General features: G+C 42.2%; 2 protein-coding genes across 2 annotated transcripts in view; both read right to left on the bottom strand.

Moving 5' to 3' along the window:
• Positions 1-6,612: 6,612 nt before the first annotated feature.
• LOC148533753 (cytochrome P450 2K1-like) lies at positions 6,613-43,880 on the bottom strand. The gene is made up of 6 exons (XM_088467240.1): positions 43,797-43,880; positions 37,886-38,027; positions 32,210-32,272; positions 31,536-31,657; positions 30,396-30,537; positions 6,613-6,791 (listed from the first exon to the last, which is right to left on the bottom strand). Exons 1-6 carry the CDS (start codon positions 43,800-43,802, stop codon positions 6,613-6,615), a joined length of 654 nt encoding a protein of 217 aa, XP_088323366.1. The 5' UTR covers positions 43,803-43,880.
• A 14,157-nt stretch (positions 43,881-58,037) lies between these two features.
• Positions 58,038-58,120, bottom strand: part of LOC148533752 (cytochrome P450 2M1-like) — a 15,601-nt gene continuing 15,518 nt past the window's right edge. The window contains exon 4 of the mRNA XM_088467241.1: positions 58,038-58,120. This exon is cut by the window's right edge and continues 1,421 nt beyond it. The gene's annotated coding sequence lies outside the window, so the exon portion shown is untranslated.

Raw genomic sequence — 58,120 nt, 5'->3', positions numbered from 1 at the left:
CTCAGCTACCAACGTCTACCCACGGCTATCCAGCCGCTCCACATAGCCACTCAGCTACCAACGTCTACCCACGGCTATCCAGCCGCTCCACGTAGCTTCCTAGCTACCACGTTACTGCCGCATTCCTCAAACTCCTGTCAGTTCGCTGCACCCTCTCATGCGGAGAAACTTCATTAAGCCAAGTCTCCTCCAGTGAGCGTCTGCGCCAAGTAATACAGATCCAAGGCCCAGTCCGGGAACACAGCTCCTAAATTCCACGCTTGTGACACAGCCACAGTCGTGTGGCAGACCCTGGCGCTGAAATGATTGGTTTGTTAAAGTGTGCATGTCCTGTTTATACAACATAAGGGTGGGTGGGAGGACAATTCCATCTTGCACTTCTTTTATTTCTTTGCATTATGTACTGTTTGGGGCCTAGTTTTTCAAACTGCCATCCTGTCTGCCACTGCAGTGTCACTCCTAGATGGACCACGTGTTTGTGCCGCCCACTCTTGTTGCTTAGCATAGTCATCCAGCTACCTCGGTGCAACCTTTTGGCCATAAAAACACTATTGTGAGGTGTGAGGTTGTTCAGAATAGACTGGGAATGAGTGGAAATTAAGGTTATTGAGGTTAATAATAGCATAGGAGCAGAAAAACCCACAAATTCTGTGATTTTAGCTGTTTTTATGCTTTTTAAAAAAAAAAATACAGATCCAAAACCCAGAACCCAAAACACGGAAGGGTGGTTTTGGCAAAACCAATCCAGATCCAAAACACGAAGAAAGATCCAGATCCAAAACCAAAACACAAAACACGAAAAGTGGCCGGTGCACACCCCTAATATATATATATATATATATATATATATATATATATTAGGGATGTGCAGGCTCGGATAGGTTCGAGTTTGCACGTTGAGTTCGGATTTTTCCCTCCAAAAAAACGGAACTCAGCCTCTTTCTGAGTTCCGTTTTTTTGGAGGGAAAAATCCGATGTGCGCATGCGCGAGACCCAGCTAGCGACGAGCGCTCCGTCCCTCCGGGTCTTGCACCAAAAGGGGGCGTCTGTCAATTTTGTTCGACAGCTCGCACCGTTTTGGAGGCGTGGCGGGGTGGCTTCACAAACAGAGGCGTTCCCAAGCGAACGCCTGCCGTTTATGGGCGGCCCCACTGACATCACCAGTGATGTCAGTAGGAGAGCTTCCGGCTCTATTAGAGCCAGAAGCTCTTTTGGGCTTGCAGCCATGAGACCCTACCACAAGGGTCTCGTCGCAAGCCCCGATGGTCGTGATGGTTTTGGCCATTGCAACCATCATCCTGGCCGCTCGCACTAGCTGTGGGTGGTCACCCACAGCTATATGAGCGGCCAGGAGGCCGCTCTAAAAATCAAGAAGGACGGCCCTGATTCAGAGCGAGCGCTCTGTCAGAGCGTCCGGCTCTGAATCAGGGCCATAAATCCATCAACCATCACTAATACCTATGTGTGACAATGTGAGCAGGGATATTGGACCTGATTCAGACGCACTCGCGAGCACACAGCGCTCGCAAGCGGGTCGATGGTTCCCCACTGCGCATGCGCAAGCCAGAGTCGGCTCCAGCATGCACATGCGCAAGCCCCGGAGCGAGAATTTCTCTCGCTCCGGGACTCACTACAAAAAGGGCAGCTTTTGATGGTTATCGACAGCTCGCCCCATTTTGTAGGCGGAGCGTGGGGGTGGCTACACAAATGGAGGCGTTCCCGAAGGAACGCCTGCCGTTTCTGGGTGGCCCTACTGACATCACTTGTGATGTCAGTAGGTGGACTTCCTGCTCGCATAGCTGTCACCCACAGCTATGCGAGCGGCTAGGAGGCCGTCTTTAAAAAAAAAAAGGGACACCTTGATTCAGAACGAGCGCTCTCAAAGAGCGTCCGGCTCTGAATCAGGCCCATAGATCTAAGCGTGAAACATGCCATCAATGCTAGCCTAAAAATCAAAATACACACACCTAGCACATCAGTGCTATTACCTGATCCAGCAAGCCGACAACAGCCATCATAGCTCCCACGTGGAGCTCTCACCAGGATGTCCTGGACAGGGCGGAAGTATACGTCACTGTCATCGCTCATCCTAAATAGCACAGGCGCCACTCCTTTTAAAGTGACCTCATCAACCCCGCGACACGTCTCACGTAATGGTATCACCCAAAGTGCGACACGCCCGTGATGGTATGCAGTGAACAGGGCGCCCTAGTATTGCCTTTTAAATGACTTCTACTTTAAAACATTGGTTAGTCTCGCACAAACTCGCTGATGCCTGCAATTTGCAGGCTATTACATACTGTAGTTCTAAAAAACGCTGGTCTGTGGTCCAACCACATGTTTCTGCTGTTCCTGGCCAGAACTTGTTTGTGAAGCAGAGACAAGCAGAGAAGCGTGGGAGGATACTGGAGTGGCTTAGGGTGATGTCTTCAGAGGCCAGAACAGAAAAATATATTGCGTGGTCATCCAGTTGGGTGAATGCACTACACGATTTGCTCACAATTGTTACAGGTATCTTCTGACATACAGCACAGCAGATGAGAATATGCAATGAACGACACATGTGAACACGCGATTGTGTGTATACATTAGAAGATGTGGATGATATGTCATTCTAAATTGCTTCAAAATGACAAATCATCCAATATATTGTTTAATGTTTATCAGACCTTCCGTCTAAATGATGTTTCTTAGCAAAAGATAAGTTATGATGAGCAGACTCTCAGGACCTCATTCAGAGTCGGTCGAAGCGGCCGCTCGGTCGTACGGGAAAAGGGGCCGGATATGCAAATGATTCCCTCGCAAGTTGCGTCCCTAAGTTCGGATCGGTAGCTGGCCGACCAAAGGGAGGAAGCGACGGAAGACAAAAAAATACGCCCCCTTCTCGTACACATTACACGTCATCTCCGGGCATATAAGGATTAATCGAGACCATCGGGTACCATCGGAACTGGTCGTAGAGCTTAAGGTTGACCATACTCTCTCTTAAGCTCTACGATCATGTCAGTGTAAAAACCTCCCATGTCACATGTGCCATGACACTACTTTGTTAATTATGCACTCCCATAAACCGTATGCACTCCCATAAAACGCCATTCGCATAATTAGGCACGCCTGCGTTCGGATCTCCACTCCCCCGTTTTCAAGCACCTTCCCCGGTTACCACCCACAAACGCCTCCATCTGTCACTCAAACTACCGACCTGGCTGTGTTCAAGGAGAGAGAAATTTCTATTCGTAGCGGCTAGTTTGCGAACTTTACGCATGCGCAGTATAGCGAACATCAGTGGCGTACGACCGTGCGGCCGCTTCGACCGACTCTGAATGAGGTCCTCCATTTTTAAAATACCTTCTATATGGAGAGAATCTAAGGGCTTGATTCAGCAAGGATCGCTATTGCAAGAGCGTATGCACAAACCTACAATGAAACGCAGAAGTGCGACGGAGTCAGGAAACACCCTCCCATACGCAGTTGCGTATGTATTTGCGATAGCATTAGCTAGTCCATAAGCAATCGCAATAGAAAAATGAAACGCAAGTGCAACCAGGAATGATCGCAACTGATCGCAGTACCTGTATATCTAAGGATCTGAACTAGTCTTCTCACAGCAACCGATGCTCTTGTTGTAATAACTGTTTGTTGTGCACACATAATTAATGCTAATTATCCCTTTGATCTGGCTACTTTACTAATCAAGGCTAATAACCAACATGAAAAGACTTGTTGTTCAAAGGCATTTCTTTTCCCTATCAATCTGTTGTGTGCGAATGAGTACAACATATGTGTCTAAAACAGACAGATTTCTTACATTTACAATTTATAATTTTACAATTAATTAATTTTAAAATTTATTAATTAAAATGTACAAATAAGCACTTTTTATAAAATGTTTGGATTTCCATCTGTGTGCACTATGACTGTGCAGAATGGGTCCTGTGTAAACTCACGCAGCCCCTTCGATGATTCTGCTGCAGTTTCCTGGCCTCGCAAGCCGGCCAGCCTGAGTAAGCTGAGGCTTACTGTACTCAGCTGCCTGGAGGGCCGGCACCATCCACCATTGCGACTGTCGACCATTGGTCACAATGGTGATCCCAGCCTGCGATCTCAGGGCCTGATTCAGACCCGCTCGCGAGCGCTGAGCGCTCGCAAGCGGGTCGATGTTGCCCAAGTGCGCATGCACACGACGGAGGCGGCATTATGGGTCTCGCACCAAAGGGGGCGTGCTGTCGATGGTGATTGACAGCATGCCCCCTTTGGTGGGCGTGCCGGGGGCGTGGCTGCCCAGACGGAGGCGTTCCCATTGGAACGCCTACCGTCTGGGGCCGGCACCACTGACATCACTAGTGATGTCAGTGGGAGTGCTTTCGGCTCTGATAGAGCCAAAAGCACTGCAGGGCTTGCGGCAGTGAGACCCTACCGCAAGGGTCTCGTCGCAAGCCCGATGGTCGTGATGGTCTTGACCATCGCGACCATCATTTTGGCTGCTCGCTATAGTTGTGGGTGGTCACCAACAGCTATGTGAGCGGCCAGGAGGCCGCTCCAAATAGTAGGAGGGATGGCCCTGATTCAGAGCGAATGCTCTGTCAGAGCATCCGGCTCTGAATCAGGGCCTCAGTTGCTTTGGTGGGTTCGCAAATATAGCAGGGGGGTATCATACACCTCCTGCTGCATTTGCATATTGACAAGGGCGAAATTGCAAATCTGCCTGCATGCACACATCATATCTATAGCCTGCATGCAGCTTTGAAATTCCGTCTGATGCTGAATCACCCCCATTATCTACAGTATCAACAATACACACAAGAAAAAAAAATACGTATATATTTGCCTTTTATAAAAAAAATTTACAAAAATAATTTTAATTAAAATAAAGGCACGCAGAAAGTTACACAATTTGCCCTTGCAAAATTGCAAATGCAGCAGGAGGTGTCAGACACCCATTTCAGCATTTGGGAGGCCAGCACTGCAGGAATGGATGTCCGACACCTCCTGCTGGGATCACTTTAGCGATCCAGGGGTCACGATGGTGGAAGGTGTCAGGCCATCAGACTGCTGAGTAAGACTCACCTTACTCAGGCTAGAAAGCTTGCAAGACCAAGAAACAGAAACCACAGGCTTGCCTACTCTCCCGATTTGGTCGCGAGCCTCCCGAATATCGGGTGCCGCTCCCGACCCCCCGTAAAGGCAGGCAAGCCTCCCGGCTGCCGCCTACCCTCCCAGACTACTAGTAAAAAACCCCACAGCGGGGGGTGACCGATGACGCGTTTCGCGCTGAATCGCGTCATTGTGGCTCTGCCCCCTGCATCACAATGCCTTTTTTCGGCATTGTAAAGAGGGGGCGGGGCCACGAAGACACGATCGTGCGGTCACGCCCTGGCCCCGCCCCCAAAATGGCATCATAGCCCGGCCACGCCACCCACAGAATGCAGGCATTCACCTCTCTCCCGGTAGGAGGGAGCTGAATGTCGGCAAGTATGTGCAACCATCGACGCAGTTCCAGCCCTTGCCACTCCTGGAAAATGTTTGCTGGCACACCGCACAGCCCCGTCCCACCTATTAAATGCCTCTGCCTGTCAATCAGTTTAGGCAGGAACCATTCTTCTCACTCGTAGAATGGGTCCTGTGCCTGTACAGACTTCCTTTAATTGGGAATCTTCGTTCAGCATTGCAATGCAAAATCAGCCTCCATTACTTCTAAACTTATACTAAGCTAACTTATAATAAATACACAACACGTGATATATTCAAACATAAAATATTTATTTTAAACAATTTAGGTGTTTTATTATTATTTTTTTTTAATTCACCAAAAAGATGAACAAAAATGAATTAAATATATTGGTGGGCCTGTTTAGGGACTGCAACGTTTGGCATAAGTAGTGCCTCATATGGCCCGACTGCCTGTTTCCACTCAGGCCTCACGTTCTGCATCTGAAAATTAGAGAAAAAAACAGCGTATCTCTGATTCTTTTTGGACAAATGCAAGCAATAACCTTAAATAGAAACTTATGCACAAAATTAACTATAGTAAAGATTATTAAAATATAAAAAAAAAATTTAAAAAATCCCCCTGCACACCTTATGATGTTTTTGTAATCTGGCTGATTGGTGCACATATCATCTGGGACGGGACGCCACAGGTTTAAATACTTCTTGAGAAAAATGAGGCCCTTAAATTTATTATTTACATTATCTATTGACTAAGAGCCAGATTCAGAGATGTCTGCTCATCCAAGCATTCCCTAAAACATAAGGGGCTAAATGTAATAGGGTGAGAGTTTAGAAAATATGAGCGTTAAGCAGTAACCTCTCACATTGGTCGAGTTTTATCTTCAAAATGGTAAAATGGGAAATTCAGAGTCCCTTAGGAAAAATGTATATTTTCATTATTAGGGATTACAGCCAGTAATATTCACCGATTTATTCCTCTACATATTTTTAATATACTGTACACATAATAAAAGTTATACTTTACGTTTACGAACAGTGTCATATGTAAGAGTGCCCCACAAGAGTCCTCTTTTTGTTTTATACATATTTAAAATTAGATGTTACAATTCTAGACAAACAGGACATACAGCATTTGCAAATGAGTTTGTCTGAAAGCACGTTCTATCTGCGAGGTATAGCACAGATCTCATGAGGTTTGGGGGCGTTAGTAGCCCCAAATGCAGGGGTGATGTCCAGCTGCGCTCCGGGAGGAGCCTGGAATGTGAAGTTCTGCAGCAGTGTTGTGAAGAACAGAAAAATCTCCATTTTAGCCATATTTTCCCCAACACAGCTTCTTTTACCTGGGACAGACAACAACAGGAGACATTAATACAATATAACTGCTAGAGGGTCTTCCCCCCATTGCATTTAGGAAGCAGTTTACAGTATTTATTTTCTGCTATTCTGTTTCCAGTCGGACTAAAGCCTTGTATCCGCAATATTAATGGACGACTGAATGATAACAATATCGTTATCGTGCAGCAAAATCTTGTCAACGACCAGCGTTTCGCATTCACGCTGGTCGTTGCCGACATCACTCATCGCCCGAACATGCTGTCAACCTGACGATATCGTCAGGATGGCCATGTTTGGGGATGAGGGTAGGTGCCTGCACTGAACGATATATCATTCAGTGCGGGCACTATGCAGTTAGTACATGTCTAAATGATAACGATATCAGTCTTTACACTGACGCGTAGCGGATATGCGGCATAACAGAACCATATCCAACTATTTCTGATTAAAGTTTACTTATTAAAGAGAAGACACTTTGTATTAAACATGTCATTGGATGAAAACATTGTTGACAATTATCAAAGTTCAAGTCTTCATCACTATACATTTAAGACCATCGCGACCATTGGGGCTTGCGATGAGGCTCTAAGGTTGGTGATCGAGCGGGAAGCTCCCCGCTGACATCAATGCTGATGTCGGTGCGGCCGCCCACAAAACGGCAAGCGCCTCCGTTTGTGAAACCACTCCCCCGCCACACCTACAAAACGGGATAAGCTGTCGATCAACATTGACAGCCGCCCCTTTTGTAGTGAGCTCCGGAGTGAGAGAATTTCTCTCTCACTCCGGGGCTTGCGCACTCACAGTGCGGCCGCTGCGCGTGCGTAGGCCCTAAACATCGACCCGCTTGTGAGCTCTCGGCGCTTGCGAGCGGGTCTGAATGAGGTCCTTGGACCTTTACTTGGCAGTGGCAAATAAATATACTATTACACTCTAATTCTTTAGAAATACAGTATATAAGTGATTTAAAATGCATGCAATTTTAATAGCAATCTACAATGTCACATTAATACAATAAATCATTATAATATGAACTGCTACACTGTATATATCAATACAAATGTAATAAATATATATATATGTATATATATCAAAGTAATCATAGTTCACTGTGCACATCTCATGGAGACGTATTCATTATCCAGCCACAGATTGCGGCAGGAATCGTTATGTAATGCCGACGACTGTTTAGCAGCCGGATCATATGCAAACAACGGCAGCCTGGTGGGTCGAAATCCTGACAGTTGCAGTAAGTACCCTAACCCTCCCCTCTCCCCCCTAACCCTAACCTCCCCCTAGTGCCTAACCCTAACCTCCCCCTAGTGCCTAACCCTAACCTCCCCCTAGTGCCTAAACCTAACCCCCCCCGTCCCCGCAACCTAAACCTAACCCTCCCAGGGGGATGCCTTATCCTCCCCTAGTGGTGCCTAACCCTAACCCCCCTTCCCCTACCCTAACCCTTCCAGGGGTGCCTAACCCTAAGTCCCCCTGGGGGTCCCTAAACCTAACCTTCCCCCCACACGGCTAGACGCTAAGACACCCGGCATACCTTCGTTCTCTAAACCGGGTGTCGGGTTTCCATTGTGGGGCTGATGATAGGCGTCAGGATTTTGACGCCTATCTTTAGTCCCATGTCGGGATGGTAGTGTGGGGATATAGCCCGCCTGCCGGTATGCTGATTGCATCCCATTGCGGCAATGGATACTAAAGTACTGGAGCTATTCAATTTTGCTCTGGTTGTGGGAAAGTTGCTTTAAAAACAACCTCCTGTGAGCCTTATTACTGACACTTTCACAGCTAATTGCTAGGTGTAAAGGCTACTTTGTCAAGATCACCTTTGGACGGGGAGCAAGGCTATAGTGGGACAGAGGGATCTGAATGGTTCCCTTGTTGTAACCCGTACCTCCTTCACATTGTTGTAAGTTCCCACAAACAAACTCCAAAAACTTCCAGTTTCTGGAGTTTGTTGAATATGGGTAAGGGGTGGGAATTAGCGCATCGACGGTGTAAAGTTAGACAATAATAGAATAGATCACCACCGTTAGTTCTAGTGGGTCATTAGATCGTCAATTATAAGATCTGCAGTAACAAGAGATCGACAATGTTGTTATCATCTATGACACTAGATCGATATTTCACACATTTAATACATATGTTAGATATAGTAATTAGATCGGCAATAAATTGTTAAACTCAATAGTGATAAGACATTGATGAGATCGACAATGAATATATCGACACATGCAAGATCGCCAATCAAGAGATCGGCATTTTGCTAATATCCATTTTATAGATCGACAATATTGATATCGACACAGGATAGATCGACATTATGAATTAATCTAGTGATAAGATCGACAATGAAGAGATCGACATAGGACAGATCGATATACAGCTGCCAATCCAGATCTAAATGCAGCTGCAAAAATGAAGTGCCAGCACCTATTCCCTAGTCCTCCACCTCCTCTCCAGACTCCCCAAAATGCCTATCTGTTTAAGCCCACACTCTGCCATCTGATCCTGGCTGTCTAAGCCTAGACACAGCTGCCAATTCCTAGCAGTCTCACCCTGGACGCCCCTCGTCATTGCAAACCCCGGCAATTCATTAAATCCAAAGCTAATTTACCACAAAACAAACTGGAGGAGATATATCAAAAATATCTATTACTAATTCAACAAATCCTTCAGATGTACTTCTGCTACCACTTAGGAGCTAACCCTATAAAACAACTGGGAAAACCTATTCTCATATGGAGCGCTTTCACTTGTAGGGAGGCTGGTTTAAAGATAATCAGTACAGAAATAAATAAAAAACATAAAGAAAGATATATATAGAAATCAAATATTCAATAAATATCTATCACGTAGTACAGGTTGAGTCTCCCATATCCAAAATGCTTGGGACCAGGGGTATTTTGGATATCGGAATACTCTGTATTTTGGAATATTTGCATAAAATAATGAAATATCTTGAGAATGGGACCCCAATATACGCACAGAATACATTTATGTGTTATATACACCTTATACACAGCCTGAAGGTCATTTTAGAATATATTTTTAATAATTTTGTGCATCAAAAAAAGTATGTGTACATACATAAAATTAATTTATTCTTCATATATACCTTATACACACAGCCTGAAGGTTATTTTGTACTATATTTTTAATAATTTGTGCTTTAAACAAAGTTTGTGTACATTTAACCATCAGAAAGCAAAGGTTTTACTTTCTCAGTCATGCAAAAAATATTCCGTATTTCAGAATATTCCGTATTTCGGAATATTTGGATATGGGAGACTCAACCTGTAACAATATGACCAACAAAAAGAATGAAAAGAATAAAAGTTCATTAAATAATTACTTAGTTATGGGGCCCCAAAATCTTAGCAATGACACCTTTAACAATTGTTAATTTGTATCTCAACTCAGGTTGTTAGAATTGCAACATAATGTCCTGTACTCATACTGTATGTTAGGAGTTCACAGTGAACCTGGTATAATGATGCACAAATATATTAGGAGCCTGCTGTATAGTGGTTAATGCAGAAACGTATATTCTCTCTGAAGTTGGCGTGCTATCTTACACAGTTAATGTTATAATTGAAAGTTTAAGGCAGGGCCCTAATTATGCTTGTGGGCCCTGTGCTCCTGCACAGAGGAGACATGCCCTGTGGGCTGAACTAGACACCTTCACCTACGATCACCCCCTTGCCTCTCATCTACGCTGCCAGCTGCAATGTATTCCAGTAACGGTGCACTGGGCTCCTTCTTTGCACTGCTAAAAACACAATCTCAGTGCTGTGAGGCAGTAACGCTAACCATTACACCGTCTGTGCTGCCCACATCTGGGCATAATGCATAATGGGGGAATTTGTGAATTTGTACTGTTTGGCATAATGTGTAAAGGGCACTACTAATATTGTGTAATTTGGATAAAGTTGACTATTATGTAGTGTAATGTGCATAAGGTGCACTACTGTTTGGTGTGATGTAAATTGTTTCTATTCTGTGTGTTTACAGGCTTCCTTAGGAAATCACGCCTCTTTTTTCTGCTGCCTGCAGTGCACACTGTCTATGTTCACGATATGCGTGGGACCAGCGATGCTTTTTCTGGCACAGGGTAACACAATGTCTAGTTACAGTTCTGGTTCAAGGTATGAGCACCCATAGGCAAAAGTAGGTAGCATGTAAATAGTATGCCATCTCTGCTACATTGTATCGGTAAGTGTGCTTAGCTATCATCAGTCTCTCTGTTATTACACTAGGCATGGAGGGGATGGGGGGTGCTGGCATGTGGATTGCTTCCATGCTGATTGCGATGTGAATGGTGTATATAAAATGCAGGTGCGTCACAAGGGGGGTGCGTTTGTGAGGGGTGCCACCAATGTGCCAACTTCTCCTCAGTGACAGGAGCCGTGTCCCACACATTTTCAATACCTGTCATCTCTTTGGTGCTGAATCTTATAATGTCCACCATAAGTTTAAAAAATCAATCTGGGAAGAAATTTCAAAGAGCATTTCTAAAACGGAGGGTATTAAACGTAGTGCAGATAGCCGTAAAAAGAGGCTTAGGGACTGTAAGAGGTGAACAAATGAGAAAATCCAATCCAGTCGCAAACTTCAGAAAGATTGGGAGAAGTTGGAACAACACTTTCAAACGGTACAAGATGACAAAATACCAAGCACCAGCGGATAAGGTATACTTTTGGAATGTATATTTATTTTTTAGAATACTAAGAGGTTTATGTTCTAATCCCTTGAGAGAGATTTCTAGTGGATGTATTTAAATCAACCCCAATTTTTCTTATTTCATTTAAAAAAAAATTTTTTTACGAAAGTGAAAATATTCATTTAATATTTTATATCAGTTAATATGTATATCTTAATCCACATTATGGGCCTGATTCAGAGCCGCTCGTAAGCGGCCGTTTGCTCGCTCTGAGCGATGTTTTCACATCTGCGCATGCGTATGGTTTGTAATACGCATGCGCGAACCAGTCAGTGTGGCCAGAAATCATTTGTTCGCTATATAGCGAGTGCCTGCTATTTTGAGTGACAGGATGAGGCGTATGTGGGTGGTAACAGGGGAAGGTGCTTGAAAACAGGGAGTGGAGATCCGAACGCAGGCGTGCTTAAAGGTCAAAACGGGCGTTTTATGGGTGTGCATAATTTAAAAAGCAGCGTCATCGACCACGTCACTTGGTTATTTTAGAGCCAGAACTGCTCGCAAGATTGTGGTAGGAAAAACCAGCCACAAGAATAGCGAGCAGCTCATACGCTGTTCGATGTACTCGATTAATCTATTAAATAGCGGACATGACATATGATGCGAGCGGCCAGGGGGCGTTCTTTACAAAATAGCGGCCGCAGGTTTTGTTCGCTCGTTCAGACATGGAGGCATCAACAGACCGCAAAGAGCGAACGGTTCATTTGAATAGCCACCCCCTTTTCCTGAACGAACGTCCACAAATTGCGAACGGCTCTGAATCAGGCCCAATCTCTTTCCAAGCCTTAGCAAGCAGAATCAATAGTATGTTATAAATTTGGATAAAAACTTTAATTTACATTTAATTTTTTTTGTTCATAAATTTATATATATATGAAAAGTACACAAGAGCTTTAGATACAAAATTCCTCCAAAGAATTTCATATCAAGGAAAAAAGCAACAATAACAGCTCCACAGACAGGTGAGGAATTGAAGTGCAATAAAAAAGGGTAAGATTTAAAATCTGCAAATGAGAGGCCTATGTATTAATAATGGCGGTACTGAAGCCAATTGTTAAAGGTGTAACTAGGCGATAATATTTTTATATTTAAAAAAAAATACCTGCTATGTAGTACCTGGAACTCGTCAGGACAGCGGATGCGGTAACCGCTGTCCCTACTAATTACGGCCCCGGCATTTCAGAGAAGTCTTTCAATGAAGTGAAAGACTGTCACGGAAGAAGCTGATGCTGCACATGCGCACTGCGTCAGCCTCCGGGACTTACTAGTGGCTACAGGGGGAGAGGTCCAGAGATGGCTCTCCTGTTCCTGGACACCCCATAGACAAAGAGTTGTTTGCAAGATCTACATAGGTTGTAAACTCCATGTGCTAAACTCTGAAATCATTGCATTTTTGAATTTTATTACATAGGGGTCATATCGTAGTCCCCGTGTTGTTAATAATGGGGACTGATATTTAAAGTGCAAATTATCAGTTTCCTGTAATTTTTATGGAAATTTTTATGCAATTTTTCATGGAAAATGTAAAATTGTTAGCTTTAATCAACACAAGTTGTTTAGATGAGGAATTGATAAATAATTATGTCTAAATAATATTTATCCCACCCAAATTTTAACAGAATCATTAGAAAAGAGACGCAGAAGAGTGTGTTTTGGGGAAAAAGAAAAAAATTACCTGTTAAAACAACAATCCACGGTTGGTATAAGAGACAGCACGGAGAGATTACCAGGTGCACATGCGTATATCTATGTCCTATTGCTGCTCATCACCCAGACAGTCTCAGGTGATTATTTCAGATGTTGAGTCCTGTAATTGATATTCCAGGAGTGGCTCCACTGCACTCAAAGACTCTGTGTCAACAGTCAATGTCAACTGGGTCTGTAACATAGTGGGTACATAGTACTGTATATTTTGTATATATTTATGTATGTGGGTATTTGTATAGATGGCTACATGTCCATGCATTTTAATTATCATCAAATATTTGCATTAATTACATGTGGACACAGCTAGTTATATGTTTCTATTTATGTTTTTATTTTTATTTATATTTTTTTATTTATATTTTCAATTTATTTTATTTATTATATATTTTGATTATGGTAAGATTTCATTAAGGATTTCTATTATTGGTTTTTTTTATCTATAATGAACATTATGGAACACCTTCTCATTAAAGAACAATAATTATCTAAAACACTAAACACCTGTCTTTAAGTAAGAGGAGTGAATAAATGGAGACCATTAGCCCTCTATCTGGATGCACCTGCTTCTTGAGAAAGCCGTGGTACATGGAGAACCGCGTTGAAGGTACAGGTGCTATCCCTGCTGCACTGTGCTGCACTTTACTCTGACTTCTCTGACTGTTCTTTGGATTGGACAATACACCTTGGGTCTCTGTCAACATGGAAACCTCTGTCACTGTGGGTTATTTGCCGAGGTTCAGCCCGTGATATCCACCCAGTGACCGCACGCCAGCTGGAGTGCTGTGGTGTGCTGTCTGGCTAGTCACTACACAATTAGCCATCTGTGTGAGATAGATCCTCCATACAGCGTGAGGACTGACTGTTATTCACATCTGCCATCGGCGGGACTATTGAATTTGAGTCTGGTGTCCGCTATCACAGACAACCGTCAGAGGAGCACATTGATCTGTTATTTTACTGGGTGAGTCTGCAGCTCCCCAGTAAAAGACATTCGGCAGCGCGAGTTTTCTGGATTAGCTCATTTAACAGTTAGAGATTCAGTTTGGAGTTTGAAACTCACTTACTCTTCATCTGTGAGTATATACAATATTTACCCAAGCGGATAAAAGTCCAGAGACTCTGAATTATCATCATTACTGTGTCTTTTTACATCTAACAAATATGGAACGATAACCAAAGGCATATTTTAAGTAACATGCTCCCAGATTGACACTAGAGACTTTTGTTACTGTGTTTATTCTGAGTTTCGCTACTTATGATTACAATCAACCTTAACAGTGCAACCTTTGTATTTTTGCAAGAATAGACTGTTTTTATTTAATTTTTATTTTTATTCATGTGTTTATTTTCTACTACTATTCACTTTAATACTCCCGGGAGATATACATTTGTGGATAATATTTTAAATTATATTTAATAAATTGTTAGTATATGGAGTTTGTTTATCTTGTATTTTTGAGCGCCACTAAGCACTGCACATTACTCAAAATTGTGAACCAAATATATAAGGAGGGAACTTTAGCAATCGGTGCTTAATCAAGGATGTAAATTTAAATGGTAGGTAATTCCACGTAGAAATTCCATATTATCCACAATACCCAATTGTGCAACACATGTGCGCATAGCAGTTTCATGTGCTTTGGTGTCACATTTTTCTGGGGTGCGAGGAACATTTGCTGTGATTTTTTCAATATTGCGTATGGTTACATGTTGCTCCATCAAGAAACAATTTAACAATCTGTATACATCCAGTTCTTCTCTCCAAGTATAATGTTCCAACGCCGATGCCAGCCCTCTCATTTATTTTGAGTATATACTCTTTGTTGTCGATGTTTCATTGAACGATTTTGCATGTCAATCTCCTTACTGTCGATCTTTATATGATAGACTTTTGTCGATCTTGTGTATGTCTATCTGTGTTATGTTTAGGTTGTATATGTCGATCACATGTGAGTCGATGCATAGTTATTGATTTGTTGTGAAACAAATGTAATGTTGAGCTTGTGATTTAGTTGATCCTGTTATTGCCTATTAATCATAGGTGCCGATTATTACTTTGTCTGTCAAATGACCATGTCTAACTATTAGTTGTCGATCTTAGTTTGTCGATCGGTACATTGTCGATCAACATACTGTCGATAGACACTCCGGCAACCCCTGCCAGGATGTGTGCAATAAAGGGCAAATACGTTTAATACAAAAATTAGTTGTGTATATTGGTCACATACAAATATATTTACATGGTACATACAGTGCGTAAAGCAGGCTGAGGTAACCTGAAGCATGCCACCTGTTGTTGACAAATAACTTCCAGTAGGCCCAGCAAACATCACAGATGCTGGGAGTTCTAATTCAGCTGGGGAACTACAGGCTGCTTTCTTCTGATGTAAACAACAAGTCTTGGTCCCATTATACCTAACAACCTCCGTGAGTACAAACTAGTAAATGTCTGTTTACAGTATGTTCTAGCAGCACAAAAATAGAAAAACCAGTGCTATAGTGTTATAAATCAATTACAGATGGACGGTTTATGTAAAAAAAACAACCAATTGGTAATTTATTATACTAAAATCGGCACTTCAGTGCATAGAACAAATTTCATATAAACCATAAGAACATGCATATAGCATCTCAATATACATTTTAACAATCAAAAATTAAAAATAATAATAAACTAAATTGTCCTAAAATAAAATAAATAAATTCTAATACATTCACCAAAGGCCATCAATGGATACAAAAGTTGGAATAAGAGCGCTCTCCATATAGTCCCAAAAAGGTTACTAATGGCAACCCAACATTACTAGTTAATGGCTGAAATAACTGTTAGGAAGTCCTCTGGCATCCAGCAATTAGAGAGTGTAGGCTGAAGCACAATAAATTAATAGTAGCATCACAACATTACCAGTTTTTGGCTGAAATAGCTGTTAGGAAGTCCTCTGGCATCCAGCAATTAGAATACAAAGGCTGAAGCACAATCAACAAGGAAGAATCCAAGGCTGCAGGAGTTAATCAAAGGGTTAATCCAGGGACAGAGTATAAATCCAACAAATCCAACAGATCTTTAAAAGTCCAGTTGGGTAGTAGTGATGGGTTTCAATGCGTTTTGCTCAGCAATGACTGCTCAGCTTCATCAGGAGTATGTAGTGTGGGTCAGAGAGCTACCCTTATATACCCAACAGATACTTAGATATTCAAAACACATGTAATTAATAAGAAACATTAAAAAACGTCCATCAAACTCTAAAGAAAAAGTTTAGGAGGCAATCCTACTTAATCTTTGGAATATGGGCAATGTACACAGAATAAAATATACTGTTTAAAAGCAAAACTATCAAAGTTTTACCTTCTCACATCATAAGTATTGATCTGAATCTTTCTATAGTTCTGTACTCCCAATCACGTGATTATCTCAGGTCACGTGGTCCGACATTGTCCAATCAAGATGGAAGTAAGCAAAAACACATCAATAGAACACGTGTTAGGTCCCCTTGGGTTCCGCTCATGTGTTTGGACCTGATCATGTGATAGGGGATTCCAACTACATCAGGGGAAATCGGCTAGGAAACTGATATCAGGAGAGATAAATATTTGAAGCAGCATAGCACTTAGAAAGTTGTAGTACATTCTAAATATTTAGAATTAACATGCAGATCTAAAGAATTGGTTCATGCCACCAGGTGAAATATCACTTCTAGATAGATAAAATGAACAGCGTACTTAATCTTAAAATTTGTCACAATATATAAATTTGTATAAATTACTAGATTATCAATAATTTTAACTGAATAATAAAATGTATCACCAACTAAAATATGAAGTAAATAAAATTAAATAATTATAAATTTAAAGATTATTATAAATATATTATAAATATATAATAATTAAAAATATATAATAATTATTATAAAATATATAATAATTAAAAGATAAAAAATAAAGTAAAAATAAAAGAATGATAATCATATAAAATAACCAGAAAATAACCTAAAGAAGTTAAGAAATGAATATAATTTTAAAGAACTTTAGGTTATGACAGAATTAAGTTCCATTGACTCATTCAAACCTTTGGGGTGCAGAGAGTTAAAATTAAGCATCCAAAAGACCTTTCTACTACATAATTTATTGAATCTATTTCCACCCCTCTAGGTCAGTGCAATTGTAGACCTACCATTTTCTAACAAGAAGGATCACTTTTATTTTTGGTGTTAAATTGTCTGGGGACACTATGTAGTGTACTACGATTTATAATATTGCACCAATGATCCATAAATTGGGTCCTCAAGTATCTAATAGTGTGGCCAACATAAAGTAGGCTGCATTCACAAGACCGTAGATAAATAATGTACTTAGAATCACAGTTCATAAAGGAATTGAATATATAATTCCCCCCTGTGAATGGTAGATTAATTTCTGTGGTTTGCCTGGCCATGTGGGAACACATGGTACACCTTGGTTTGCCACATCTATAAAATCCTAGGGGTCTCTAGAAGTCAACCAGCTTGAACCAATCTGTATTTGATTTACAATCTTGTTCTCCTTTATTTGCTCTATATAGCTAAGTGCCAGTATACAATTAAGTGATCTGGAAGGTGACATGGGGGTAAGATGGTAACAGATCACAAAGAATGTTGTATTGTGTTAGGACCCTGTAGTTTCGGGAGATGAAACCATTGTTGTATTTATTGATGAAGGCAAGATCCCTATCTTGTAAAAAAAAAGGGGGGTTAATCCCCTGTTGTTCCTCAGCACACTAAATTATACTTACAACAATATATGAAGACTATATGGTAATAGAAATTCAGATATATTAGTTGCATGCATTAGCAAATACATAGGCTTCTCTGTCACTAGCACTCCCTAACACTAAGGGGTTCTTTTACTTGGTATGACCCATCCCTTTTCCCTGAAACGTACTGCCAGATTGATTGAGCAGCTGCCATTTTTTGTTTACGATCCCTATCTTGTCCCTTTTCTCTGTCCAAATCTTGGTTTTTATTGATTTTTATTCTTTTTAGACATAAAAGTGTGTCCCTATTCATGTCCAGGAACTCTGTATATGCCTTTTCTAATAATACTTCGCGGTACCCTTGTGACTTAAAGGTATTGATCATATCTCTGGCTTGAAGTGAATATCTATCTACCGTGGAGCAGTTGCGTCAAAGACGAATGAAGTGCCCCTTGGGTATATTATGTTTCCACAGAGCGCAGTGAGCACTATCATTAAGTAAATAGGCATCCGTATTGACGGGTTTTGTATAGTTTGAGGTGATCATTTTTCCATCATGAATCTCGAGAGTCAGGTCCAAAAAATTTACTCGATGACTATCAAAAGTGTGAGTGAAATGAAGGTTATGAGAATTAGTGTTAAGAAAAGTGACAAAGGAAGTTTCAGAAAATAAGTCCCCATCCCAAATGAAAAACAAATCGTCTCTATAATGGCCATAGAAAACCAGGTTCTCCACCCAGCCACTCCCCCACACATGGGTTTCTTCAAAGTCCCCCATGTATAGATTTGCATAGCTGGGTACAAACCTGGTTCCCATGGCCGTTCCCATCACCTGTAAATAATGTGTACCCAAGAATAAGAAATGGTTATGACTAAGAATAAAGGAAACTCTGAATTAAAAGAGAATCTGTGTTCCTCTGTGTTCTAGCAGCACCTCCACAAGCAAGGCCCTCATTTTTTTATAAGATGTATAAAATTAAAAAACCTCTAGATCAAAGATGTCTTTTAGGATCTAAAGAACTTGATCCTAGATTGATCTTCCCTCATATTTTTTTTAAAGAATCAAAACATTAAATTAAATAAATTAAAAACTAAGCAATCCTTCCATCCTTTTCCTGTCTTCAGTCCATAAACATCTTCCAACTCCATTGGGCCTCTGACCTAGTTAAGGAAAACATTCTTGGTTTTTAAAATTTCTAGGGGTCATATAGTTTATCAAACTGCCATCCTGTCTACCACTGCAACGCCACTCTGTGCCATGTTCAAAGCTGAACTGCCATATGTTAGTGATGCCCTCTGCTGTCGCTTAGCTTAATCAGCCAGCTATCTGGATGCAACCTTTTTGCCCTAAGCTAGATGAAAAAATCAATAATGTGAGCTGTGAGGTGGTCAAAATTGACTGAAAATTACTTTAAATAAATGTTATTGAGGTTAATAATACTGTAGGGACAAAAACAGGCCAGAATTATGTGATTTTAGCTTTTTTTATGATTTTTTTTTAAGAAAAAATACAGATCCAAAACCAAAACTAAACACGCAAGGGGTGGTTTTGGCAAAACCAATCCAGATCCATAACACGAGGAGATAAAGATCCAAAATCAAAACAGGTCACACATCTCTAGTAGATGCTAATAGTATATGATCACATATTTGTGGAACACTATTCTTACATTATGCTACTTCCTATCCACACAGAAGCAACACATCCCCAATATTAGGCTATGTATAAGCAATACAGATTGCTGGATATAAAAGGACTAATCAATGGAATATGGACCAACCAAAGATGGTCACCACCACAGGTGAAGCCCGGATTACTAACAATGGCGATACTGGCCATTGGGTGATACAAGAGAACTTATTGAGAATCCACCAAACCGCTGATGAAATGAATGTCTGTGGACAGGACTGGACAGGCGCAGTGACACATAGAGAACAGGTACCCACTGTGCATACGTGAAAGCCAAAACCAGGAAGTGCAATTCGTTACCGCAAACCAGGATTACAAATGAGGACACTGACTATAAAGCACAGTAAGAGGACACCAGCAGCTATTTGCACACCAGCAGCCATTTGCCCATGAATAAGTCCCAAAAGGGATGAAATGTGTTGGGGGAATTCACAAATTTGCTTGTGACTTTATATTTATATTTGTGATTGTATTGCAGTTTCTTTGACCTTTGTTATGCTGACAGTGAATATTATCTAAATTTTCTTATGAAACAGTGCAATATTATCAAAAGTAACACATGATGTTTATTAACACATCACACTGACATAAAATAACATTTAATCAGCATATATCACCATCACAATGGTGTAGTATCCCTGGATCATCAAACCTAAAATGATGCAGCCAACCGCCTTTCAGTGTGGAAATAGTGAAGCACAAAAGACCTTTCAGTCCTGGATACTGCTGGCTTAACTGTTGACCGGTCAGTCCCCACTCAAGAGTGATGTCCAGTGAGAGGATGTCCTTTTGCTTAATGCATTACAGACAGTTGTTCTGACATTTTTTTTTACAGGTGTCTTGGATGCCTCATGGACAAGAGAATGTGAATGGCTACAGGGATCGTAGGCGAGTATGTGTGAGTGCATGTTGGTAGTTGTGGTTCTCCAAGTACCAGCATGCAGGGTAGGCTTGCTGGGACCTATTTTTTTTTATTTTTTACACAATCAACCCAAGACCCACCACCCAGGGGTTCTGGGAATAGCCCAGGGCTATCAGCTTAGGCCTGGGGTGCAATGGAGTGGCAGAACCCCTTTATTGGGGGGTTCCACTTCCCTAGTGATCCTCAGGCTGGGCTGACTAGCAGACAGGTGCTGAATGCTTTGGCTGTGGGATGCAGTGGAAGAGGCCCCGGCTGCGGCATTACACCCCCACTAGAAAGAGTCCGGTGCTGGTTGTGGAAAATACAGGGGACCCCCTACTCATTTTGTCCCTTATATATTGGTCAACCAGGACTGGCTCACTAAGCCTGCTGCTGGTTGATGAAAATACAGGGGAACCCTACTTTTTTTTCTCCCTGTATTTTCACAACCTTGACTGGCTCAGAAAAGCCTTATGCTGGTTGTGCTTTTAGGGAGGAACCCCCATTTTATTGTGATTTTTAACAATTTACTATTTTTTAACACAGAAGAATGCAAGGATCTCAGGGATCTGCATGTTTCTGTGTAACTCGGACTTGCTCTGGCTATACTCGCTAGCCTGTAGCAGGTCTGAGTTTTAGGTCACTATTGTGTACAAGTTAAACACTCACACTCTATTACATTGGCCGAGTTGTATTGATTGGTAAATATTTGGATGCGAGTTTTGACATTGTGGTTGCGTGGGTGTGAGACACATGCGAGTTTGCATGTTCTCGCACCCTATTACATACAGTCAGGTCCATAAATATTGGGACATTGACAGAATTTTCATATTTTGGCCTCTATTCACCACCACAATGGCTTTGAAATGAAACAAACAAGATGTGCTTTAACTGCAGACTTTCAGATTAATTTGAGGGTAATTACATCCAAATCAGGTGAACGGTGTAGGAATTACAATGGTTTCTATATGTGCCTCCCACTTTTTAAGGGGCCAAAAGTAATGGGACTGTCAACTCAAAAGCTATTTCATGGACAGGTGTGGGCTATTCCCTCGTTATTTCATTATCAATTAAGCAGGTGAAAGGTCTGGAGTTGATTCTTGGTGTGACATTTGCATTTGGAATCAGTTGCTGTCGACTCTCATTATGAGATCCAAAGAGCTGTCATTATCAGTGAAGCAAGCCATCATTAGGCTGAAAAATCAAAACAAACCCATCAGAGAGATAGCAAAAACATTAGGTGTGGCCAAATCAACTGTTTGGAACATTCTTAAAAAGAAAGAACGCACCGGAGAGCTCAGCAACACCAAAAGACCTGGAAGACCACTGAAAACAACTGTGGTGGATGACAGAAGAATTATTTCCCTGGTGAAGAAAAACCCCTTCACAACAGTTGGCCAAATCAAGAACACTCTCCAGGAGGTAGGTGTATATGTGTCAAAGTCAACAATCAAGAGAAGACTTCACAAGAGTGAATATAGAGGGTTCACCACAAGATGTAAACCATTGGTGAGCCACAAAAACAGGAAGACCAGATTAGAGTTTGCCAAACAACATCTAAAAAAGCCATTACAGTTCTGGAACAACATCCTATGGACAGATGAGACAAAGATCAACTTGTACCAGAGTGATGGGAAGAGAAGAGTATGGAAAAGGAAAGGAACTGCTCATGATCCAAAACATACCACCTAATCAGTGAAGCATGGTGGTGGAGTGTCATGGCGTGGGCATGTATGGCTGCCAATGGAACTGGTTCCCTTGTATTTATTGATGATGTGACTACTGACAAAAGCAGCAGAATGAATTCTGAGGTGTTTCAGGCAATATTATATGCTCATATTCAGTCAAATGCTTCAGAACTCATTGGACGGCACTTCACAGTGCAGATGGACAATGACCCGAAGCATACTGCAAAAGCAACCAAAGAGTTTTTTAAGGCTAAAAAGTGGAATGTTATGCAATGGCCAAGTCAATCCCCTGACCTGAATCCAATTGAGCATGCATTTCACTTGATGAAGACAAAACTGAAGGGAAAATGCCCCAAGAACAAGCAGAAACTGAAGACATTTGCAGTAGAGGCCTGGCAGAGCATCACCAGGGATGAAACCCAGCGTCTGGTGATGTCTATGCATTCCAGATTTCAGGCTGTAATTGCCTGCAAAGGTTTTGCAACAAAGTATTAAAAAGTGAAAGTTAGATTTAGGATTGTTTAGTTTGTCCCATTACTTTTGGCCCCTTAAAAAGTGGGAGGCACATATAGAAACTGTTGTAATTCCTACACCGTTCACCTGATTTGGATGTAATTACCCTCAAATTAAATCTGAAAGTCTGCAGTTAAAGCACATCTTGTTTGTTTCATTTCAAAGCCATTGTGGTGGTGAATAGAGGCCAAAATATGAAAATTCTGTCAATGTCCCAATATTTATGGACCTGACTGTAGCTCAATACTCGCACATTTTCAAAACTAGGACCCTATTAGAGTTAATAAATGTACCATGGCAGTTTTAGCAGCAGGATATGTGTGTCTCATATAAGCTAAATATTGGGGTTACAAGGTATTGGGACAGAAGTTTCCTGAATTGATCTCTGGTGGATAAAAAAAACATTACCTACTCCATGGCCTGTAAAGATTCAGGTGGAGGCACTGCCAGAAATCAAGGAAGGTAACAGATATACCAGTTACAAATTCACCACTACAACATGGCACTACAGTCCAGACATGTATGAAAGGGGTATTACATTGGAGGCACTGCTGAGATTATCAAAACCACACTCAGTGCTATCCACTAAGCTAGCGCCATGGCAGTGTTGTCACCAGAAGAAATAAGGAGGTGGTGTGAAGAACTAACAAAATGACAGAAAATGGTTTCACCTTACAGGTATATTTCAAAAAGGTCACTGGTGAGGAAATAATTCAGATTCTTATCACTGTGCCTGAGTTACTGAGACCAGGTTACTAGATACCAGCGCTCTTGTGATTGAAGAAAATGTAATCAATTGGAAATGAAGAGGATTCCTGCTCTGATTCGAGGGGCGAAAATAGAGATTGCAAATTGCATTTCCAAAAGCGCAGGAGGTGACCTTCTCCACCGTACAACAGCCTAATGTTGAGGAGGAAGATAATCAGATCCCTAGTAAAGCTGACCCTATTAGAAATTCTAACAAAGCTCTTCTTACCACTTTGGTGAAAATGATGGAACAAGTGTACAAAGCCCAGCATGAAGGGAATAATTGGAGACTGAGTTATTTTACAGGGATTGTGTCTGTACCAGCTAGAGAAGATTCTTATGATTGTATTTCTATATTTAAAAGAATGGGCATGTTCATATCAGACTAAGAGATAAAAGGAGCAAGGATGCAGTGGTTAATTTTTGTATGCCCAGAAAACCGTGTTTAAATGGTCTGACATTCCTGCATTTCTCTAGCCTCTCCCTGTTCCACCAAATGCTGACTACCTGTCACTCATTTTGAGTGAACCCTCTGTGCAAACGTAATTGCAGTTCAATCACTGCACATGTGCAGTGTGGCTTTTGCGCATGTCCAGTGGCTAACAGTCGCTCAATCTGCGTAAACATCGGCATTTACATGCAGATCTGAAAAGAAGTGAAGAAGCACTGGGACATCTAGTTATTTTTACTACACTTGTTTTACAGCACAATCCTATTTTATAACCTGGTCTGGTTTTAGTATAATCAACATCCTGGCTCTATTGTTGTCAGGGTGAACATATTCATAATTTAGAATGCAACTGAAGGCCAGATTCTTATTGGACAGATTTGTGGCAAATATTGTATTTAAACATATGATAACTCTCAGGCCATGGGGCTTTTGCGGGGTTTCATCACATCTCTTGTCTACACATCAATGATGGCCCCATTAGCTTTATCCAAAATAGCCCAGTTTACTGAAGGGGAAGGCGCCAAATGTAATAGGGTGAGAGTTTAGAAATGTGATAGTTTAGCAGTAAACTCTGACACTTTTTAACCTCGCCAAATGTAATAGAGTCCCAGAACATACAAACTTGCATGTTTATAGACTAAAAAAAACTCATGATTTAAACTCTCATCCAGATGTTTTCCCATATTGAAGATAAAACTCGACCAATGGGAGAGATTACTGCTAAACTCTCACATTTTCTAAACTCTCACCCTATTACATTTGGCCCGACATGTTCATGACTTTTGAGTCAGGATTTATCATTAGCTGGGTGATAATTATTTATATATACAAATAACAGAAGATCTGCACTGGGGAATCCAGCACAGCTGAGACTTTATTTTAGCAATTGCAGAGAGTTAGCATACACACAATAATTTCAGGATTACATCATATTATAGTTCAGATTTTTATAAAGTTGTCTTTTGAAAGAACTGCAGAATCACATTTTTTGCAGATGTAAATAAATGACCCTAATGGCCGAGTCACACTGCCCAATAGATACATGTTTTTGTTGCTGGCACTAGATGAAAAATGGCTGCATATTGAGATATTGTTGGAGCTTGAACAGGATAGTGATGGTCAGTCAGGGTGACATGTTCACAGCAGTAAAATTGTTTTACATTGTTTTCATCTATGGTGACAGAAGGACTGACAGAGGCATGTGAGGGCTGTGTATCACTCAGACTGTGGACTGTTTTCTTAGATTGGATAACCAATGGGGAGAAGGGATGCGGAGGGATTTGAGTTAGGGATTCTTTATTATTGTCTGTGCCCCTGACTGAGGGCCTGATTCACACTTGTAAGCTAATACCACTGCTGTTGTGAATTTGTACACAGCGGCTGTGTGAAAATATGCAAATGTTGCAGCCGCTGGGACTTGTATAGAGACAACCACTGGCGGCTTTACAAATCCAAGATACTGCATAAAAAGATGGAGCATCAGATGCAGCCTATATGCACCTCCCTCCACCATGTAATCAGTCATATCCATGTGCTAAGAGAAAGGGTGAAAGAATAAATTCTCTGGAATCACATGTGAATAATAAAAAACAATGTAATAATAATCAAATATAATTATTTATTAAGTATGTAATAAAATTAAACATGAAAACAAAATTACACAAGTACATGAAAATGATAATACAAGTGCTGAGGAATCTCCTATAGTTACCCGTATAATGTTCTTTACCTCATTACAACAACATAAGCAGTGTTACCAGCATTATGGAAGTATCTTAGATACACTTATTTATTGAGATATCCACATTCCATTGAATTCGGGAGTTTCTCAGATTACACAAAGTAGAAGTAAAGGGGTCCATGATGCATTAATATTTTGTTCTTTTGTTCCCTCAAGTGTCATCTCCTTACCATTGTATTTGCCAACATACATAGCTAAACTTTTTCTGCATATCATGAATGAAGGCGAGTACAATGCTCCACAGTATTATTATGCATAGCAATTATCATTCATCCATAATAAGCGAAGCACTAATTCCAAATTCGACACCAGTAGCTTCAACATTAGTGCTAATAAAGGAAATATTTATTAACATTAAAAAAACCTTCTAAAATATCTATATCTGATACAGTACTGTTGTTTCCTTATGATGCTATAAGTCTAAACAATGTGAGATATTTTTCAGATTAGCTTGTGTGAATAGACGTTCTAGCTGCGAGGTATAGCACAGGTATCATAAGGCTGTGGGGCAACATTAGAACCCACTACAGGTGTAAGGTCCAGTTTAGCTCCTGGAGGACCCTGGAATGTGAAGTTCTGCAGCAGCGTTGTGAAGAACAGAAACAGCTCCATTTTAGCCAGATTTTTGCCAACACAGCTCCTTTTACCTGGGACAAACAAAAACAGGAAATATTAATTTTACGTACAGTAAATGCTACATTATCTATCACATTTTAGTCACTTTACCCTGGAGTGTAAGTGGTTATTGTGACGATTTTTAGGACTGAAACTTAAAGTGAAAGCAAGTTTGAAGTAGTCATGCAACAAATATCTGAAACATGCCTGTTGTAACTGTTACACAGGCAACATTTAATTTTAATTGTTGCAAGAAAGAGGTTGTATTTTTAGAAATCCATGAAAGACACATTAACCATATCGTAATGTGGTTGAGATATATTGATGATATTCTCATTATTTTGGAAGGGACAGAAACTCATGTTATTGAATTTGTTAAAATACTCAATAAGAACTCTTTCAATCTGAAACTGACTTTGGAAGCATATCCATCTCAAACAATTATCCATTTAGATCTTTCTTTATTGTCAGGTCCAAGAAATTTAAAAACTGATGTTTGTAGAAAACACACAGATACTAATAGCATTCTCCATTTGACTATGCACATTTACCAGCCACAGAACTTGGAGTACCTAAAGGAGTAAGCTTAAGGATGAAGAGAAATTGCTCAGAACCTCACACATTTGATATGAGAACATGTGAACTGAAAAATCAATTACAGCAATCAAGGTATCAACAAAGCCTATCAATCCACCAAAAGTAGTAGAGAAGTACTCAACTACCCTAAACCTCGGGGGAAAAAACTGGTAATGATAATACAGTAAGGTTCAATAAAACCCACTGTAATCAATGGAATGATATCCAAAAAGCCATAGAAAAACATTGGCATATTCTACAGACCGATATTATATTATCCAATACTTTAGAAACTAGAGTTTATTACAGTTGGAGGAGGGCTAAAAACCTTAAAGACAAGTTGGTAAACAACATTTCTCTTGTCATAAAGAAATACAACAGGAAGTGAGGATTCCATCAATGTGGCAGATGATAAGGATGCCAATATATTATTCAAACCCCCCAAAAAATCAGGATAGATATGGCAACATTTTTAAAATTGAAGATTTCCTTAATTCTTCCACCCAGGTGTAATTTACTGTTTTTTCTGCGCTTGTGGAAAAAGTACATAGGAATGAGGCCATTTAAAAATACCTTAACTCTTCCCTATAAAAACTCACTTACCTAAAAAACCAGCTGGGTGACTTGGTTGAGGATGATCATTAAAATAATGAAAAGAATCATAATTTTTGTCAAGAATTTAAGTAGGATAAGTATATTAATTAAAACCCAATCAGAATATTTGGTTTAGTGTAAGTGGTTGAAATAATCCATTGATTGTCCTCCAGTAGTAATGAAGAAATGACTAGACCCTTTCTAATTGACTTTTCATAAAAAGTAATAATTACAATATGACAAACTTACTTTAACAGAGCAGCCGGTTTCCTTCCACACTCACAGGTAGAAAATGCAAACGCCACACAGTTAGGGTCGTAGTGGGAATCGAACCCATAACCCCAGTATTGCTAACCATTACACCATTTGTGCTGTCTACTATTTAGATATTTTGTATGGATTTGTATATATTATAGATTTATAGTCAGATTATGGCATACTAGAATAATTACCCCAATTTTGATAGGAAGTAATCAACAGAAAGGGGCATAACCTAACAATTTAACACAAAAGCAACTTATCATACGAACATTTTTGCATGGAAGATTATTGGCTCATCCTAACTATCCTTAATGTACCATTTTAATAGTTTGGCTGCTATTTTAATGTTATTGAATAAAGATATGTTTTAGAGATACAGTGTGCACCATTATATCTACTTTTCTTCATTTTGTTTGTATTATGACTATTTAAACTAGGTGTAGCACCACCAGTTTATTATTTAACAATTTGTTTTCTACCCCTTTAGGAAAAATCTCTGACTGAAGTTGGGTGCTTGGAGCACTAGAATTTGATGTGGTTTAGGAAAGTTGAAATTAGCTTTCCTAAACATCCCACTTCTAACACCACTTATGACAAGGACACCTTACTGATGTCTCTCACATGTGGGTAATTGCTAAACACTTTTCTTTTATTATCAGGATGGCAGAAATAAAGAAAGCATTCCAAACAAAAGAACCCACTTTCATGTGACACTAATGATGACTACACATAGTTCACCTCCCTAGTTACCGGCCAACCAGTAATTGCAAGCTTATATAGCCATGAGCTCCACCCTATCTTTGTATGGAATCAAACCCATGTTTTCCTAACAGCTTTCTTGATCCCTATGTAAGGCTGATAAGACCAGGTGCTCTGACTGTTTATCTGCTAGAGATACCATGGGGCCTGCTATTTATATGTGTATGTATATACATCCAAGCTGTACTCTATATTAAGAATACTGTAAAAAAGATTAGTTCCACATATTGCAATATATTTTGTGCTGACCAACTCATGCCAAAGTCTTCTCATCTAGTCAGCCCTATGAAATCAGACATTTAAACAGGACAATTGCTATACTCTATTCTATACCAGATATCACTCAGATGTTGAATTTGGTAAGTACTAGGCTCTTGTTTGAGGCCAACCTGCACACAGGCTTAAAAGTAATACTTCACCAAAACCATTAACTGTTGGGCATCCACTCAGAAATGGTGACATTGGGCCTCAATTAGAGCTGGACACAAAGACGATTACAGACGCAGATCAAGTGACTGTGATTGCGTATAAGCAGCTCTGTGGATGTGCAGCGATCGTACTGCGACTACAGACACAGAGGAATCCATCGCGAAGTGATTGACAGGCTGTCAGCACTTTGGGGTTGTGATGGGGGGTGGTCTGAAAAATGCAGGCATGTCTGTCCATTTGAACGTAGTTACATGGGCATGCAAAAATTAGCCCGTGCAATCTCCGAAGCAGCTCTACATGCCAGGAGTGGCAAGGCTGCTTCAGGTCAGACCTGCTGCAAGGGCAAGATGGCTGTTTAATGTGCATCGATCTTACTGATATTTACGCACAAAAGCGACAACGTACGCATGAGAAGGCAGCAGTGGGTGTCATTATACTCGGGTAAGTTTTGCAACCATTAGCATATTTTCGAAGATGCAATCGCATTAGGGTCAGTCTCTGAATCAGGCCTTATATTCTTGTATCTTACCGTGCACTAAAACAAACTTTTTGTAATCACTACAAAAAACTTTCTATAGGCAGAATAAATGCAAATCGCTATGGATTTTTTGTGTCAAGTGCCTAGCATCTGTCTTTAGACCTGATTACCATTCTTTGAACCAAGTACTAATAAAAACCAGCAAGGTTATAGATCCAAGGTCTCCTATTTGGAAACATGTGGAATTTACTGTCTGTAAATCTTCCTGCTTAAAGTTTTTTGTCTCATACTGTACATTACTTCAGACCAAGGGCCAGTCCGGTAATGTTTACACAGTGGACCTGATTCAGACCTGCTCGCTAAGGCGTGATTGCACGCTCTGAGCAATTTTCGGCCATCTGCGTATGCATATAATTTGCAGTGCGCAAGCCATTCGCTGCGATCTGATTTTGGTTGCACGTAAGCCACTATCAGGCCGCTGCTTTGAGTGACAGATAGTGCCATTTGTGGGTGGTAACAGGGGAAGGTGCTTGTGAACAGGGGAGTGGATGTGCGAATGCAGGCTTGTCAGGCCCCCAAAACGCCATTTAAAGGGCGTGCATAATTAGCAAAGTAGCGTCATTGTACACGTCACCTGCATGTATGTCAGCCAGCACTGATCGCTGTGCTTGTGGCAGGTTAAGGCAACCTCAAGGGCTGTGAGCAGCTCCGATGGATCATGATGGTCCCGATTAATCCTTCATTTCCCAGAGATGACGTGTGTTGCGAGTGGCAAGGGGGCATCTTTAGACACTTGCGAGTGCACTTTGCCGTAGCTCACTAAAACATAGTGGGCGTCTATACGCGATGGAGTGTGAGCACTTAATTTATATCCAGCCCCTTTTTGCCAGCGAGCGTTCGCATCTTGCGAGCGGGTCTGAATGACCTCCATAATCTGGTCCCCCTAGCTCTGCCCAATATTGAGGTTTTTTTTAGCAACAATATATGTGCAGAATTAGTATTACCCAATGAGAATGGTATAAATGCTTCAACTGTCTTGAAATGTCCCTCTGGGGTGAGAAAATGTTCTGGGTAAAATTCATCTGGTTTTTCAAAGTAGGCTTCATCTTTCAGTGCCGAGGTCAGAAACGGGATAACATACATCCCCTGGGGAGAAATAGCCAGTTACAATTGTATATTGTGTAACAGAAATACAGAGAATATTTTCACCATAAATGGTCAGAACCAGTTGATCAACTTAAGGATTTAAAGAGAAGGTCTGTAACCAGTATGACAATAAATGTGGCTAATTTAACTAGTCACATTATTTCTACATGGTGTTCTACTGTCCACCACCCGTCTCTTTGATTTGCTCCCTCTCTGCAGGTGGCTGCCTCGGGATGCTCAATATCTCCTCTACCCCGGAGTCAGCCTCTCTGCCCCTGTTGTGGTTAGGTGCGGCTGGCCGGCTCTCTTCAAAGTTTATAGTTGCAGTCATGTGACTGCTAAAGTCATGCTGATGCCAAATTCGAATGACCCATCCTATTTAAACTGCTCTGGCAGTGTGTACCACTGCCAGAGTATAAGGCTTACACCTTTTATTCCAGCATCCATCTGCCTGGACCCTAGTTTATTTGCCTACATCCTGATCTGGTCCATTTGATTATTCCTCCTGCCTGCTCCCTTGGTACTGCTTCTCATTACTTCCTCTTTCTGACTTTGACGTCCTCCTGACTTGATTCTGCCCATCTGGTCTGGACCAGTTTTTGATTATCACTCCTCAGTATGCCTCAAGGTGCCCAGATTACTTCCTGCCTTCAGATCCTCCAGAGTCCACCAGCCCTGTACATTAGGGACCCGGTCAGAGGGGCACAGTCTGTGTATCATGTGCAATGAAACCCAAAATCTCTTGTGGGGGTCCCTTATGAAGACCACCGATACATTAGACTCCGCCCATGTGCTCCGGGTCTACGCAATTCCTATAAGTATGGTCAGCATCCATATTATCCAAGTGAGAATTGTGACATACAGTACAATTATGGAATGTTAATTCAATTGATAATAGATGCAGTGTGTGATTACTTTTAATAGCATCGTTCTAGCAAGCATTCCTGACTCAACCCAACTATGTCTCTATGATGTGCTCTTGTAAATACGAAACTCACCTTTGGAATAAAGTAGCCTCTGAATGTGACATCTTGGGAAGTTGCATGTGGGGCACTACCCGGTACAATGTCACCAAACCGCTGAATTTCATGAATGACGGCGTCAGTGTAAGGTAAATGGGCCTGATTCAGACCCACTCACGAGCGGCTGTCCACTCGCAAGTGGGTCGATGTTATGGACTGAGCATGCGCACGATGGAGGGAGCTCCGTCGTGCGCATGCGCCAGACGCGACGAGCGAAGGAAAGTCCTTCGCTCGTTGTGTCCGATCAAAGGGGGCGTGCTGTCAATGTTGATTGACAGCACGCCCCCTTTGGTGGGCGTGCCGGGGGCGTGCCTCCCTGACGGGGGCGTTCCCACGGGAACGCCTCCCGTCAGAAGCCGGCCCACTGACATCACTAGTGATGTCAGTGGGAGTGATTTTGGCTCTGATAGAGCCAAAATCACTCCAGAGCTTGCGGTTGAAAACCTCAACCGCAGGCTCCGGCTCGCAAATTCGATGGTCGCGATGGTCTCGACCATCGCGACCATCACAATGCACGCTCGTATAGCCTGTGGGTGGTGACCCACAGCTATACGAGCGTCCAGGAGGACGCTCCATGAAAATGGAGCCCGGCCCTCATTCAGAGCGTGCGCTCTGCTCAGAGCGTACGGCTCTGAATGAGGGCCAATGTTTCCTATGTTCTGCCAGAAGTTGAGCTGATCCAACCACTCTTTCAATTTCATTTTGCACTTTTTCTGTCACAAAAGAAATGTTACAGTATAATTCATGTCACATCTTCATAGCCTAGAAAAACAAAGGAGGATTATCATCACTATTTACAGCTACTGCAAAAATTCCTGAACCAGATATGGGTGTGTAAAAGGTTTTCTTTTAAGGAATATCTATTCAACAAGTAGGCAAATTAAATGGCACAATTTACCTATAATTTGCACAAACTAATAAAAAATAATAATAAATAACAATAATAATAATTATAATAATAATAATAAATGATTATAGCAACAACAATAATTTTTATATATACTAATATTCTAAGAATATTATAAGAATGTTGTGTCTGTTCCAAGTTGATGTAAAAACTGCTGAATTGATTTTCATGAACATCATTGTGATGGGGAAAGTCCTAGAAATAACCTGCACTTTGTTTCAGCTCTGTCACAGTGTGCCGGACACCAGACATCACTTACCAGGTCCAGGCAGCACTGGCTCCCTGATGGGCAGCAGGCGGGGAGATCCCAGCGCCGCTGCCAATGACGTCCTCTGTGACTGCCTGTCATGCCCTCCAGTGAGTGGCAAAAGTGATGTATCATCCTCAGTGCAACATGATTGGTCAGTCCTCCTATTTGTACACCCTGGACTTTTGCCACCTCACCGACTATAGCGTTCCTGTGGGTTCACTTGGCTCAGCGGCACGAGCAGTATCCTGTTGACTCTGCTGGAAGAATCTCCGTCTCTACAGTTCTATATCCCAGCTGCCTCCGGATCCTGAGGCCTCTCCTATGGCCTCTCCTATGGCTCCCTAGCCACACCATCAACTCCCATACTGTGCTCTGGCTTCCTAATACCACCTGTGGCTTCCTAGCTGCACCGGCAGTAATGGACCTCCAAGCCGAATCAGCATTCTCGGCAGGTCAGTGTACGCTAATTTGTACACAAACTTGCTCAACTTGTACACAAACCAGTACTCTAACTTATGTATTGTCCATCAGGACTTTGGATGCTGAGTTGTAATCAACCTGTACACAAACTTGTACTCCAATCTTTGTAAATTCCATCAGAATTGTGGATGCTACTTTGTACACTAACCTGTACACAAACTTGCACAACTTGTACACAAACTTGCACTCAAATTTATGTACTGACCATCAGGACATTGGATGCTAATATTGTACACTACTTGTACACAAACCAGTACTCAAATCTGTGTACTAATTATCAGGACATTGTATCTGGTTCACTGCTCAAGCCTCAACATCAACTCTCAAAGCCAAATCAATTGTCAAACTCTTCAGCATCGGCTCCAAACCACACCACCGGCTCTCAAAGCCAAATCCATTGTCAAGCTCTTCAGCATTGGCTCCAAGCCACACCATCGGCTCTCAAAGCCAACTCAAATATTTATTTCTCCTCAGCATGGGCTCCAAGCCACAACAACGGCTCTCAAAGCCAAATCAAGTATCTAACTCTTCAGCATGGGCCTCAGGCCACCTTTTCTACTCTTATAACCGTACTCCATTCCTACTGTTGCTCTCACCATTGAATCCTTTTGCTACTCCATGTGAATTGCTACTACCTCGAGTTACTGTATAAGTCCAGGCGGCCGCCTAAGTACCGGTAAACGTATCCCAGTTCTAAGGGAACAACGGGCAGTTGTTATTGGCAGAACATCTCGCTAGCCTGGTTCTAGACTTTTCACATGGAGTAAGCATTGGATATCACAACAGATACTGGTGTAAGTGGTGGGTGAAGGTGCTGCTGTCACCAGTCTATATAGCGCTGCTGGTCATGTGGGCCACTCCCGCGCTAGGGCCCATATGCAAAGCAATACAACTAGAGCACCACAAATAAAAAAAATTACAGAGAGGTTGCTGTCTATCTCTCCACTATTGACTTTAGTAGGTGACCAAGTAGATGAGCTGGAGGTTGCAATGGCGATGCTACAAACTTTATGCCAGAGTATGATTTTCTAGTAGTAGCTTTGGAGTCATGCACTATTAAACTACTGTATCAACAGATATTGATCAGGACAGGCTGCTGCAGTTTCAAGAGTGTATACATGTTGACAACAATTCTGGTGTAAAGTCGAAAAAGTACAAGTACAAGTGCTTCAAGTATCACAAGTTAGGATATAAGGGGACTGATTCAGAGGTGATGCTAATGCAGCCGAAACGGTCTTTTTACACAGCGTGAATGCGCCTATATGCTAATGCCGCAGTAGATGGAATTCATATAGAGACGTCCAGTGGCTGCGGCGCTTCTCTGCTACTTGCGTATTAAGACACACCACTGACTGCACCATCAAACATTGCACCAACCCTACAGAGGCTCAGAATGTCCGTCTGAACATGGGCACTAAATCAGTTAAACTGCAGAAAAAATCTGCAGTCGCTGGCCGTGACATGCCATTGTCTTGCGTCTTGTGTCAGCGTCACTGCGGTAAAACTGTGATACACTGACATATAACAATGATACATAATCTGGTTGAATACATGTATAAACATTTCAGAAATATATTATTATATTCAAAAAACCTTTAATAACATAAGTTTTTAAAAATGAGTGAAGTTGCAGCAACATCTTATGCAAATCAAATTTTATCCTCTCCAATTAGCAGAATTGTTGTGTTTTCGGGACACAATGTTTGCCTTGACATTCTGTGATATAGTCATTTCATGAGATACACAGTCTAAAAATGCATCTGTAATGTGGGGGCTGAATTTAAAGCAGAAAACAAAACTGGTAAAACATGGGAAGTCCAGTCAGAAAACATAAAGAAAATTATTTCACAAGTCTCTACTAGTCAAAGGTCATAAAATCTTTCATTAAAGTGGCACGTTACAAACTATCAAATTTATGCCAGAGAGTTAATATGAGGTGCAGCTATTAAATAATGAGACTATACTTGTAAAAATTAAACTATTCTGAGTAAGTTAAAAGGAGGGAAGAAACTGTTTTGCAAGTTTCACCGCTCTTGCACAAATAGTTTGCTTGCATACTGCATTAGAAGAAGCTGTTTTTTACCAGTGCATTGTAAAAATGTTTAGTTCAAAAGTAGAGCAACGTGTTAACTTTAAGTTTTTTGTTCAATCAAACAAAACGGCCACCGTATCTTTTTCGGTATGCTAACCAAGGCCTACAGGTCAGCTTGTATGCCACATGCACATTTGTTTGAGTGGCACAAAAGATTTAGTGATGGTCGTGAGGATGTCGAAGATGATGAATGTCCTGAAATGGCTTAGACATCAAATACATATGAATATGTGGAAAAAATGTAGAAAATTGTATACATTGACCCTCGACTCAGCATCTGAATTATGAATCAACATAACTACAAAAATGTTATAGCAACTTTGCAGGAAAGAATAAGATAGAGACCAGGAGGTAAATTTACTAAGAATCGACTATGATTGAGTTGTTTTTTTTTTTATCTCGATTTGCATCGCCGAAACTTGGGTGGTTTTCCCGATTTCCAAATTTACTAAGAAGTGAGTTTAGGTGAAAGCGAATTTTCCAATGGTGAAGCAGATCGAGATATCTCCCTCGAATAGGGACCCACGTGGAACCAGCCAATGAGCGGTCGCTACATGTAAAGCGGCCTCTGATTGGCTGGTGGACTGTGGGATTTCCCGATGCATCCCATCAGCTGGCATTCGCAAAGTATTGGTATGTGTGACAACACACATACCGATACTTGTCCGTATGGGTTCGCTTACTCGCTTTGTTATTTTGCCAAAACCCCTGGATGCTATGGAGAGCAGCGTGAGGATGGAGGGGAGTATCACTTCTTTACTTCAGGTACACACATTGGAATACACTTGGAGAAGGGGACAGAAACATCTGGCAGCAGGTAAGTATGTGTGAGTGAGGTAGGTGTGTAATAAATTACTGAATATGGTGTGTATGTACTGTCTTTCTTTAACTATTTATTTTACAGTGGAGGTATGGGTGCCGGCCACCTGCTGGCACATGTAGTTTCACAAGTGCCAAAGGGCAGGCATGCTGGCACCTGTAGTTCCACTGTAAAATACAATGGTTTTCTACTATTTGACACATTATTACCCCCATACCCACAGCCCAGGGGTGCGGGGAAGAGCACCATGCTTCAGCCCAAGCCTGGGGTTTTGGTAGAGGGGGGACCTCTTTTTTGGGGGGGTCTCCACCTCCTCTGAGATCCCCAGCTTGGTTTGACTGGCTTGAGGTCTTAATGCTTTGACCATGGAGCCCCGGTGATAGGGCCTCCTAGCTGTGGCATTACACCTCGGTTGGTTTGGGTCCGGTGCTGATTTTAAATATAGGGGGACCTCTACACATTTTCCCCCCCCCCAATATTTAAAACCAACACTGGCCCTGCAGCCAGGTGCTGGTTCCTAAATTATGGTGGAACCCTATTCATTTTGTTCCCCGTAATTTTTGGAACCAGGACTGGCTGACCAGTCCAGGGCTGGTTATGGCTTTTGGGGGGGGGGGGGGCTACGTTATTTTTTGTTTAGAATAGAAACACTTTACATTAAAGTACACATACAGAAACATACACAAATCACACTGATCTGTGTATGTTTCTGGCAAACTCGCTCGCAGTTCAGGAGGTGGAGTGTTTGAAATTTACATTTCTCTGCGAGGTTGCTGTAATCTCACCCAAGATTGTAATCTTGATTCTTGGTAAATTTGCAAACTGCATCTTTTTCATGAAAAGTACAGTACTTTAGAGTTTGCCCGATGGTGAGAAGATTCAAGTTTGCAATCTCACCCAAGTTTTACGAGTGAGAAGAGAGAACTCTCTCCCAAACTCACCCGTGTTTGCCTTTAGTTGATTTGCAAGATGAAAACCATGCCTAAACTCACCCGAGATTGTCATATCAACCAAACTGGAATCTTAGTAAATTTACCCCCAGAATTATGGAAAAATGGTTTCATCCACCATCAGGACAAACCACCAGCCCTCACAGCTGTCTCTGTGAAGCAGTTATTGACCAAGAAACAGATTGCAGTGCTAGAACACCCTCCATACTCGCCAGACCTATCACTGTGTGACTTCTTTCTTTTTCCTAAAGTCAAATATGTCCTCAAGGGAACAAATGGAAAACAAGAATGCAGCAGTATGTGGATGCAGAAGAGAAGCACATAGAAGGGGAAGGGATTAAAATGTACTTCATATAATGAAACAAAAATTATAGCATCAGTCTCACTATTTAATAGCCACCACCCCCTCCCCACTATGCATGTCCATCTGAGGATATACTGCAGTGGACTAATATATATATATATATATATATATATATATGTATATATATATATATTCACAGACCCCCGAGGTGACTTGTCATATTCCTATATTTCACATTAGGTGTGCATGTACAGTCCTGATGAAAAAGCCGTAAGGCTTTGAAACATCGACTTATCTGTACTGATGTTTTAGTACATTTAAACTTTTTTTTCCCCATTCTTTTTGGGAGTGCCGCCTCTTCTTTCCTCATATATGTGGATTATTACACATCACTAAAGGGGATTTTTGTTCTATTTGCCTTTTAGGCAGGCACCACGCAATTTTTTCATTATTTATCCAGAATGCGGAACTATTTTGTTTATAATATTGTATATATATATATATGTAAACTTATATTTCTCACTTTGGATTTCTGGATATTTCATCATTAGCAGGAGGCCCCATCTCAGAGTGGTCAGGATCGTGTCCATTCCAGCAGCAAATAGATCCCACATAAGTGCAGTCAGGTTGTCATTGTGGTAATATAATGTGGATTCTGGCTTTCCCTGCGCAATATGAATAGAACATCATTATATGCATCCTGTTTACATTGATTTAAAATGTGTTCTGGCAAATAAAAACAGAACAGTAACTTTTGTGGTACATTACTAGCTGATGTACTAAAGATCATCCGGGTAGACCTTGGATTTTTTCCATTTCCTTCATCCCATCTTAAACTTATATGTTTAGTCCACTTTATGCCTCTGGTGTAAAGGAGGGTGCTAGTATCAAGAATACAGTACATCCAGAGTTGGGGCTGCAGTGCATTTGAATATTCAAATAGCGGAAATTTGATTTGCAGAGTGATCTGTAAAATGTGTAATATACGTACACGTGTACTATACACACTGAATTAGGAGTGTAACTATGCAATACTACAGTAGATGATAAACCCGGTTTAACCTGGGTAGACCTTAGATATTTTGATTTCCTTCATACCACCTAAACTTAACTCATATACTTAGTTCATGTTATGCCTCTGTTGTAAAGGAGCATGCTAGTATCAAGAAACCGCCACTCGACCAAGACAATGACCTTACAGTCCCGCAGTACTTGGGATTTGTTGTTTTGTCAACAATTCACCTTGGTCAAGAGGAAACATTTTACCACTTTATATCCCTTAAGGGGTTGAATTTCAAAAAATCTCTGCTTAGTGGGTACTTAAGTCATGGTCCGCAGCGTCTTACAAAGTACATAGACAAATAAGTGAACAAACAACAAGTGACTTACAGTACAATGCAATGCAGGAGAAGGTTTATATACATTGCTGCATTACCGATCATAACACTCAAAGCAGCAACAGGGCGTAAGCAACCAGGTGTTATGTGCCCAATTGAGGAGTAGTTGACAGCATAAGGAGAAGCACAAACGGGTAGAGGGCCCTGCTTGTGAGAGCTTACATTCTAAAGTGGAGCTAATTGTTCTAATAATATTTTGATTTTGATTTTTTAAATACTATTTTATCCAAAATGTATGTAAGAAAATTAGAATGATCTTATTCAATAACATTTACAAATTTATTAAAGCCGTTTACTCCACAAAGAAAAACTTGTTAGTAAATAAATGAAGTATAATTGTGTTATAATAAATAAATCGGATATAGAAAGTCATTAGAGATTCAATGTAATAAATCTTATTTCTGAAAGATTGTCAGGAATCTGGGGTTTGTTTGTGGGCACAGGGACCACGGGATGAATTGATGAAGCTGATATGAGTTATGTCTGCAATGTAATGCAACTGTTAATATCAGCTTAACTCTGTAATAATGTCTTTTTACATTAGCACTTTGGCCTAGTCTTAGATGATCTAGCTACTGCTACTCTCTACTCTAATATTCAAATTTAGCTCCCATCTTATCTCCACTTTTTCTAAACTCTATAATATATTTTTGTTGTGCTGACACTTTACCTTATCCTTACCATGACCATGTTGTCTCCTCCCTTCACTCAATTTCTAACTAATCTTTTGTTCTGCCCTCTGACTCCACCTCTATCCTTTCCCCCTGGTCTCCTCCACCTCCTCCTATCTCCCCTTCTCTCTCTGCCTTCCTTCTCCTCTTCTCCCATTACTCTATTTTCTTTCTCTTATACACCCCAAGGATCCTACTACCCCACTGGTAATCTTTCCTCCCTTACTTATCTCCCTGTCACTTTGCCCCACTTTCATTCACGTCTCCTTAACTTCCCTCCCTGCCCACTTCCTACAGGGTCCCCTCCTAGCACAGGAGCACGCATGATCCCTACACTCTATTCATCTCGGTATCCCAAAGTATTCTCATCTCCACGCTATTACAAACCTGACAATCTCATTCGCATCTCTCCTATCAACTCTGTCACTCTATCCTGTGCCCTCTGGAATGCCAGATCAGTCTGTAACAAACTGGCCCCCACCCATGACCTTTTCATCTCCAACTCCCTGAATCTACTGGCCATTACTGAAACCTGGATTTTACCCTCTGACACCACTTCTCCTGGAGCTCTCTCTTATGGGGGCCTCACCTTCTCCCACACCCCCAGGCCTGGGGGTCGCCATGGTGGTGGTGTTGGGGTCCTTCTATCCCCTGGTTACTCATACCAACATATACCATCAGAACCATCCCTTACATTCTCCACATTTGAAGTTCATGATATACGCCTCTTCCAACCAGTACACCTCAGAGTAGCTGTCATCTACTGTCCCCCTGGCACTCCATCCAAGTTCCTTGACAACTTTGCTTCCTGGCTCACTCACTTTCTCTCCTCAGACCTTCCCTCTATTATCCTCAGTGACTTCAATATTCCTATTGATATCCCCACAGAATCTGCTGCCTCCAAACTACTCACCCTCACTTCCTCATTTGGACTCTCCCAATGGACCTCCTCACCCTCCCATGCGAGTGGGCATTTGCTTGATCTGGTATTCACTCACCGTTGTGATATTTCTGCTTACTCCAATTCCCCATTCCCCCTCTCTGACCATCACCTCCTCTCTTTTAACCTATCCCTCTCTCCTTCCCCTCCACTACCTCCGAAAGCCACCATCACTAAGCGTAACATTGAAGCCATCAACATTGCTTTCTTTTCTTCCCTACTTGACTCACTTCTCTCCCCTAGCCTCTCTTTCTCCTGCGCTGAGCAAGCTGCTTCCCTATACAATGCCTCCCTTACTTCTGCTCTTGACTCTGTTGCTCCGGCGATCACTACTCACCCTCGCAAATTCACACCTCAACCCTGGCATTCCAAATGCACCAGATACCTGAAAAAATGTTCACGAACCGCCGAGAGACAGTGGAGAAGATCACGCTCTCAGGCAGATTTTCTCCATTTCAAATTCATGCTGTCATCCTACAGTGCTGCCCTTTCCCTCTCTAAACAGTCATATTTCAAGAATCTCATCTCCTCCCTGTCCTCAAATCCCCAGCATCTCTTTTCCACCTTCAACTCCCTCCTCTGCCCACCCCCTCCTCGTCTCCCCTCCTTGCTCTCTGCCACTGACTTTGCTACCTATTTCACATCTAAAATTGAATCCATACGTCAGGACATCATATCCAACCAGTACCCCAGCTCCCCACTTCCTACTTTCCCAGATCACCCCTACCCATCCATTTACAGACTCTGACATCCTTCTCCCCTGTGACTGGAGAGGAAGTTAAGGCCCTTATCCAGTCCTCCCCCCCATCCACCTCTCCCCTCGACCCTATCCCCTCCCACCTCCTACGCTACCTCTCTCCTTCTGCCTGCTCCCATCTTGCCCACCTCCTTAATCCCTCCCTCTCATCTGGCACTGTTCCTTCTGCATTCAAGCATGCCCGTGTTTCCCACATTCTAAAAAAACCTAACCTTGATCCTAACATTCTCTCTAACTACCGTCCAATCTCTCTCCTCCCTTTTGCCTCCAAACTCCTTGAGCGTATTGTTTACAACAGCCTCACCACATTTCTTTCCTCCCACTCCCTCCTTGACCCTTTTCAGTCTGGCTTCCGTTCTCTCCACTCCACTGAAACTGCCCTCACAAAAGTCAGCAACGACCTCCTTGCTGCCAAATCCAAGGGCCACTACTCACTGCTCATTCTCCTTGATCTCTCTGCTGCTTTTGACACTGTGGACCACCCTCTACTGCTGCATATACTTCACTCCCTTGGTCTACGTGACACTGCTCTCTCCTGGCTGTCATCCTACCACTCTGACCGTTCCTTCTCTGTTTCCTCTCATGGCGACTCCTCCCCCCACAGCCTCTTACAGTAGGTGTTCCCCAAGCTTCTGTTCTTGGACCTCTCCTATTCTCTCTCTATACATCTTCTCTAGGTAAACTCATCAGCTCTTTTGACCTCCATTATCATCTCTATGCTGATGATACTCAGATCTACCTTTCCTCACCTGATCTGTCCCCCTCTCTACTGACACATATCTCTAACTGTCTCTCTGCTATCTCTTCCTGGATGTCCCAGCGATTTATCAAACTTAATATGTCTAAGACTGAGCTGATAGTCTTCCCGCCCTCCCACATAACATCATGTCCCACAATTTCTTTATTAATAGATGGCATTACTATCTCATCTAGCCCCAAAGTGCATTGTCTTGGAGTCATCCTGGACTCTTTTCTCTCCTTCAAACCACACATTCAGAACCTCTCGCAGTCCTGTTGTTTCCATCTCAAGAATATTTCCAAGATCAGACCCTTTCTCACCCAGGATGCTACCAAAACCCTTGTACATTCACTTGTCATGTCCAGATTGGACTACTGTAACCTTCTCCTAGCTGGCCTCCCCAAATCCCATCTCTCTCCTCTCCAGTCTGTGCTCAATGCTGCTGCTCGGCTCATCTTCCTCTCCAAATGCTCTACATCTGCGTCCCCTCTTTTGCAAGTCCTCCACTGGCTCCCATTCCCTTTCAGAACCCAATTCAAGGCTCTTACACTCACTTACAAAGCTCTCACCCATTCCTCTCCCATTTATATCTCTGATCTCATCTCCCTTCACTCTTCTGTCCGCCCTCTTCGTTCACTTAATACACGCCGCCTTTCATGCCAATTGATTACTTCCTCCCACTCCCGCCTCCAAGACTTTGCCCGTGCTGCTCCTCACCTTTGGAACTCCCTCCCTCTCCCTATCAGACTCTGCACCTCTCTACCATCTTTCAAACGAGCTCTTAAGACCCACTACTTCATTAAAGCCTTCCAGCTCTCATCCTAACTTGCTGCTACATCTTCCTTTCTCCTGGCCCACCCCATTCTGTGTCACTCCTGTTTGTTTTCCCCCCCCTTAAAGAATGTAAGCTCTTTCGAGCAGGGCCCTCTACCCTCTTGTGCTTCTCCCTACTGTAATTTAATTTATCTCTTACTAGCCACTAGGGCAACCAACACTTGGCTGCTTATGCGGGCGTTAATGTCACTAATATAGCAATGTTTATCCATGTCCTGTATTGTATTGTAAGTCAATGGTTACTTTTTTGTCTATGTACTTTGTAAGGCGCTGCGGAACACATGTGGCGCCATATAAATAAATGATAATAATAATAATAATAATAATAATAATACACCGCTAATGTAAGTATATGGATTGGGTGCCATTTTTTTTTCTTTTGCCAAGACCCCCCCGGATGCTACGGAGACCAGCGCGAGGATGGAGGGGAGTATAGGATCTTTTTTTCAGGTACTCCAAACGGGTTCTATAGGGACAAGGGGACGTCTGGCAGTAGGTAAGTATGTGTAAGTGATGTTGGTGTGTAATAAACTTTTATTGTATACGTTGTGTGTATGTGTACTGTCTTTGTTTAACTATTTATTTTACAGTGGGGGTATGAGTGCCGGCCAAAGGGCAAGCATGCTGGCACTTGTAGTTCCACTGTAAAATGCAATAGTTTTCTACTATTTGACACATTATTACCCCCGTACCCACAGCCCAGGGGTGCGGGGAAGAGACCCGGACTTCAGCCCAAGCATGGGGTTTCAGAGGCCTGAGGGCAGTACAGGAAAATCGAGTATTTATGTAGTGGAAGTGAGTAAAGCAATTGATCAGCTGATTAATAAACTCAAAATTGAGATGTTGCCTTTGATATTTTTGTTAATATTACAAAATAATACTAAATATGCTCCATAATTCTGTTGCATGTTTATATATTTTAAATAAATAGCAGTGCAAATCACTTCAATGAAAATCTTTCAAGTCAGTTACTTAAATTAATGCTTATGTGAGGTATATACAAATAGAGAGGAAAATAGAGAGGGAATAATATATTAATATAACAGTTACAGTAATCTGTGTCATTGTAGAAGGTATATGTAATGTAACCACTCACCTCCATAGGATGTAAATGTCTGTGTTAGACATGCAGCCTCCTCAATAATCTTGTTTTCTATACTCTTCTTGCCCATCCCAAAGTCTCGTAGGGTTGATATAGTAAATCGTCTCATCACTTTCCAGTTCTCACCGTTCGCAAAGAAAATACCTGAACAGAATAAATACAAATGACAGTGATGTGCTGGATTAGAGTAAATATCAGTAATACAATATACTGTATCTGGGAGATATGAACATCAATGAGAATAGAGGGGGAGATGTATGTATGGCCAACATGGGGAAGAAGTGGTATGTGCACTGATACCACTACTCCCCCATGTATTTTTTGTGGGGTTCGGTGCTATGCGCCCCTGTCATTATCGGTGCTGCTATCTACAAGATAGGAGCGCCTATGTACTGGGCAATATATGAACGGTCAGTGGCAATAAATATTATGACAGCTTCAGCTATCGATTTCAACAGCTGCCTTACAACAACAGCAGGGACAGCACTGTCCCTGGCTGCGACGGCTCCTAACTCCGGGCTGCACGTGAGATCTTGCGCAAGCCCAGTGGAGCGGGCCAGGAAGGGAGACTCAGAACTTAGGCTGATGCGCTGTGTGCTCAGGCAGGGATCGCCGGAAGGGGGGGGGGGGGGGGGGATTTCACTCCCCTACTCTAGCAGATGAGAAGTTAACACATTTCATTGGTAGTGCTTCCTGTTACACCTCGGTAAAGAGGCGAAGCAGGGGAAGAGTTATAGAGACACGATCAGTGCTGCTAGAATACATCTACCCCAAAATTTGCTACGAACATTGTGTTCAGTATTACGTCAGTTATTTTTGTCACCCACATTCATCTAAACTACTTTATCATATCCCAGTGTTCATGTTCCTCTGAAGCTCTGTGACGTAAATATGTTCGGAACTTAATGTATGTTCTAAGAAGAGGCTAAATGATTCTGAGTCAGATGCAGCTGCTTAGACAGGTGCGTAAAGCGCCATTTATCATATTGTGCATGAGCAGAGGCAAAGTTACACACTATTGCATATGTCTGTCTGATTTGGATCTTTCTTTGTGTGATCTCTGGCACCTAACATGGGGCTGGTGCAAGTGCTGAAACTGCTAATGACGACAGTTGCGGCTGTGGATGGAGAAACAGTGAGCGGAGCATGTTCCCGCTTGAGGCCTCATTGATTCTCTCATTACCTCTACAGAAAACCGGATTAGCATAAGGTAATGTATCTGGCTTCCGCAGCATCAGGCAAATACAGCCACTTTGCATCTGACTCGGAATTAGCTCTACACAGCGGCGTAACTTCTGGAGGCAGCGGAAACATTGCCCTCTGGGCACCAGCTGCCACGGGGGCACCAAGGGGGCTGCTGAGCAATGACAGAAAGTAATTTGCTGCAGTCACTGATGATTGCTTTCCTTGCCCCCTGGAGCTGAAAAGTCCTGGAATGTGTATACAGTGAGCTACGGAGTCTGCTGCTGTTTCTTATATAATGAAAGAAAGGAGCGCAGTAGTTGTTTTAAAGGTAGTGCCTTCATTGTTCAAATAAAACGTTTAATGCTCTATTTATTATTTGTGGCCAGCACTTGAAAATACAGATCCCTTATCATCGCAATTCATGGCAATAAGGAATCTCTGTTTGTCCAGCTGTAACATTGATCAGTCCCTGGGATCACATTACTTCTTCCTTTGTCCCCTCTGCTGTGCTACTGCACATGTGCCACAATCCATTGGCACATGTGCAAGCTGGAGCCACCAAGGTGGGGGGTACTACTGTCTAATTCACCTCCAGCCACCTGGTATGAACTTGCACCCCTGGCACTACAGAGATTACACAAATAACAATTTGTATTTTTAACATCCTATGGAGCAATCTGCACCCTGTATATTAAAGCAAAGTATTTGGACCTTTTCGTCATGTAACCATCACACCTTCTCTACCCCAAATTACTGTGTGCGAATGTTTCTTGTTAGAATGTGTTATATTAATGGTAATTTAATGTATGCTTTCAGAAGGAAAAACTTTGTGTCATTGAAATTTATATCTAAAGAGGCATAACGGCTGGAATGGGTAATCCGCACGCTCGTCACTTCTACTGCCATTTGTCCATGCCCCAATGCCCTCATCTATACCATGTCCCTCTTTTCTTCAACTCCTCCCCTCCTCAATCAGAAGCTACATAATTTTCTTTTTTACCACCAGTTCCCACCTCTTTCCCCCCTCCATAGTCTCCTCCACCTTCTCCTCCCCCTCTTTCCTCTTCTTTGTCTCCTATTATCCCATCAAGTTGTCTCCACCGCATCTCCCATTACTCCGTTATCAATCACTTCTCTTCCACCATGGTCCTGCTACACCATCTCTAAGCCCTGCACCCTCCCTTCTCTCCAAATCATCTCTCCTCTCCTCCACCCACACCACACCAATTCTTTACCTTGTCCACCACCCGCGATCACCCTTTCTCATTCAGAAGCCCACCACATCCCCCAAACTCTCCTCATCCTCCTGCTCTAAATCATTCTCACCTCCACGCTACAGCAACCCTAATAATCTCATTCTCATCTCTCCTCTTAACTCTATCCCCCTCTCCTGTGCCCTCTGGAATGACAAATTTGTCTATAATAAACTTGTCCCCATCTATGACAGATTCATCTCCAACTCCCTGAATGTCCTAGCCATCACCGATTCCTGCAGTTCCCCCTCTGACACCACTTCTCCTGCAGCTATCTCTTTTGGGGGCCTCACATCCTCCCACACACTCTGGGTCGGGGATCACTATGTTGGTGGTGTTGGGGTCCTTCTATTCTTTGGTCACTCCTACTAACTCTTACCTCCTGAACCATCCATTTCATTCTTTCTATTCAAGGTTCATGCTATTTTGCCTCTTCCAATCTGTTCACCTTGGAGTAGCTGTCATTTATCGTCCCCATGGCCGTAGCTACAAATTCCTTTATAACTTTGCTTCCTGCTCCTTATCTTCAAATGAGATCTCAAGAACCACTTGTTCCTCAAAGCTTTCCAGTTCTCATCCTAACCCACTGCTCCCTGCTCACTATCTACCCCATCTGTGTCACCTGCTTTTCTGTTCCTCCCCTTTAGAATGTAAGCTCTCACAAGCAGAGTCTCTTCCCTCATGTGCTTCTCCTTGCCTTCCTTATAGTATCACTTACTGCTAGCTCCACGTTATGGCACCTAACACTTAGTTGCTGATACCCTGCTACTTATTTAAGTGTTATGCAGCAATGTTTATAAACCATGTCATTGTCCTGCATTGTTTGTACTGTTAAACAAATGAGCACACAAGAAAAACAGTTATTACAGATGCGCCCAGTCTTACTAAGATCAGCTGTGTTTTATAAAAGAATGTAATCCATTTCCATCTTGCAAGCTACAAATTGTTACCTACATTTCTGCCTCATGGAATGTATCTGTTTTTTAAATATTGTGATGTAATGACTTTATTGTAATTATATTACCTGGGTGAGGGATGTTGTTCAGTGAAGCCTAGTTAATTGTAGGATAGTTATTGTGTTTACGCAAACACAGTGCTAAATTTCTCATTTGATTAGTGGGGATTTGTGCTCAGCTGTAGCATGTCTCAATCAGACTTACTTTACTTTCTTTTGCAAGTTCCACTAGAAGTGGGGACTTCCTAAATGCCTTGCAGGTCACATCCCTCAAGAAACTGGTGAGGGAGCCCACTCACAAAAATGCTATACTAGACATCATACTCACAAATGGTAATAGGATATCAGATGTAAGTGTTGGAGAGAACCTAGGATCCAGTGACCATCAAGCAGTATGGTATAGTATAAAGACAGGGTTCGACTCATGCCAAACAAAAACAAAGGTGTTAGATTTTAGGAAGACTGATTTTGCAGATATGGGGAGATGTGTAAGCAATTCAATGGCAGATTGGAGGAACTTGGAAGGAGTGCAGGAGAGGAAAGAAAAATTAAAAAGTGCAATACCAAAAGCAACAGATCTATGTATCAAAAGGGTTAGGAAAGGCACATGGAAAAGGAAGAGAGTATGGTTCACAAAAGAAGTGTCAGCTAGTGTGAAAGCAAAAAAGAGGGCATTTAGGACATATAAGCAGACTTAGAATAATGAAGACAAAAGAGGTGTATCTTGTGAGAAGGAAGGAGGCCAAGAAGGTGATCAGATGTGAAAGGCACAGGCTAAAGAGAAAATGTCCATCAGTAGGTAAAGGGGCCAAAAAATGTTTAAGTATATAAATGAAAGAAAAAAAATCAACTGGTGGAATAATAAGAATGAAGACAGTGAGAGTCTTATGGAGGGATACAAGGCCATAGCAGATCATCTAAATGGTTATTTTTGCTCAGTATTAACTACAGAAGGAAAGGGAAAGGGGCCACAGATAAGTTGCAAGGATATACATGAGGTAGATACAAGTATACTTACAGAGGAAAAGGTCCTAACAGAACTGACAAAACTGAACGTGGACAAATTAATGGGGTCAGATGGGATAAATCCAAGGATACTAAAAGACCTTAAAGAGGTTCTGGTAACACCATTAACTGAATTATTCAACCAGTCTCTAGCTACAGGAGTAATTCCAAAGGACTGGAAAAGAGCTAATGTAATCCCGCTGTACAAAATTGGAAGGAAGAAAAAGGCAAGTAACTACAGACCAGTGAGCCTTACATAAGTAGCAGGGAAAGTAATGGAATCACTATTAAAATAAAGACTTGTGGAATATCTCAAATCCAACAATTTACAGGATCCCATACAGCATGAGTTTAGTAGGGGTCTCTACAGTATGTCAAAGTCTCTCCCAATATGTGATTTTCTTCTTACAGGATGTTGTATTACATACTGCAGTCTTGAAGGACATTTTTTAATAAATGAAAACATTTTGGAGATCCGCACCATAATTGTCTATTGGTTACTTGTGATATCACAAGGCTCTATACCAATATAGGACATACTGAGGGATTGGAGGCAATTAAAAGAACCATTACTACTAGTCCACACTATACTGGTCTGCCTACCAAATTTCTTCTGTTGCTAATTAGCATAATTTTGCATAAAAATTATTTTATGTTTGATAACTCATTTTTTTTTTAACAACTCCAGTTGACAGCGATGGGGTCAAATATGGTCCCTGATTATGCTAACCTATTTATGCATAATTATGAAGTGATAAGCATACTTGGTAACAGAGGATTTTCATTGTACATAGCGTTTTATGTGCATTTTATCGATGATATCTTTATGAAATCGACTGGCACAGCCTTTTGGAATTTCTAGTGGCGTTAAACAGTTTAACAGGCACCATCAGGTTAACATGCACAAGCAGTCCTCATAGGATAGACTTTTTAGATGTTTCCATTACCATTGTGAATAAAAAATTCAACACTATCATTTTCAAGAAACCAATGGATAAAAATTTTATAAAAAGTTTTATTTGCAGAAAGTTTCCACCCCAAACCCCTTAAACAAGGACTTCCCTTCTCCCAACTACTGCGATTAGTCAGGATTAACTCTGATAATTTGTCATTAGACCAGGCTCTGAGGAATATGGGGGAGAATTTTGTACAACAAAGTTATGATAAACTTGATATTGAGGAGGCAATACAGCAATGTTTGGCACTGGAGAGGGATACATTATTGAGTGCGGACAATGAGAGACCAGCTTTGGACAACTGGTGTTTCGTAGTACTTATTCCATAGCTTCATGTAAAATACGGGACTCTGTCATGAGACATTGGCATATACTGGAGACTGACCTGATTAGGTACTCATTGTAAGAACAAACCACTGTTTGCTTATAAACGGAGCCGTAATCTGAATGACATGGTAGCTACTCAGATATTAGTCCAACTTGTAATAAAACAACTGGCTATCTTTGAGGAGTAGCTCATTTCATTGCAGTGGCTGTGTTAACTGTCATAATATGATAATAGGTGACTCTTTTACTTACCTCAAAACAGGTTTGACACATGTTCTGAGGCAACATATGATCTCTGAAAGCAAGTTTGTTGTATATTTGATCATTTTCCCATGCAAATTTATTTATATTGGCAAAATGATACAGATGCTAAAGGAGCATATTGTCATGCACTACTCCTCCATCAAAAAGGCCATGTTGAAAATTGACCAAAGCACACCACCAGTGGCTAAACATTTTTTTGAGGCGAAGCACACATTAAAAGGACTTCAAATTCATGCCGTTGGACCAGATTAAACCATGGAAAAGTGGTGGAGCCCACCATAAGAGACTTCTGCAAAGGGAATGTGAGTTTATTTACAAATTTAACTCAACGTCCCCATATTGTCTTAATGAGGAGATAAACTTTAATGTGTTTTTTTAAACAATTAATGGACTTACTGAGGCTGCTTGTGCAATCAGCATGCTATAAATCTTATTAAATTTGGTATATATTTTTCTATTTGTATTCTGTGTGGAGTGTTTATGTGCTTTTGTTTTTTCTTTTTTATTAGATTTGTTTTGTAAGTCTTTTCTATTTTTTGATTGATCTTTCCTCTTTGGTTTGGGTTGCTTTTCAGGTTGCATATGTAAATATATGGTTTGTTTTGGGTGCCTGTTAGGCTTACGTGGGCCATGCATGCTGTGCTTACTGCCCACACTCACACATTGTATAGTCTTTGACTTAAGGCCCCCATACATCAGAGATAGATCACCATGATGTGGCAAACCTGCAACCCAGCATTGCAGGGCTGGTGAATAGATATGCCGATCACGATCAAAAAATTATCGTGATTGGCACATCAGTGAAATTTAACATGTAAAATTTCACCGATCCTGCGACGAATAGTGGAACATCAATGGCCGCCAGTTGGCATTTCCGACTGGTGGATCGACATTTCCAATCAGATCGCAACATCGCAGCGATCCGTCGCAGATGTATGGGGACCTTTAGGCTATGCCTATTAGAACACATGCTTCTGTGCCTCATTAATTGATTTTCTGGAGCTCTGCACAGACACAGCATGATTACCTGAGAGTGTGGTGTTGCACAGGTGAGCAGACTCACAGTGATTATGATAGGCACCCTAACCATTTAAATGGCTGGGCATTGGATGAGATTTTATATGTGTGTGTGCGTATATATATATATATATATATATATATATATATATATATAATATTTGGATACCTTAGTGTTTTCATGAAGGATTGATAAACCGATTACTATCTTTATCCTCTTTGATACTATTGATCTGCTATTGTGTATCTGTGTCCACATTTGTTTAAACTATAGTAGTAAGCCTATATATAATCCTAGTTTGACAGTTTGCGCTATGAGATACTACACAGTCTGTTTAGCATATCAGTATTTGTTTTTAATGGAGGATGAAGTTTGTCACTATAGAAACTTGTTGCTGTCCATGGTGGGAGGTCCGTCCGTGGTGGGACAGCAGCCTGATGATGTCACCTCCACCCTGGCGTCGGCTCTGGATTGCTGAACACATGAGTGATGGGTGATTCTTGTTCTATATAAAGCAAGTGTGTTTTGTACTGTATGTTATTGGTCCCTTAGGAAAATCTCAACCAAAGGAGATTGAAATATTGGAAATCTATAGGACTTAGTATTGCACTTTTGTTCGAGTCCTGTGATCAATCTATATATACACAGAGGTGATCTGATACACCCAGGGAGGGTACCATGGCAGGGCAATTTACCAGCTACATGCAACAAATTTGGTGGAGTGCTGGTTTATATATATATATATATATATATATATATATATATATTAGGGGTGTGCATCGGCCACTTTTCGTGTTTTGTGTTTTGATTTTGGATCTGGATCTTTCTTCGTGTTTTGGATCTGGATTGGTTTTGCCAAAACCACCCTTCCGTGTTTTGGGTTCTGGGTTTTGTGTTTTGGATCTGTATTTTTTTGAAAAAAAGCATAAAAACAGCTAAAATCACAGAATTTGTAGGTTTTTCTGCTCCTATGCTATTATTAACCTCAATAACCTTAATTTCCACTCATTTCCAGTCTATTCTGAACACCTCACACCTCACAATAGTGTTTTTATGTCCAAAAGGTTGCACCGAGGTAGCTGGATGACTATGCTAAGCGACACGAGTGGGCGGCACAAACACGTGACCCATCTAGGAGTGACACTGCAGTGGCAGGCAGGATGGCAGTTAGAAAAACTAGGCCCCAAACTGTACATAATGCAAAGAAAAAAAGAGGTGCAAGATGGAATTGTCCTTGGGCCCTCCCACCCACCCTTATGTTGTATAAACAGGACATGCACACTTTAACAAATCAATCATTTCAGCGCCAGGGTCTGCCACACAACTGTGGCTGAAATGATTGGTTCGTTTGGGCCCCCACAAAACAAGCTGGCAATTAATGTGTCCCTGCACAAACTGGCTCTACGGAGGCAAGATGTCATCCTCATCCTCCTCATCCACCGATTCCTCACCCTCTTCAGTGTGTACATCCTCATCCTCACAAAGTATTAACTCGTCCCCACTTGAATCCACCACCACAGGTCCCTCTGTACCTTCTGGAGGCTGGTCTCCCTGGAAGAGCTGATAATTCATTTTGATGAACATCATCTTCTCCACATTCTGTGGAAGCAACCTCCTACGCCTTTCGCTGACAAGGTTCCCGGCTGCACTAAACACTCTTTCGGAGTACACACTGGAGGGGGGGCAACTCAGGTAAAATAGAGCCAGTTTGTACAGGGGCCTCCAAATTGCCTCTTTTTCCTGCCAGTACAGGTATGGACTGTCTGACATGCCTACTTGGATGCTGTCACCGATGTAATCCTCCACCATTCTGTCAATGGTGACAGTATCATATGCAGTGACAGTAGACATGTCAGAAATTGTTGCCAGGTCCTTCAGTCCGGACCAGATGTCCAAACTTGGTCCTGCCTGCCCTGCATCACCGCCAGCGGGTTGCTTAGGATACCTAAGTTTTTTCCTGGCAGCCCCAGTTGCGGGAGAAAATGAAGAAGGAGCCGTTGACGTGTCACGTTCCGCTTCAGCTGACAGTGTGTTCACCAGCAGGTCTTTGCACCTCTGCAGGCTTGTGTCGGCCGGAAAGAGAGACACCACATAGGCTTTAAACCTAGGATCGAGCACGGTGGCCAAAATGTAGTGGTCTGATTTCAACAGATTGACCACCCTGGAATCCTGGCAAAGCGAATGAAGGGCTTCATCCACAAGTCCCACATGCCGAGCGGAATCGCTCCGTCTTAGCTCCTCCTTCACTTTCTCCAGCTGCTTCTGCAAAAGCCTGATGAGGGGAATGACCTGACTCAAGCTGGCAGTGTCTGAACTGACTTCACGTGTGGCAAGTTCGAAGGGCTGAAGAACCTTGCACAACACGGAAATCATTCTCCACTGCGCTTGAGTCAGGTGCATACCCCCTCCTTTGCCTATGTCATAGGTGGATGTATAGGCTTGTATGGCCTTTTGCTGCTCCTCCATCCTCTGAAGCATATAGAGGGTTGAGTTCCACCGCGTCACAACCTCTTGCTTCAGGTGATGGCGGGGCAGGTTCAAGAGTGTTTGCTGGCGCTCCAGTCTTCGGCACGCAGTCGCTGAATGGCGAAAGTGGCCAGAAATTTTTCGGGCCACCCAAAGCGTCTCCTGCACGCCCCTGTCGCTTTTCAGAAAATTCTGCACCACCAAGTTTATTGTGTGAGCAAAACATGGGACGTGCTGGAATTTGCCCAGATGTAATGCCCGCACAATATTGGTGGCGTTGTCAGATATCACAAATCCCCAGGAGAGTCTAAGTGGGGTAAGCCACTGGGCGATGATTTCCCTCAGTTTCTCTAAGAGGTTGTCGGCGGTGTGCCTCTTACTGAAACCGGTGATACACAGCGTAGCCTGCCTTGTAACGAGCTGGCGTTTCTGAGATGCTGCTACTGGTGACGCTGCTGCTGTTGCTGCGTAAGGTGATACATCTACCCAGTGGGCTGTCACAGTCATATAGTCCTTAGTCTGCCCTGTTCCACTTGTCCACATGTCCGTGGTTAAGTGGACATTGTGTACAACGGCATTTTTCAGGACACTGAGGACACTTTTTCTGACGTTTCTGTACAGTCTCGGTATCGCCTGCCTAGTGAAGTGGAATCTAGACGGGATTTGGAACCGGGGACACACTACCTCCATCAATTGTCTAAATCCCACTGCACTAATGGCGGATACCGGACGCACGTCTAACACCAACATAGCAGTCAAGGCCTCAGTTATACGTTTTGCTTCAGGATGACTGCTGTCGTACTTCATCCTCCTCGCTAAGGACTGTTGGAGGGTCAATTGTTTAGTAAAAGTAGTGGTGTTCCTACTTCCTCTCTGGGATGATGAACGACTCCCAGCAGCAGCAGCAACAGCAGCAGCGGCAGCAGTAGGCGTAGCAATGCAGGATCCTCCAGAGGAATCCCGGATAGGAGAGTCAGTCATGCCAGTGATATGGCCTGCAGGACTACTTCCGATCCTGACTAAGGAGGAAATTGACGAGGAGGGAGTTGACGGTGTGGTTTGCAGGCGCTTGGATACAACAGGACAACGGGATTTAGGTGTCCCTGGACTGCTTACGGTCTGAGCCAAAGTTTCTGAACTTGACAGTAACTTTTTATGAACGCGCTGCAGGTGCCGTATAAGGGAGGATGTTCCTAGGTGGTTGACGTCCCTACCCCTACTTATTTCACCTTTACATATGGTACATATGGCAAGACAGTTGTTGTCCGGATTTGGATAGAAATATTGCCAGACCAAAGAGGTGGAATGTTTGGTCTTCTGCCCAGGCATGACCGTGATGGGCTTTTTCATCCCACGGACAACAACTGTCTCCCCCGGAGCCTGATTTAAACAAACCACATCACCATCAGAATCCTCCTCGCCAACTTCCTCCTCAGCGCCAGCTACACCAGTATCCTCATCCTGTTGTACTTCAACAGTGACATCTTCAATTTGCATATCAGCAAGTGGACTGTGGGTGCTCCTTTCAGCACTTGCAGGGGGCGTGCAAATGGTGGAAAGAGCCACCTCTTCCCGTCCAGTGCTGGGAAGGTCAGGCATCGCAACCACCACCACACTTGGACTCTCTTTGGGGATTTGTGATATCTTCTTAGAAAGCACAGTTCTTCGCTGTGCTTTTGCCAGCTTAACTCTTTTGATTTTTTTAGTGGGAGGAGTGCTTCCATCGTCATGTGAAGCTGAACCACTAGTCATGAACATACTAGGGATCGACCTTAGCCGTTCCTTGCCACTCCGTGTCGAAAATGGCATATTGGCAAGTTTACGTTTCTCTTCAGCTGATTTAAATGTCTTTTTCAAGGTCATTTTCCTGAACTTTGCCATTTGGGATTGTATGTGCCCTCTACTATGACATTGGGCATCGGCCTTGGCAGACGACGTTGATGGCATGTTATCGTCTATGTCATGACTAGTGGCAGCAGCTTCAGCACTAGGAGGAAGTGGTTCTTGATCTTTCTCTATTTTATTTTTATCGGAGAAAGTTTGGTCCTCCATTTATGTTATATCGATTTGATATATACGTGCGGCTAAACACAGAAAATAAATTTTTTTTTGGTTCGGACTGGAGTGTACTTTGTGGGTTACAGCACCCTTTAACGGTCAAGCCAGCCGGCCCTTTACTTATGACACAGGCGCACTCTTGGCACTACTTTGTTGATGCACGTGCGGCTACTGCGCACACAATTCACAAACACAGAAAATAATTTTTTTTTGGTTTGGACTGGAGTGTACTTTCAGGGGTTACAGCACCCTTTAACGGTCAAGCCAGCCGGCCCTTTACTTATGACACAGGCGCACGCTTGGCACTACTTTGTTGATGCACGTGCGGCTACTGCGCACACAATTCACAAACACAGAAAATAATTTTTTTTTGGTTTGGACTGGAGTGTACTTTCAGGGGTTACAGCACCCTTTAACGGTCAAGCCAGCCGGCCCTTTACTTATGACACAGGCGCACGCTTGGCACTACTTTGTTGATGCACGTGCGGCTACTGCGCACACAATTCACAAACACAGAAAATAATTTTTTTTTGGTTTGGACTGGAGTGTACTTTCGGGGGTTACAGCACCCTTTAACGGTCAAGCCAGCCGGCCCTTTACTTATGACACAGGGGCACTCTTGGCACTACTTTGTTGATGCACGTGCGGCTACTGCGCACACAATTCACAAACACAGAAAATAATTTTTTTTTAGGTTTGGACTGGAGTGTACTTTCGGGGGTTACAGCACCCTTAACGGTCAAGCCAGCCGGCCCTTTACTTATGACACAGGCGCACGCTTGGCACTACTTTGTTGATGCACGTGCGGCTACTGCGCACACAATTCACAAAAACACAGAAAATAATTTTTTTTTGGTTTGGACTGGAGTGTACTTTCGGGGGTTACAGCACCCTTTAACGGTCAAGCCAGCCGGCCCTTTACTTATGACACAGGCGCACGCTTGGCACTACTTTGTTGATGCACGTGCGGCTACTGCGCACACAATTCACAAACACAGAAAATAATTTTTTTTTAGGTTTGGACTGGAGTGTACTTTCGGGGGTTACAGCACCCTTAACGGTCAAGCCAGCCGGCCCTTTACTTATGACACAGGCGCACGCTTGGCACTACTTTGTTGATGCACGTGCGGCTACTGCGCACACAATTCACAAACACAGAAAATAATTTTTTTTTTGGTTTGGACTGGAGTGTACTTTCGGGGGTTACAGCACCCTTAACGGTCAAGCCAGCCGGCCCTTTACTTATGACACAGGCGCACGCTTGGCACTACTTTGTTGATGCACGTGCGGCTACTGCGCACACAATTCACAAACACAGAAAATATATTATTTTTTTAGCACTTGGGGGGAGCACCCCTGATGGACAGAGCACCCCCTGGACAACACTACAGCACCCCTTTAGGACTGGGACACTGCACAGGACTTTGGAACTGACTGCACAACACAGTCCAGCCAGCCCCTATGGACTTTGAAGTAGTGGACACAGCCCCTATTAACAACAGCAGCACAGCACAACACAGCCAGCCCCTATGGACTTTGAAGTAGTGGACAACAGCAGCACTACACTACACTACACTACACAGCACTAACTCCCACCCTCCCTCTTCACTGTCCACAGCCGAGTGAGAAAATGGCGCCGACGCGGGTACCTTATATAGGATCCAAAACCCGCGAGACTCGGAAGGCGGGATGATGACGTTTTGCCTCGATGTCAGATCCGAGTCAGGCGGGAAAAGTCGAGCCTGACTCGGATCGGACTCGGATCGGGGGGGCTCGGGGGGGTTCGGATTTCAGAAATCCGAACCCGCTCACCCCTAATATATATGTACATACATACACATACACACACATACATATACACAGGTTGAGTCTCCCATATCCAAATATTCCGAAATACGGAATATTCCGGAATATTTTTAGCATGACTGAGAAAGTGAAACCTTTGATTTTTGATGGTTTAATGTACACAAACTTTGTCTAAGGCACAAATTATTAAAAATATAGTATAAATAACCTTCAGGCTGTGTGTACAAGGTGTATATGAAACATAAATTAATTTCATGTATGTACACAACCTTTTTTTGATGCACAAAATTATAAAAAATATAGTATACAATGACCTTCAGGCTATGTGTATAAGGTGTATATAAAACATAAATGTATTCTGTGTGTATATTGAGGTCCCATTCCCAAGATATTTCATTATTTTATGCAAATATTCCAAAATACGGAATATTCCGATATCCAAAATACCCCTGGTCCAAAGCATTTTGGATATGGGTGACTCAACCTGTATATATATATAAATAAATAAAACACTTCTGTTTAGAGGAATGTCATTGGTACCTAGCAGCTAGCAGCAGCATGGCAGGGTTCACATGCTGCATGTGCGGATGCAGTTGCATCTTGTAGTGCATCTAACTCTGCATACCGATATACTGGGCCATAAGGAGAGGTGGGACTAGCCGTACATGCCGTCGGCTGCAGCCCGCACATTCCTCTGGCATTTGGTTTCTGCACTGTGTGTAAGGGCCTGTTTTGCCAGTCCCGGGCCCCACAATTTCTGATGGCAGCACTGTAGATGGGGGCAAGTGCACCACAAGATGTGAGAGTATTCGCATTCTTTATGTTAAGATTAGGAGTATATTTGGATAATTTTTATGCACAAAGTGTTAAAGTTTTCAAATCCCATAGGTCTGTACCAAGTGTTGCAGCTTGTAGCAGACAAAACAGAACCTTGGAAAATGTATTTATTTATTTTTTAACGGTTTCTTATATAGCGCAGCAAATTCCATTGCGCTTTACAATTTGAATCAACATTAACATTTTAC

Source organism: Taudactylus pleione, unplaced genomic scaffold, assembly GCF_031769625.1.
Source record: "Taudactylus pleione unplaced genomic scaffold, aTauple2 ptg000070l, whole genome shotgun sequence".
Lineage (NCBI taxonomy): Eukaryota > Metazoa > Chordata > Amphibia > Anura > Myobatrachidae > Taudactylus > Taudactylus pleione.
The sequence above is the reverse complement of the archived record's forward strand: the minus strand, read 5'-3'. Positions and strand labels throughout refer to the sequence as shown.

Coding starts and splice junctions, on each gene's coding strand:
- LOC148533753 (XM_088467240.1), bottom strand. Junction 31,658..32,209: donor ACTTCTGGCAGAACATAGGA/AACATTGGCCCT, acceptor GTCTGAATCAGG/CCCATTTACCTTACACTGAC. Junction 30,538..31,535: donor GAGGCTACTTTATTCCAAAG/GTGAGTTTCGTA, acceptor ATTTCTCCCCAG/GGGATGTATGTTATCCCGTT.